The 68931-nt window shown below is 54.3% G+C and overlaps 2 protein-coding genes across 3 annotated transcripts; one reads left to right on the top strand and one right to left on the bottom strand.

Annotated features, from left to right (window-relative positions):
• Positions 1-4934: 4934 nt before the first annotated feature.
• Positions 4935-10694, top strand: BRF2 (BRF2 RNA polymerase III transcription initiation factor subunit). Its single transcript, XM_050801334.1, has 4 exons — positions 4935-5198; positions 6172-6231; positions 7355-7676; positions 9362-10694. Exons 1-4 carry the CDS (start codon positions 5045-5047, stop codon positions 10083-10085), a joined length of 1260 nt encoding a protein of 419 aa, XP_050657291.1. The 5' UTR covers positions 4935-5044; the 3' UTR covers positions 10086-10694.
• Positions 10601-57148, bottom strand: ADGRA2 (adhesion G protein-coupled receptor A2). Of its 2 annotated transcripts, XM_050801257.1 has the most exons (19): positions 56497-57148; positions 39829-39900; positions 25792-25863; positions 25440-25511; positions 25214-25285; positions 24760-24923; positions 23877-24090; positions 23257-23421; positions 21313-21511; positions 20681-20830; positions 20390-20551; positions 19070-19294; positions 18701-18917; positions 16643-16851; positions 15508-15635; positions 14958-15081; positions 14318-14463; positions 13735-13824; positions 10601-13498 (listed from the first exon to the last, which is right to left on the bottom strand). In XM_050801257.1, exons 1-19 carry the CDS (start codon positions 56760-56762, stop codon positions 12226-12228), a joined length of 4020 nt encoding a protein of 1339 aa, XP_050657214.1. In that variant the 5' UTR covers positions 56763-57148; the 3' UTR covers positions 10601-12225. The 2 variants fall into 2 exon arrangements, with proteins under 2 accessions (XP_050657214.1, XP_050657215.1); XM_050801258.1 differs by lacking the exon at positions 20390-20551 and having other exon boundaries at positions 56497-57110.
• Between the last annotated feature and the right edge of the window lie 11783 nt (positions 57149-68931).

The raw sequence follows: 68931 nt of genomic DNA on the forward strand, positions 1-68931 counted from the left end.
GTGGGAGTCTGGTGAGGGGAAGCCGAGAAGTGGGTCCTGGGGAGGAGCTCACTGTGTTCCTGAGGGACAGGAGATAGAGGCTGAGTCACTCTGCTCATCGCTGGAGGCCGGGGTGCTGCCTTTCTAACGTGACCATTTGGCTCTCAGCTCTCACCCCTGCCGGTCTGATTCTGTTTTCCCTGGGTCCTGAATACCCACAGACTCAGCAGAATGTCAGCCAGTGCTGCTCCTGTTAAAGCACTTCTGGCTGATCTCTGTTAGTTTAGCTACTGTTCACTAGTTGATGCTGAAATTGCTCTTATTAAAGTTAGACAGCATTAGGATTGTATGGTACTACATTTCAAACAAAGATTGTTTAATATGATTCTTACGAATACATGACTTCCACATCTCTGGGCCCTCCAGAAGTACATAGGATAAGTATTGTATTTTCATTTAGAGAAAGGGTCTCTTGGCTGGGTGCAGTGGCTCACGCCTGTAATCCCAGCACTTTGGGAGGCTGAGGTGGGTGGATCACTTGAAGTCAGGAGTTCGAGACCAGCCTGGCCAAGATGGTAAAACCCTGTCTCCACTAAAAATACAAAAATTAGCTGGGCGTGGTGGCACAAACCTGTAATCCCAGCTATTCAGGAGGCTGAGGCATGAGAATTGCTTGAACCCAGGAGATGGAGGTTGCAGTGGGCTGAGATGGCACCACTGCACTCCAGACTGGGCAACAGAGCAAGACCTTGTCTCAAAAAAAAAGAAGAAGAAGAAGAAGAAGAAGAAAGGGTCCCTCTTACCTCAACATCATTGTGTTTGATATGGATAGGAAGGTTTAAAACAGACCAGTTCTGATCTATGAGCTGTTATTAAAAAAAACAGTACAGCAAGTTGGCCGGAATAAACTTTGGTTTTAAAACAAAACAAAAAATTATATGAAATTCAATTTCAGCACCCATAGATGACGCTTTATTAGAATACAGCCATGACCGTTTGTTTACGTAACTGTCTATGGCTGTTTTCACATTGCAACAGCTGAGTTGAGTAATTGCAACAGAGTATCTGTTGTTCGAAAAACCCAAAATATTTACTATCTGGCCTTTTATAGAAAAAGTCTGATGGCCAGGTAAGTCTGATGGCTGGGTGTGGTGGCCCCATGCCTGTAAATCCAGCATTTCGGGAGGCCGAGGCAGGAGGACTGTCTGAGCCCAGGAGTCTGAGACCAGCCTGGGCAACATAGTGAGATCCTGTTTCTAAAAAAAAAAAAAAAAAAGTTTTTAAATTAAAAATATTTTTAGAAAATAGAGAAGAATAAGTTTGCCAACCCGTAGGCTAGGATCACTTTGAGGGGCAGGAATGTAACATTCTATCATTCACTTGGAATTGTGGAGGAGTGGGGCCGGCAAGGAAAATGGAGGCCATATGACTCAATCCTCTCTCAGGACTTTCCATAAGGCCAGATGAGCCTCAGCCTCCCAGCAGAGAGGAGTTCCAGGTCAGGTTGCCCTGGCCTACGCAGTGCACCAGGTCTGTGCTATGACCACCTTCCTGGAGTTACCAGATGCCTTTGTTCCTAGGAGTTCAAGAAATTGAACATGTGAATCCTTAGCCCGGAGAGAAGTAGCTGGGAGGGGCAGACTAAACTATGCAGAGGGGAGGCTGCATATGAGTGAGGAAAGGTGCTTGGCACAGAGATTTGGGAAGCCCTGGCCATGCTCTGCCCTGAGGCTATGTCATCGGGAAGTGCCCACTAAAGAGCGGTGGGAAGGAAGTCCAGTCAGAAAAGCTCCAAGGCCTGAAGCAACTGCCAGGCCCAGTGCCACAGTGCGAGCTGTACTCAGGGCTTGGTGAAACTGGGTTGGGGTTGCAAAGCATCGTCAGCTAAGCTGAGAGGAGCCCAAGGCTGAGGCTAGAAGGCAGGCCTGGAGAGCAACCCGCTCTCAGCAGTCACTTGCTCTAGATGGAAATGGGCCTGCTTCAGAGGAACTGGGTCTATGTGGTGCTCCTCCTTCATTTTTTTTTTTTTTTTTAAGAGTCAGGGTCTCACTCTGTTACCCAGGCTGGAGTGCAGTAGTGCAATCATAGCTCATGGCAGCCTCTTAACTCCTGGGCTCAAGTGATCCTCCTGCCTTAGCCTCCCGAGTATCTGGGACTCCAAGTACACACCGCTATACCCTGCTTTTTTTTTTTTTTTTTGAGAGGGGGCGGGGTCTCACTATGTTGCCCAGGACAGTCTTGAACTCCTGGCCTCAAGCTATCTTCCCACATCAGACTCCCCCAGTATTAGGGTTACAGTCATGAGCCACGTGCCCGGCCAGTTTGGTGCTTTGGACAGGACCACCTAGGACAGGAATTCACAGGAGTTGAACTCCTCTTTACTGAATGCCAGCCTTCACTTTAGGAGGTACTCCTGGGGACATAAGGATGAGAAAGCCAGATTGCTCCCACAGAGACTTCCATCCAAAGAGAAAGTCAAACAACGAACTAGAATGTACACAGCCAAAGGAGGGAGGATGCACAAAGGACTTCATTCAGGTGCCAGATCCTCTTCTTCCTCAGTGCCTTCCTCTACTCTACCCTCTAGAAAGAACTCTGGCCTCAATGTCAGCATTACACATCTGGACCACAGCTGGGCTGCTGTTCAATGACCTCCCTACGACTAGCTTTCTGCTCTGGCCAAGCCCACCCTGGGCACTGGGGGCATTTGTTAAAAAGATAATCATTGCCAGGCGTGGTGGCTCACGCTTGTAATCCCAGCACTTTGGGAGGCCGAGGTGGGCAGATCACCTGAGGTCTGAAGTTTGAGACCAGCCCGGCCAACATGGTGAACCCCGTCTCTACTGAAAATACAAAAACTAGCCAGGCATGGTGGTGGGCGCATGTGGTCCCAGCTACTCGGGAGGCTGAGGCAGGGGAATCGCTTGAACCCGGGAGGTGGAGGCTGCAGTGAGCTGAGACCGTGCCACTGCACTCCAGCCTGGGTGACAGGGCGAGACTCCGTCTTAAAAGTAAGTAAGTAAATAAATAAATAAATAAGATAATCACTACCACGAATAATGGTAACTCTTAGATGAGTTGGGAGCAGTGGAGAGGGCACCAAGGATGATTTCCACGTCTGTCTAGATTTCCTGGAGCAAGGCAAATACATTTCCCAAATAAATGGACTTCTAAGAAAGTGCAGAACCCCAAACGTACACATCTTAGGAGACAGCGCCATCTTCTGGCCTGCACCCTGCCGCCTCCCAGCCTGTGTGTGCCTGAGGACCAGGCTCTCCTAGGCTCCCAGTAAGTACACACCACACGTGTGACTGGGAAAGACAACCAGCTTTCTCCTTCCATGGCTGGCTACAGGATCATAAAACTGCTTTTCCACTTTACAATCAATCAGGTTGGGTCAGGCAGAATTTCAAGGCTTCTGTCATAGGTAGATGGGCTCTGGAAAGTCCCGCTTAAAAAAAAGTGGAGGTAGGTTCAAGATCTGCACACAACTGGGGATGAGGGGAGTCTGATGCTCTGCTGTGTGATCATGCAAGGAACTGTTCCCAGGGCAACTTATGTCGCTTTTAGGGACACCTTCTTCGTCCAAGTAAGAATGTCAACCACACTGTCTAAAACTAATACATGTTTCTGAGTGGTGTGTGTGTGCGCGTGCACATGTGCAAATGTATCTTAATATTTAACTGTCAGACAGCCAGAAATAAACTCTCATCCTATATCTCACGCTAGTGGGGAGGTCTAGAAAAGGGTGGGGGGCTTGGACTGCCAAAGCCCACCATTATTAATGTCCTGAAGCCCCCTTCTGTTATGATACTAAAGTAATTCAAATGGAAGAGAAAGGACCCTTGGGTATTATTGTGTCCCTTGGCCCTCCAATGTGATCAAGCCCCATGGGAATGGATGGGATGTCTTTGAAAAGGAGTAGTGATTCTCACACTCTGAGAAAGCAGTCTCTTAGGGAGGGGATGGTGTTTTTAGGTTTGGGTATCACGCGTAAAAACTGGGTGTGGAAAAGAAGGGACTGGCACTTCATAAAGGTATGTTTTGTTTTGTTTGAGACGGAGTCTCGCTCTGCCACCCAGGCTGGAGTGCAGTGGCGCGATCTCAGCGCACTGCAACGTGCGCCTCCTGGGTTCAAGCGATTCTCCTGCGTCAGCCTCCCGAGTAGCTGGGATTAGAGACGTGCACCACCACGCCCAGCCAATTTTTGTGTATTTTCAGTAGAGACGGGATTTCACCATGTTCCCCAGGCTGGTCTCAAACTCCCGAGCTCAGGTGATCCACCTGCCTCGGCCTCCCAAAGTGCTGGGATTACAGGCGTGAGCCACCACGCCCGGTTAGCTCAAGGTTTTTTTTAAGAAACATCTGAATCTCCGTGCTTGCACTCCTCCAGGTTGCCAAAAGCTCCATCACTCCACATTCGTTCACTCCAAACTCCTTTAGACATTCCTGCCTGGCCTCCAAAAGCATTTGGGTTTGCCACTCCGGATTTTATTTCAACTTCCTCATTTTACAGTTGAGAAAAACAGGAGGTAAAGAGAGGAAGGTCCCTGCTTTAGGAAGCAGCTCTGGAAAGCAGAACACAGTTTCCTGCTCTCGCTCTCTCTCCACTACTCTCCCTTTAAAAAATATACTTTCTTCTATGGCCAAATTAAACATTCATTACCAACCTGCGATTGCTTAGGACTTTAAAAGGAGGGTTGTTCAGGGGTGACAACAATCTCCTGTCTATTATACGTGTCCATGTAGGCAGAAACCTACCCAAATTCAAGCCCCAGTCTGGGTCCCAAAAACTAACTACACAGAGCAGGGAAACCAGAGAGCTACAGTTCAGACCAGGAACCTCCTCTCCTAGCTCACGTTTCTACCCGAGCCCGCGGAGGAACCAACCGGAAGTGGCGCTCAGCCTCCCCGCGGAGGGAACCGCCTATCCCGCCGTGGCGCTGGCCGGAAGACGAAGGTGCAACCCTCTGAAGGGTCCCCTCCTACTTTTTGCTGCCGCACGGTTGCTGTCGCAGACGCAGGAGTCTCCGAAGGCTTCCGCGGCTTTGGGGCCGGTTGTGAGATGCCAGGCAGAGGCCGCTGCCCTGACTGCGGCTCCACGGAGCTGGTGGAAGACTCACACTATTCGCAGAGCCAGCTGGTGTGCTCCGACTGCGGCTGCGTGGTCACCGAGGGGGTCCTTACCACTACCTTCAGCGACGAGGGCAATCTCCGAGGTACTTGTGGCCCTGGGGACAGCCTGGGGCGGTGGAGGGATTAACATCAGATTCCTTTTGTCTCCCCGCTCCCCCCGCATACTCCTAACTGTAACGCGCACTCCTAATATGAGAGAAAATGACCTAAAGTGAGCGAGGGAGCCGAAGGAGATGGGGGCTGCCATTCATCTGTGTTTTTCCAGCACTTAGTGTAGGGCATAGATGGAGAGGGTAATAAATGTTGAGTAAGTGACACAGAAAGTTCCACTCATCTTGCCATATCTGGTCATTGTGGAAGGATTGCCGATATGATTATAGCATGTATTATTACCCTGAAATAGTTTTAAGCACAAACTGGAAAAACATTACTTTTCTTTGCTTTCCAAGTTTCTGACCATGGCAGCCCTCAAAATCTGCAGCCATTGTCTGGGTGGAGTGGCTTAAGCCTGTAATCCCAGCGCTTTGGGAGGCAGAGCCGAGAGGAATGCTTGAGCCCAGGAGTTCAAGACCAGCCTCGGCAACGTAACGAGATACTTGCCTAAAAAAAAAAAAATTAAGAATTAGCCAGGTGTGGTGGCATACACCTGTAATCCCAGCTACCCAGGAGTCTGAGTTAGGAGGCCTGCTTGAGCCTGGGAATTGAAGGCTGCCGTGAGCTATGATTGCACCACTGCACTCCAGCCTGGGCTATAGAGGGAGACTCCTTAAACAAACAACAAAAAAAAATCTGCTACTAGAAAAATTGCCTGTATGGAATGTACTGGAAGGATGACTGGAAATTTGGAACACTTGGAGCTGCTTTAGTGCAGTCCTCACCTTTCCCAGTCTCTGTGTATTCGGAACCGCTTGTAGACAGAAAATCAGACGGGGCCTTTAACTGTGCAGCAGCAGATGCTCAATGATTTGAATTCTGCGTCCTGGTTTTGTGTGGTGGGAGGGCAGGGGTCTGATGTATAAAGGCTAAGCACACTATTTGTTGTTTATTATTTTACAGAGGTAACATATTCCCGAAGCACAGGGGAAAATGAACAAATTAGTCGCAGCCAGCAACGAGGTGAGAATTGACCTTTTACAACACAGTAGCTTTAAAGAAAACTATCCTAGGCTGGGTGCTGTGGCTCACGCCTGTAATCTTGTAATCTCAGCACTTTGGGAGGCCAAGGCAGGTGGATCACCTGAGGTCAGGAGTTCGAGACCAGCCTGGCAAACATAGCGAAACCCCATCTCTACTAAAAATACAAAAATTAGCTGGGCATGGTGGCTCGTACCTGTAGTCCCAGCTACTTGGGAGGCTGAGGCAGGAGAATCACTTGGACCTGGGAGGTAGAGATTGCAGTGAGCTGAGATTGTGCCACTGCACTGTAGCCTGGGTGACAGAGTGACAGTCTGTCTCAAAAAAATAATAATTAAAAAAAGAAAACTATCCTGGTGGCCTAGTCCAGCTTTTCACTTTTCCTATTTTCAGCATTGCTGGTGTGAGGTAGAGTAGAAGAGAATGGTAATTAGGAATTTAAAATGGGGATGGTGGCTGACACCTGTAATCCCAGACTTTGGGAGGCTGAGACAGGCAGATCGCTTGAGGCCAGGAGTTCAAGACCAGCCTGGCCAACATGGTGAAACCCCGCCTCTACTAAAAATACAAAAATTAGTTGGGCCTGGTGGTGCACACCTGTTATCCCAGCTACTCGGGAGGCTGAGGCAGGAGAATCACTTGAACCCAAAAGGAGGAGGTTTCAGTGAGCCAAGATGGCGCCACTGCACTCCAGCCTGGGCAACTGAGCCAGACTCTGTCTCAGAAAATAAAATAAATGAAATAAAATGAAATAAAATAAAACAGGGATGGTTCTGAGAGAGGCAGCAATTCAGTATAAGGTTTGGGTTTGATCAGATGTATGTTTGAGGTAGCCTCTAAGAGCCTGGATAAAACTGGCTTGGCCCTGAATCAAATCAGCCTGCAAAAACTAGTGGGCTGAAATGTGACTTCTTTACACAGATGTTTTTGTGTCTTTAGAATGACTGTACCAAGTGTCACTCCTGTCTATCCAGAAAGGTACATAATTTGTGCGTCTGATATCTGAGGCAAGTTTAGCAGATCTAAATGAGTCCTAGCAGAATTTTCTAGGAGGTGCCCGATAGCTCCTTTGACCCCTCTAACTTTTGCTGTGGGTTTTTCCTAGGTCTCCGCCGAGTGAGAGACCTTTGTCGAGTTCTGCAGTTGCCACCAACATTTGAGGACACCGCGGTTGCCTACTACCAACAGGCATACCGGCACTCTGGCATCCGAGCAGCCAGGCTGCAAAAGAAGGAGGTGTTGGTTGGGTGCTGCGTCTTAATCACCTGCCGACAGCATAACTGGCCCCTAACAATGGGAGCCATCTGCACGCTGTTGTATGCAGATTTGGATGTGTTTTCTAGCATTTACATGCAGATAGTAAAGCTCCTGGGACTGGATGTGCCATCTCTGTGCTTGGCAGAACTGGTGAAGACCTATTGCAGCAGGTACCTTCCTGGTGGGAGACAGTAGGATGGGATGGAATGGGTCCTTAGACCTGAATCCTTTGACCTTTGGCCATCTCTTTTTTTTTTTTTTTTCTTGAAACGGAGTCTCGCTCTTGTCACCCAGGCTGGAGTGCAGTGGTGTGATCTCAGCTCACTGCAACCTCCACCTCCTGGGTTCAAGCTATTCTCCTGCCTCAGCCTCCAGAGTAGCTGGGATTACAGGTGCCTGCCACCATGCCCAGCTAATTTTTCTTTCTTTTTTTTTTTTGCATTTTTAGTAGAGACAGGGTTTCACCATGTTGGCCAGGCTGATCTCAAATTCCTGACCTCAGGTGATCCGCCCGCCTTGGCTTCCCAAAGTGCTGGGATTACAGGCGTGAGCCACGCACCCGGCCTTGGCCATCTCTTTTTGACCAAAGATCCATGTAAAAGGATGTGGGAGAAAGATCTTTAGTTTATACTTGTACTAATAAGGTTAATATTGTTTTACATTTTTATAATGCTTTAATTTTCTTCCTTTTTTTCTTTTTTTTTTTTTTTTTTTTGAGACCAAATCTTGCTGTGTTGCCCAGGCTGGAGTGTAGTGTCATGATTTTGGCTCACTGCAACCTCCACCTCCCGGGTTCAAGTGATTTTTGTGCCTCAGCCTCCCAAGTAGCTGGGACTATACGGGTGCGTGCCACCATGCCTGGCTAACTTTTTGTTTTTAGTAGAGATGGGGTTTTGCCATGTTGCCCAGGCTGGTCTTGAACTCCTAGGCTCAAGCGATCCACCCATCTCAGCCTCCCAAAGTGCTGGGATTACAAGTGTGAGCCACTGCACCCTGCCAAAGAATGCTATAATTGTCAAACCCCTTTGCCCTCACAGCAACCTAATGACGTGGGGAAAATAGGTCTGAGCCTTGGCACAGGGCTGTTGAGTTGCGCCACTCATGTTATGTGCTCTGTGCGTGGCAGTTCCTAGAGTTGTGCTGTGCCACGGCCTTTGTGGCTGAATGCCCAGCTCCATCTGAGCAGGATCATCTGCAGAGGAAGCTGAAAGGATATTAGTTAATGACAGAACTGGGCTTAGAAGCTAAGCCTTTTCTAGTTTTTTTAAAGACAGAGTCTCATTCTGTCACCCAGCCTGGAGTGCGGTGGTGCCATCATAGCTCACTGCAGCTGGAATTCCTGGGCTCAAGCGATCTGCCCACCTGATCCTCCCAAAATGCAGATATTACAGGCATGAGCACTGTGCCTGGCTCTTTTCTTGTTTGAAGTAGCTATGTTCTTTTCTTTTTTCTGATAAACAGCGTTAAAAGCAGAGGCTGTTGGTGTCAAATAGCCTTGTATCTGAAGCTTGGTTACCGCTTGGCTGGATGACTATGGGAAAGTTTTTCAACTATACATGCACATAAAATGGTGTACATCCTCGTAGATTAAATGAGAACGTTGTAAAGCACTCAGAATAATGGCGACTGGGAGGCGCCCAATAAATGTTTGCGCTCTCCTGCATCCCTCCGCCTTCCCCAAACAAAGCGGAATACGCCCTGTTTTCTCTCATAGCCTTTATTAACTTGCTGCCCAGTGAGCTTGAGTATTCCTGAGGGCAGAATAGCTTCCCCATCTTGAGTGGGCTGCCTTTCCTCACCGTGGGAGAGCAGCCCCCGTATCATTAAGATCCAACCCTCATTTTGGTTGTTTCAGCTTCAAACTGTTCCAGGCTTCACCTTCTGTGCCAGCCAAATACGTGGAAGACAAAGAGAAGATGCTGTCTCGAACATTGCAGTTGGTGGAGCTGGCAAACGAGACGTGGCTGGTGACTGGGCGGCATCCCTTGCCTGTCATCACTGCTGCGACTTTCCTGGCTTGGCAGTCGCTGCAGCCTGCAGATCGGCTTTCATGTTCCCTTGCCCGATTTTGTAAATTGGCAAATGTGGACCTGCCCTACCCCGCGTCCTCCCGCCTGCAGGAGCTTCTGGCTGTGCTGCTGCGGATGGCTGAGCAGCTGGCCTGGTTACGAGTTCTGAGACTTGACAAACGGTCTGTGGTGAAGCACATCGGTGACCTTCTCCAGCACCGCCACTCGCTGGTCCGCTTGGCCTTTCGGGATGGGACAGCAGAAGTGGAGACCCGAGGGAAGGAGCCACCGGCGTGGGGACAGGGGCAGAGAGAAGGGGAGGTGGGAAATAATTCCTTAGGTTTGCCCCAGGGGAAGCGGCCAGCCAGTCCTGCCCTTCTCCTGCCACCCTGCATGTTGAAGCCCCCGAAGCGGATCTGCCCTGCACCCCCTGTCTCCACCGTCACTGGAGATGAGAACATTTCTGATAGTGAAATAGAACAGTATTTGCGTACCCCTCAGGAAGTTAGGGACTTTCAGAGAGCCCAGGCTGCTAGACAGGCTGCCACGAGTGTCCCTAACCCTCCCTGATGGATATCCATTGGGAGCACTTCATCCTGTTCTGACAGCTTGATAACAGTCCTGTCATAACCAAGGACGGAAGTGTACACAAGTCCGTAGGTATTGCCTTTCTTGTTTGAAGGAACTAAGATGGGCTCTGCCATTCGTTGGACCCTGGGTCCTGGAGTAAAGTCAGGAGTACAGGGATGACTGTAGGTAGGAGAGACTCCCATCCCTTGGGGTGGGAGAGCAAGTTGCCTATGTCCATGTTCTGTGAGATGGCTTTCCTCATGGATGGATGGGAAAATGTCAGGCTCTCTGCTGCTGGTTTGAATTGGCCACACTGCTGCTGCTCCTCCTGCAGGCCTGAGGGGGTGTCCCTCTGCTTGTGGAGCAGTTGGCATTCCCAGCAGTATCAGCCCTCAGAGGAGTGGGAACTGGGGAATTCCTGGCCCTACGTCCATTCACAGGCATTGGTGGGTTTGTGTGTGTGGTGTCATGAGATCCTCTGCCTCATAACAAAAGGACAGCGGGTAGACTAAGGTAGTAGCTCAAAGGGCTTTGCAAAATTTTAATATATTAAAACAAGAGGCATCTGCTAGAAAACATTCTATTGTATAAAACCCGAGCTCTTAAAAACATGTTTTCTTTGGCACTTTCATTCCCTCCCTCCCCTTTCCCCAGCGTATTGCAAAAAGCTCTCCAGTGCTAAGGCATTGGCAGGGTGTGTAAACAGCAGCCAGCATATGTGGAAGAATAATACAAAGCTTTTTTTTTTTCTTCTTCTAATATGTCTGTGCAGCAAGCATAAATAGCAGGACCCATCCCAAGGAGTGTGTGTGGGTTTTCCCCTCCCCTGTGTCCTCTGTCACCTTGGTGATCAGGCCAGGATGATGTGAAGACTGGGAGGGAACCTAGGTCAGACCTTGGTTTCCTGTTGCTCTTCCCAAGACCCAGGGTTCCCTCTGTTTCCATTTGGTCCTGTAGTGAAATGCTGGTGGTTGGTTTTAGGTTGGGGAAAAGATGGGTGCCGGTGTTTAAGAGTAATAAAGGCATAGGCCCCTCATGATCTGCAGGGACCCCAGCCACTGCCTCTGGGCTTGGCTTGGGCTCCTGGGAGTCAGGAAGCTGGTTTGACATTTTGTAGGTTTCTCTCTACTATGGAGCTGGAGAGCAAATGATTGGGATGGTTCTTCCATCTGGCCTCATGGAGGCAAGGAAGCGCTCTTCCATAGTCTCTTGGTGTTGTAAGGCTGAGACTGGGGAGATGGGTCTTGTAACTGAAAAGTAACTGCTTCTCCAAACACCACCTGCATCTTTATGGGGGCGCCACTGTTTACAAGACTAGCTCTAGGGCATGACTAGATTCTGCCCCAGTTCCACCTGCCCGCTCCCTCTACTCCCCTCAGTTCACCCACAGGCACCTGGCAGTCAGCTGTTGAGGTGCAGGCCTCGGCTTTGTCCCGGTGTGCCACCTCTGAACCCTGCTGTCTGGTTTAAGTACCACTCCTGTGGGAATGGTGAGTTTGTTCCTAGTTGTGCCCGGTTCCCACTCCCCTCCCCCAGGACTGGTTGATGTCTAGAGCTGCCTTTCACATGGCCCCGCCCTCCCCTCTTGCATAGTTGATCTGAAAAGCAGCACCTTGTGACTTCATATCACCTGCCTCATGTGCTGGGCTGGCTGTCGTGCCAGCCAAACCCCAGAGGAAAAGGGACTTAGGATCTAGGCAGGGGCTGGGCTGAAATCAGTAGAGGGCAGGGAGGAAAGAACACAGTTCCCATGCTCTCATCTCTGCTTTGCTGGTGAGGCTGGTGGCCCCCAGTGAGGCCACATGGACAGTAGGCGGTGGTGGGAGTACTTGGGGAGGGTCCACCTGGGCTGTGCTGTGCCCTTTCACACAGACGGAGGCCTTCTCCCTTCCTGGGAGGGCACGGACAGTCCAGACTGCCCCGGGCTGGACGGAAATGTATTATGCATGTTTCTGGGATTGTCTGTCGCTACCCCAGAGGGATGCCCTCTAGGCAAGTGGGGGAACATCTGCCTATGGGCTTCCTCCAGCCATCGGCTCCTCCACCTCCAACCTGCTACTATGCAGACGCCTTCGAGGGCCCTGAGGAGTGGGGGAAGGAGCCGCGTGGCCAGCCCGTTTACCGCGTCGTCCGCCCCACCCTAGACGGTGGTCTCGCTCTTCCAGAGTCCGGTCTTCATGCAGCCGCCGCTGGCCACCTCCGCGCCCATCATGGTGACGTCGTCGTACTTGCCCCCCTTGGGGACGCCGTTCAGGCTGGCAGCGTTGAGCGGGTACGAGCGGCGCTTGCTCTCCTTCTCCAGCGCGCCGCCGCCCTTGAGACTGTCGCGGCTGGCACTGCGGCGCTGGCCTGGCCGGCCAGCCTCAGAAAGCGGCGCGGCGCTGGTGTCGCTGCCCTCAGACGGCGTGAGCATGGGTTCGCCTTCCAGCTGTAGGCCGACGCCCGGGCTGTTGCGGCTGCTGCCCAGGTAGCTGTCGGTGGGGCTGTTGTGCAGGCTGCCGCTCTCGCTGGACAGCAGCTCGGGCGCCCCGGCTGCGCCCCCGCGCAGGGCCTTGAGCCGGTTCTTGCCGCCGGCCTCCCCGGCGCGGTGCCCCTTGGCCCGGCCCTTGTGCGCCCGACGCCCGTGGTGCACGTTGTTGGGGTGGCGGGGGCCGAGGCTTCCCCGGGGGCCCGCGGCCTCCGGCTCTTCTTCCCCGCAGGCTGCCGCCCCCGCCTCACACACCTGACTCTGGGCCAGCTGCAGGTTGGTAAGCTTGCAGGGGCCCAGAGCCAGCGGGTGGCCGCTGCTGCCGCTTGGGGAGGACTTGAGGGAGGGGGGCGCCTCCCCGAACACCGGGGAACCGTCCTCTGCGGCGGCGGCGGGCAGGGCCCGGGGCAGGGCGTGGGGGGCCGAGGGAGAGGCAGGGGGGCAGCAGGCGCGCCACGAGGCTCTCACGTCCCTCCTCCTGGCACAGTGGTGGGTGAAGACGAAGAGGCCCAGAGCGGAGGCTGCTGCTCCGTACAAGCAGCTGCACACCACCCGGGGCAGCCAGCGCTGGGACACGGCCAGAGCCCCGCAGGCCCACATGGCCAAGTACAGGAAGTGCGTGGTCACCAGCGCCCCTAGCTGGACTCCCGGAGAATAGAGGCTGTCACCATCCTCCGGGGGCCCGGGCGTCCCCACTCGAGCGCTCCCAGTAGCAAGAAGGGAACCTGAGTCACTCAGGAGGGGGCCGCTGCCCCTGAGCCTGGTAGAACCCCTAAGTTCCTCCCCTGCCTCCAAGGAGGCCCTGCTGTTGCCCCCCTTCGGCCTCTGTGCCAGAGGACCCCGTAAGCGCAGCCCTGCGCACAGGAAATAGATCCAGGTGATGAGCAGAATCAAAGCCACCGGGATGTAGAAGGCGCCAAGGCTTGGACGCCACACCAGCCAGCAGCTGCAGGAGACACAGAAGCAGTGATGAGGCCAGAGGGCATGGCCGGGATGGGGCTGGGGGCCAGGGTGGTGGGGGAGACAGGATATGGTGAGTGCAGAGACAAGGATGGCTTGGTCAGCATGCATGGGCTTGGGTTGGGTTATGGTTGGGTGGACCTGGCAGGTGGCCCTGCCAGTGGAGTGGAAGGCATCCGGTGTTAGGTAGGTGGGCTTGGGGCAGGAGGGAGGGGTGCTCACTAGGGGCTGTGGTCCCGGTAGTTGTGGATGTTGACTGCAGCCGTGATGCCACAGATAATGAGTGGAATCCCTCCAGCTATCAAATAGAACCTGGAGGGAATGAGGGATTGGGGGTCCCAGAGGTGGGGAAAGGGAAGGGAAGAACCGGGTGTTCAGAGCCCTTTCCTTGGTGTCTCTGTCCCATTGTTTTTCCCCTTTAAATTCTCAGAATTTTTTGCCAGGGATGCAAGGTCCCTGCAGGGACTACTTGGACTTGGCCATGACTGTTCTAAGGGGCAAAGGTCAGAATTGCTCTCTCACCCTAAACAGTGCAGAAGTTAGAGGTGCCACTCAGGTTCCCAGGATCCTTGCTATGACATCTGGAGTCATCTCCTTCCCTGGCTTTGTCATGCCTCAGAAGCCCGCAGGATGTCCCCTACTGCATGGTCTTGTGTGACCTGCTGAGTCTAGGGCCTAGCCTCTCCTGCCTTTGGAGAGTGATCTCCCAGGGACCTTGAACCCACCCTTCACCCACCCTGGGAGGTTTCCTACGCCTGCCTTGGAGTCCCTCCCCAATTGCAAAGCTGGAATTCAAAATATGTACCGGAGCATAGGACTGGGAGCAGGCAGGGCGGGGTCCCCTTCTTGAGGAGGGGGTGCCCTCCAGGTGAGCTCCTTGTGGAACACTCGCGCCTTCACCCCCATCCAGAGCAGCGTGGACAGGGAGGAGTAGTGCAGGGTGATGCCCACCTGCAGGGTCAAGGCACGGAGGCTGGGGACCTGGGGGCTACGACTGGACCCTCCCAGAGCCTCAGCCCTGCTGGTGTCCTCCCAGGCTTCCAGCCTCCTTTCCCCAGCTTTTTTACTTTACCCAGCCCACTCCCCCTACACTCGCCAAGCTTCCATCCCTGCTGCCACCCTCTGCCTCCACCCCAGGGTTCTCTCCCACTGCAGGACTTCCCATGACCCTGATATGGCTATCTGGCTGATCCCCCACCTCCCTATCACTGCAGGTCCCCATTTCCACTTTGAAGCCCATCTCCCCATTCTCTCTGATCTGGTCTTACCCCTACTCTCACTCTCCATGCCCCACCATCCCTGCCTTCCAAGGCTGCCACAGAGGAAGCCATGGAGCTGCGGCCTATGAGCACCAGCCATTTTCTTCCAGTGCATCTCCCCACTCTATGCCTAGGTGCCAGCACTCATCTTGAAGCACCACCCCCCAAGCCCCTTTGCCTGCTTACCGCCTGGCAGACCATCTGGTAATTGGTGAGTGTGATGCCCCCCGCAAAGACGGCAGAGGTCATGGCCATGTGGAAGCACAGGTTCAGCAGCATGTGCCAGCCCTTCCGGGACACACGGATGGAGCTGCCCGGAAACAGTCTCGAATTAATGACCGTTCAACCCAAGGTCAGGCCCATGGGGTCTCCAGGCCATTGGGAGAGCCACGGGGGGGCAGGCACATATCTGCGTGTGTGCATGGGTGGGAATGTGACAGAGGCCACAGGGCAGGGAGTCCTTAACCCCTCAAAGTGATTCCAACCCCAGAACATTCAAATGGGTGAGAGGCTGAGAAAGTCATGTGGACCTACCTGGGGAAAAAACCCCTGCCAAGTACTCAGTGAGCCCACCCTCCACCCGCGCTGGGAGGTTTCCTACACCTGCCTCGGAGTCCCTCCCCCATTGCAAAGCTGGAATGGAAAGTATGTACCAGAGCATAGGACGGGGAGTGGGCAGGGTGGGGTCCCCTTCCGTGCCTGCCCACCACACCCTCCCTCCTGCAGGAGCGCCCACCTGTGGTTGAGGATGTAGGTGATGATGGTGGCGAAGAGGCAGAGCAGCAGCAGGGCTGTGCAGGGGTATACCACAGGGTGCAGCCCTGCCCCCGCGCCCCCCACCTCCCTGGGAAAGGCGCTCAGCTCCTGGGAAAGGGCAGGAAAGAGACATGAGGAACATGGACACCTCACTAGGCCCCCAGGCCAGCTTTCCTCTTCCCAGGCCCCTTCAGCCTTGGTCCTGCACTTTGGTGCTTAGTTCATCTGGGCAGGGAGAAAAGTTTCAGGCTTTCCGCTATTAGGAAGCCAGCCCCATGGAGCCAGCTACTGCTGCCCCTTCCGTGCCTCTGGTCCTGCCTTGCTGGGGACTCTTCACACCCCCAGCCTGAAAGACCAGAGATAGGAGAGAGGGAGTAGGTGCTGCCTGTGACCAGCAGCAGGCCTGCAGGACTGGAGAGTGGTGGCACCACGTGCCACAAAGGAGGGGGTGATCAGGAAGGAGAAGGGTTCCCAGATTATTTTTTTTCTACTTTGTAAGAATCTGGTCTGGGCTGGGCACGGTGACTCATGCCTATAATCCCAGCACTTTGGGAGGCTGAGGGGGGTGGATCATTTGAGGTCAGGAGTTTGAGACCAGCCTGGCCAACATGGTGAAACCCTGTCTCTACTAAAAATATAAAAAATTAGCCAGGCATGGTGGCACATGCCTGTAATCCCAGCTACTTGGGAGGCTGACTCAGGAGAATCACTTGGACCTAGGAGGCGGAGGTTGCAGTGAGCTGAGATCATGCCACTGCACTCCAGCCTGGCGACAAAGCCAGACTCCGTCTCAAAAAAAAAAAAAAAAAAAAAAAAAATCTAGTCTCAGAAAGTGCAGGATGTGAAGGCCAGGCTAGGGAGTTCCAGATCCATCAGATCTATCTATCTGGTTATAGGCATGGAGGCCAGACCTCCCTGCCTGTCTCCTGAAAGATGGAGAGGTGGGAGAGGTCAAAGGGCCATTTCCCCACATCCCGCCAGTCATGGGCCCCAATAGGGGTGCTGTCCTTTCTGTATTTCTCCATGGTCCCAGGTGGTCAGAGTACTCCCACCCCTATTTTCCACCCAGTGCATGTCCCTGCACCCCTCCACCTCTCACCCCACCGCACACCCACCATGAGCACAGCCACGTTGCCCAAGTGCTGGCAGTGCAGGGCACTGACGTTGGGCTGGCTGGAGCGGAGCTGACAGCCCTCTGAGGTCCAGCCCCCGGCCCCCCCGGGCCCCTCCTGGCTCCACCAAGCGGCCACAGGTTCGGCTCCCTCAGCCCAGTGCCGCAGCGAAACGGCCACTGGCTCTGTCAGGTTTCCCACGCCACAGCCACCTACAGGGGGAGAGGGACGTCCACACAGACACTCACAGGGTGTCAGGGAGGTGGGCTAAGCTGGGACTCAGCAGCAGCAGCGGTGGCAGGGTGTGTACTAGGCACCTGCCAGGCAGAGCACAGTGCTGGGCTGGGGGCATGCGGTGAGATGCCAAGGACTGCCTCAGTCTAACGGGGGACCCTGGAGGGGGAGGGGTGCGGATGATGATGGAAAATGTGAGCCCTGGGTGGTGGCCCGCCCTGAGTGCTGGATGAGCAGTGATGTCATGCTTCATGGTGAGGACTCAGGCTTGGGGGCTCGGGGACAAGAACACAGAAGTGCAGATGGAGGGAACACAAGCCAGGTACAGGGAGGAGGGACGCAGGCAGGATGGAAGGAGGACTAGGAGGAGGCGTTCCCAGTGGGAGAGGGGCTCCCGGAGCAGGCCCTGGACTCCACGGACCCCTCACCTACCCACCTCTCCTCACACACTCCCACAGCCCACGCGGCTGCAGACACAGGGCTTTCACCTTCCTCAGGCCACCTTACTTGTCCTTCAAGTCTTAGTGGTTTTCGGGAAAGGCCTCCCTGGCCTCCAACTAGGTTGGACAGTCCCTCATCCTGTGCCCTCCAAAACACTTCATGCAGCTGCTCACTTACAATGAGCTGCACTTACAATGACTTGTCCACTGCCTGTGCTCTCTGCTGAAGGGTGTGTTCCTCAAGGACACAGCCATAACTGCCTGTGCACAGGTGTGTCCCAGCTCAGGCACAGTCTGGCACATACCAGATACTCAGTGAGGATGCATGACCTGACAGCAAGAGTCTGCACTAGGAACAGGACGGAACCCAGGGTGGGGCGGCAGCGCCTTCTGGGTGGGCAAAGGGGGTACAGCTGCATCGCTAGGACCCTAGAGGGCTCATGGAGGGAGGCAGACGTCCTGATGATGGGAAATGGCCCAAGACTTTGAAGGGGCTCTCTGATGTGCAAAGTGCAGTTTGCGGAAGGTGAATCTGGTGACGGCATGAGGGATGGACTGAAGGTGGAGGTGCGGGGGCCAGAGATGGGCTGGTGTCAGCGTGGATGGTGAGAGCAACAGTGGAATCACCAACAGAAAGAAGGCAGGTGTGGACGTTGCTGGTCCCGGGGGAAAGATGGAACGATAAGTGGGGGACTGCAGGTGATCTATCTGCTTTCTGGGTGCCAGGCCCCCAGCTGGGTGGTGAGTCAGACACTCAGTGTCTGCTCATGTTGTTATTCCTCTGCCCTGGTCTCCGCCCTTCCTTGGTGTCTCTGGAACTCCTGATCATCCCTCAAGGCCCATCTGTGTCAGTCCCACCTCCGCCACGACAGCTGGAGCCATGTTGCCTTTTCAGAATGCTGCTCACCTGGGCTGCCTGTGCAGCAGCCGCCTGGAACCTCTCCTGTGGCTGCCCTGGGAGGTTACTTCACCCTCTACTGCTTAGGTGGCCTCTGGGAGCAGGGACCATGGCCTAGATGTTTTTATTCCTTCCAGCACCAACGACAGCGCTGTTTCTAGCAGGCGCCCATTCAGCATTACTTGTCTGCATTGGGCCCGTGGGGGGGGTGTGTGTGTGTGTTGGAGACGGCTGTGCTCGTAGCCCTCTTGAAATTGAACAAATCTGGGATATAGAAGGCAATGTCTTCCTGAACTTTTCTCCTCCAAACCCTTTCTTTATGGGGTATCTCTGCCCTCTGCCCTGTTGGGGAAAGGTGAGGGCCGCAACATCCTGTCTCAGTTCCACTAGGGCACTGGGGGGCTGTGGGCCAGGGAAGGGCAGGATGAAGGGGTACAGGGCAGACACACGAGAGGCAACCTGGGCAGGGCGGGGAGTTCAGTCCCTTACTGGTTCCTGCGAAGATGACGGGGGTGGCCACGCCACGCCTCTTGCCAGGCCCAGCAGCTCCAGGGCGGGAGGCGTTGCTGTGGCTGCGGAACAGGCGGCCATTTCGGAAGACGAGCAGTTGTAGGGTGCAGTCTGGAGGCACCGGGGGAGCCAGGGCAGCCGGAAGGGATGAGAACAGACTCGGGGGCAGCTGGATGGAGGCCAGGGCCACGCTATTCTGGGGGGACATAGGAGCTCCTCAGAGACACCAGGACCCCCTAGAGCACTGATGTCTTGCAGCCCCCTCCTCCCATTCCTCTCACTGCCCCCACCAGGTACCTGCATCTGGGTGCCTCCCGTCTCCCACCCCCACCCTCCCCCAGCGCCCACCTTGATGTGGAAGGACGACAGAGAAACATTGGGCCTCCCGGTGGTGCAGCGGAAGCGGAGCTGCTGGTCAGCTGGGGGCTCGGGCTCAGGTCGGGGGTTCTGGCCAGGGCTCCCTGGCTGTGCGCCCGGCACCCCTCCCTCCCTCCTCTGGAAGGCTGTGCAGGTCAGGCCCACGTAGCTGTGCGGCTTGATGAGGTAGGCCTCCAATGCCACGTTCCTCGCATTCTGGGGACAGGGACCTTGTCATCCCACCATTTGAGATGGTGGCCTTCTGCTTGGGACTGCACATTCCCTCTCAATGGACCTGCTCAGGCTGTAGTCCTCCCCTTCAATCCTCAGTCTTTTCAAAGCCACCTCTCTCTCTCTCTCTCTTTTTTTTTTTTTTTTTTTTTAGAGGAACAGGTTCTTACTGTGTCACCCAGGCTGGAGTGCAGTGTCACAACCATAGCTCACTGCAGCCCACAAATCCTGGGCTGAAGTGATCCTCCTACCTCAGCCTCCTGAGTATCTGGGACTACAGGCATGCTACCATGCCCATCTAATTAAAAACATTTTTTTTTTTAGAGATAGGGTTTCACCATGTTGCCCAGACTAGTCTCAAACTCCAGGCCTTAAGTGATCCTCCCACCTTGGCCCCCAGAGTAGCTGGGACCACAGGCGCATGCCAACACTCCTGGGTAATTTTTGTATTTTTTATAGAGACCAGGTCTCTCTTTGTTGCCCAGGCTGGTCTCCAACTCCTGGCCTCGGGAGATCCTCCCGCCTCGGCCTCCCAAAGTGCTGGGATTACAGGTGGAGCCACTGCACCCAGCCTCTTGCTCACCTCTTAACTATGCCAGTTCCGTTGCCCGACTCAGCTGTAGAGCAGGCTCCATGTCTCGCCCCTTTGCATCGCCCCAAGGGCCTAGCACAGTATCTTGCACATACAGGCATACAGGATGCTCTACTGTGGTTATCGGATTGGAGCCCTCGCCTTCTCTCAGGGAACTTCCATTACTCTTCACTCAATCCCGAGTGCTGTTTGCCCTGCCACCAAGCCCTGTTCCCATCCCTTCTAATCCTTTCACACTTCCTCCTGCTTATTCCCGTCAGGCTGGCCCTTTGGCTCAGTTCCCCACCACGGAGTCTGGCATCACTTTTCCAGGGTCACCGGCCACCTCTCCTAAGCACTGCCCCTGACAACTTGGAAGTGAACCCCACAGCTCAGAACTTTGTCACGTCTGCTGCTCTTGCTAGCTGGGGCACAGCAGGTGCACGCCTGAGAGGGAGCGCCTCCCTCCTCTGTATGCCAGGGTCACCCCCAACGCTGACCCCCATTACCACCGAGATGTGCTGGGCATGAGGACTGAGGGCGGCACCCCCAATGCGCTCCAGGGCGCCCACGATGCGGCTGCAGGCCTTGTCCTCGCGCTGGGCCAGCCACAGCAGGTGCTCATCCACCAGCATCAGGTTGCTGGCCATGTCCACCATCACCTCTACCAGCTGGGGGGACAGGGGAGTTGCTGAGGGCAGGGGCGGGGCTTGGGAGCCAGGGGCTGGAGTGAGAGACAGGCTTGAGCAAATGAGGGATGGGGGCATTTTGCGAGTTCCCGAGGTCCAGCTGAGTCTCACCTCTTTGATCTGGTCGACATAACCCAAAAATTTCTGGATCATCTGAGCCACATAGACTACATCCATCATGTCTGAAAAGCTGGCAGCCTCAGCTGTGTACACGCGCAGCTGGTGAGCCAGCGTCAGCGCATTGGAAGCATTGATGGGCATCTGGAGATTGGGGGAAGACAGAGGATCATCCCGCCTGTTCCTTCTGCCCCTGAACTGCCCCTGGGGACCCTCTGCTCTGTACCAGTGCTCAGTGCCTGGGGACAGGAGTCCAGCCTACTTGCTGGGTCTCATCAAGCTAGGAGGGCCGGGGAGGCTGAGACCATCACTGCCCAAGGCCACCACTGCCAGCACCCCTGGTGTAAGGATAGTGGGACTCTGCTTTTGGTGGTGGTGAGTAAAGGGGCGTGAGGTGTCCGGATGGGGACAGAGGACTTGTGCCCTTCCCCACTGTGGCCTCTGTGTCTGAATCCCTCGGCAGAGGGTGGCTAGAGGAGAGGAGCCGGCTCCTGGCTCTGCATAGGCAGGGACGAGAGGCACAGCCCAGCGGCCCAGAGACCAGGTTCCCCTTGCTCATTAGGTTGGCTTCTCCCTTCCCTGTGCCCCCGAAGCAGAGCTGGTGGGGTGCCCCAGCCCCTCCTCACCAGCACGAAGGTGTACAGCACCCTGGTGATGTCGTTGGTGTAGAGACAGTGGGAGTAGTCCCCAGGCTCCCAGCGGCCAGCACGGTCACACCGGCGGGAGGCTCGGGTGCCCGGGGCACCTCCGCCCAGGGGCACTGAAGTGAAGGGATACTGCAGGCAGGACTGGTAGGCTGTGATGCCAGCCAGAGTTCGGGGCCACCTGGGGGCAGAGGCAGGAAGTTGCCGATGAACCAGGCTTCTCAGAACAACAGCCCTTCTCCTGCCTTTAGAACTATGAGGCCGGACTCCTGGGGGCCTTGGGGAGGGATCCAGGAGCAGGGTTCAGATCAGCCTTCCAGGGGTTCCCAAGTTCCACTCTCTTTGTTCTGACCGGGCTGTCTCAGGTGATAGGGAGCTGGACTTTAGAGTTCTGAGTTTAAATTCAAGTTCTGCCACTTATTTGCTATGGCTTAAGGCAAGGCATTTATCCTTTCTCGGAGTCAATGTTCTCAGCTGTACAGTGGGGAGAATAATAGCTTCCCTGCATAACAGAGAGGGTCACTGGGATCTTAAAAGGTGATACTCTTGGCCGGGCGCGGTGGCTCAAGCCTGTAATCCCAGCACTTTGGGAGGCCGAGACGGGCGGATTACGAGGTCAGGAGATCAAGACCATCCTGGCTAACACGGTGAAACCCCGTCTCTACCAAAAAAGACAAAAAACTAGCCGGGCAAGGTGGCGGGCGCCTGTAGTCCCAGCTACCCGGGAGGCTGAGGCAGGAGAATGGCGGGAACCCGGGAGGCGGAGCTTGCAGTGAGCTGAGGTCCGGCCACTGCACTCCAGCCTGGGCGACAGAGCAAGACTCCGTCTCAAAAAAAAAAAAAAAAAAAAAAAAAAAAGGTGATACTCTTTGTGGACGAGCTTTTGCAAACTCTGAATGTAAGGAAGCAAATAAAAGCCTTTTTGTGGCCAGGCACAGTGCTTGAGCCCAGGGGTTTGAGACCAGCCTGGGCAACAAAGTGAGACCTTGTCTCTACAGAAAGTAACACAATAAACTAGGCATAGTGGCTGCGCCTGTAGTCCCAGCTCCTCAGGAGGTGGAGGTGGGAGGATCGCTTGAGCCCAGGAATTCGAGACTGCAGTGAGATACGATTGTGCCACTGCACCGGAGCCTGGATGAAAGAGCAAGACCCTGTCTAAGAAAAAGTCACAGTGGCTCAAGCCTGTAATCCCAGAACTTCGGGAGGCCAAGGCAGGTGGATCACTTGAGGCCAGGAGTTCGAGACCAGCCTGGCCAATATAGTGAAACCCCATCTCTACTGAAAGTACAAAAATTAGCTGGGCGTGGTGGCACAGGCCTGAAACCCCAGCTACCGGGGAGGCTGAGGCAGCAAGATCATGCCATTGCACTTCAGTGTGAGACTCTGTCTCAAAAAAAAAAAAAAGTCTTTTTGTGCAGCACATCTCAGATGGTAATTTTGTTTGTTTGTTTTTGAGATTGAGTCTCGCTCTTGTCGCCCAGGCTGGAGTGCAATGGTGCAATCTCAGCTCACTGCAACCTCTGCCTCCCAGGTTCAAGGGATTCTCCTGCCTTAGGCTCCTGAGTAGTTGGGATTACAGGCGCCCACCACCATGCCTGGCTAGTTTTTGTACTTTTTGGTAGAGACGGGGTTTTGCCATGTTGGTCAGGCTGGTCTCCTGACCTCAGGTGATCCGCCTGCCTTGGCCTCCCAAAGTGCTGGGATTGCAGGCATGAGCCACTGCGCCCCACCTCAGATGTAAGTTTATACATAAAGCCTATCTATTCGATAGCAAGGCTTCAGGCTGAATGACAAAAGGAAGACTTTTCTCCATCTTTAGGACCCAATGGAGACAGCGGATGGGGAAACTCTGGCCACCTGTGATGTCAGGGTGCAAGGGTGGGGTTGGGGGCTGGGCAGCCCTCTACAGGGCGGAGCAGGCCAAACCTGAAGTCCCCGCGGTTGTTGGCCACACGCTCGGCCGGGCAGTAGGAGGCAGAGGTCTCCAGCACCACGATCTCCACCTTCTTGCTGGCGTTGCCCTGGGCCGTGGACACGGTGCACTCCCACTCGCCTGAGGCCCACACGCCGATGTGAGACAGTGTCAGCTCACTGCGGATGGCAGGCGGAGCTGGCTCGTGAGTCATCCTTGGGCCCAGCCACGTCGCCCTCCCTCAGCACCATCTACGACACTAGCTGCAGGTCCTTTTTTCTTTGATGAAACAAGGGATGCAAGTACACACTCCTTTTATTCTGCTTGGCCTTATGATACTGTTTTTTTGAGCTTCGATTTTCCCCTCCTTATCATGGAGCCGAGAATATCTCTCACAGATGGGAGCCACTCTATACAGTGTAAGAGCCCTAAAGAGATATCAAGTATCATCATTTTGTTCTATCAGATATTTATTTCTAGCCTCTATCCAGAACATTGATAACTTAGTCCAAGCTTTCCATAAATATACATGCACATTCTCCCGGGAACACATCTGGGTGCAGCTGTTTTGTGGGGTACAGCAGGCCCCCCCATCCCCATGCTGAGGCCTGAGGAGGGGCAGAGCGGCTCCTACCTGGTGATGAAGGTGCAGTCGTGGATGAGGCTCTCGGCCAGGAGGATGCCCGCCTGCTCGTCACCCTCCACAGGGGCTCGGTTGTGGTACCAGCGGATGCGGGTGTCATTGCCCAGGTAGCTGGCAGAGCACTGGAAGGGCAGCCGATCCCCCTGGAACACCACTTGGCGTAGGGACGGGATGAGATGGTGTGTGTGCAGCTCCAGGGCCCCCTCTGTGGGAGGAGACACCAGGCGTGAGGCCCGAGTGCACACGCGTGTGAGGCTGCATGTGTGAGCGAGAGTCCAGCAGGATGGGGTGGGACGGGGCGGGGCCTTCAGCCTGTAGCCTGCTCCAGCTGGGAAGGGAAAGGGGTCAAGAGAAAGTCTCCAGGGATAAGGGTAAAGGGGAGGGACAGGCAGTTTTTGGACGAAGAATGCTCCTTTCTTAGTACACGTTACCCCAAGAGGTGGGGCCAGATGAAAACATGAACAAGCAGCCTCAAGGGGGCTTAGAAAAGCTGATGGAAGACTGACCCCGAGACACTGAAGGAAAAGGGATGCCCTGGAGAACACGCCCAGCACACAGTCACAGGCGGAGTGGGGAGAATAACACCGGCCCCGCCTCACGGGGAGGGTCACTGGGATAGTAAATGTGATTCTTTTTGTGGGAGAGCTGTTGCAAACCAGTCCCTTTTTGTGCTGGGCAGCACATCTCAGATAGTGATTTATACATAAAAATAGGGTATCCCTAAATGCCAGAGCAGGACTCAGCGCTGTGGTCTTTTGCAAACTGCAGTACAGAGGTAAAAATCTGTGGGTCTGAGGGGAGGCTCGTGTCTGGGCCCTGGGTTGGTGGAGAGGCAGGGTCCCTGGTAGATGTGTAGTCGGGAGGACTTGCTCACCGCAGCAGAGCTGGGCCTCCTGGAGGCTGCCCAGGGCCTGGGCATGCAGGGCGCTGGGGTAAGCACAGAGTGTGCGCTCCGACAGCTGCAGGGAGCGATTCTGGGCCCAGGGCAGCAGCCAGCGCAGGCGGCAGTCGCAGGTCAAGAACTCGGTGCCCAAGTCCCTGCAGGGTAGGCAGAGGGGTCACAGAGCAGAGCAGAGGGGGCGTGGGCTCATGAGTGGCCTGGGGCCCCAGGGAGGGACAGGGCTGGAGGGGTAGGAGGGGCAATCTCGGGTCTATGTGCGCCGTCTCTGCCCCGGGCCATCGCAGGAAGGTGATCATGGGGGCATTTCAGGCACTGTCTGCTGTGCCCACTGGTGAGGCCAGTCACAGTGGTCACGATGCTTATACATCCCTCCTGGGCAGAGGAAGGGACAGGGGTCTGGGTCCTTGCGCTAGGAAGAGATACTCACACAACCTTAAGGGCTGGCAGCTCATCAAAGACCCCAGGTTGCAGACTGGAGAAGATGTTTCCAGATATGTTTCTGCAGGAGACAGGGGACAACTGAGATGGGGTCTTAGGGTCTCCATGGGCTGGCGGAGGGGAGCAGGTGCGATGTGGAAGGGTTGGGGGCCACCTTTTACTTCCTATGTGCTTCCTCCTTCTCCTCCCTCCCCACTTCTCATCCCATCACTTACAGTCGGAGAAGCCTGGGGAGGCCCCGGAAGGTCTCGGAGGTGAGACAGCCAATCCGGTTGTTGGAGAGATCTCTAGAGAGACACAGGCAACCTCAGCGAGTCGGCCACGCGGCAGCACGCGGGTCCACTTGTGAGGAACACATGGGTGGGGCCAGGGCTTGTGTGGGGGGCGGGATGAGAAAAGAGATGAGGTTGGGGCCAGGGCCGCAGCTGGACTGGAAATGGCGGCTCCTTGGACCCCAGCCAAGGCACCTGAGTGGAAAAGAGGGGCAGGTGTGGGTGGGTGAGAGTAAGGGGGTGGGCATGGAGCAGGAGGGGTGACTTTCTCCCTCGGGAGGGGCATGCCACTCACAAGCGCTTCAGTTCCCCCAGGCCCAGGAAGGCGCCCGGCTGCACTGTGCTGATGATGTTGTTCCTCAGGTCCCTGCGGAGGCAAGCAGGCAAGCGCAGAGCCCTCACACCTCTCCCCGCTGGGGCCGCCCTGCTCCCCTCCCCGGGAGGGGTCCTCACTGCCACCGCGGTGCTGTTGCTGGGTTTCTCAGGGACTTGACTTCCTGCTAAACCTCTGCTCTCCTCAGCACTGGGTGGGAAGTGGGATTAAAGAACCACTCCCGATCAAGGCCATCCTGGCCAACATGGTGAAACCTCGTCTCTACTAAAAATACAAAAAAATAAAAAAGAAAAGAAAAAATAAATGAGCCGGGTGTGGCAGTGCGCACCTGTAGTCCCAGCGCACCTGTAGTCGCAGCTACTCGGAAGGCTGAGGCAGGAGAATTGCTTGAATCTGGGAGGCAGAGGCTGCAGGGAGCCAGGATTGCACCACTGCACTCCAGCCTGGGCGACACCTGTAGTCCCAGCTACTCGGGAGGCTGGTCAGAACGGAAGGAGGACGAAGAAGCCAAGAGATGGGATCAGAAGGGCCTCGGACAACATGGAGAACGCCCTGGATTGGGAGTTAGGAGGCCTCCTTTCCCACCCTGCCCCACCTCCAGGCTGCCCTGCGGGTTACCGGGGTTGCCCTGGGAAGCATTTGAAAATAGGTATCATAGTCTTTTGTAAATTGCTATATAAAGGGAGAAGCTTCTTGAGCCTGGCCTTTGTGGGCAGGGGAGGGGGCGCATGGGAGGGTAGTTTTTTGTTTTGTTTTGATTTTGAGGCAGGGTCTCTCTGTCACCCAGGCTGGAGTGCAGTGGTGTGATCATGGGCCATTGTAACCTCAAATTCCTGGGCCCAAGCCATCTTCCAACCTCTGCCTCCCAAGCAACTGGCACCACAGGCGTGCACCACCACACCCTGCTACTTAAAAAAAATTTTTTTTGTAGAGACAGGGTTCCACTATGTTACTCAGGCTGGTCTTGAACTCCTGGGCTCAAGTGATCCTCCCGCCTTGGCCTCCCAAAGTGCTGGGGTTACAGATGTGAGCCACCATGCTCGGCCAAGGGGGGTATTTTTTATGGCTATTTTATCCCTGCGCCCATCTCTGTCTGACAGGCGAGGAAACAGGTCAGGGGTGTAAGTCCTGTCCATCCTCCTCCTTCAGATGAGGAAGCCAGTGAGGTGACAGCTTGTTCAAGGTCCTCAGTCTTGTCTTCTCCATGGGTCTCCGCAGGAGCCCGCAGTGCTGAGAGACAGGATAGAAGGGGGCTCTGACCCCCCAGGGATCCCAGGGGCCAAGCCTGGCCTGGAGGAGTGAGCTGCAGGTGAGCCCACAGGCTTCCAGCCCCGAGTCTGTGGCTCAAACTCCATGATGGCCATGGCACAACTCTCTGCCCCCTTCGTCACCTGCCCCCGGGGCTGCAGGGACAGTGCTGAGGAGACAGTACCCACCCACAGGGGACCTGCCTGCCCTAACCCCAAACCTGCCAGGGCAGCCTCCTGGGCTCTTGGGCCAGGCAGGACCACAGAAGACCAAGGTGGGTGCCTGCTCAGTGGCCTTCTCCCTCACCCTGCACAGCCAGGGACAGGTGCCTAGAAGGCACGGTGAGCGGGGCCAGTTGCCCACCTACTCAAAGGCCAGCCGGCTCTTTCCTGAGCTAAACCAGGACGGGCTTCAGGCCCCATAGAGCTCACGAGGCTCACAGCCCAGCTGGCCTCCCTGTCCTGGGTCTGAGATGGAGGCAGTGGCCTCTTGGCTCCCACCCAGTGGCAGGAGATTGTGAGGCAGCAGGCAAGGCTGGGTGGACCCCCGGAGCAGGAAAGGCTGGGTGGACCCCTGGAGCAGGCAAGGCTGAGGGACTCCTGTCTGAAGGTCTGTGGCGGGAAGACAGGAGATCCACAGAGATGTCTGGGGCCCACCTGCTTTCCCAGGCTCTGCCACCCCTCAGCCCAGATGGAGGAGGGGGTCGGGGTTGGGGCTGAGGGGACTCTTGGCCCTGCCACCCCTCAGCCCAGAAGGAGGAGGGGATCAGGGGTAGGGGGCTGAGGAGAATCTTGGCGCTGCCCACCACAGCCTCATCGATGTCTCTGGGCAGGAGGGGGTTAACCAAGCCGGCTACCCGATGGGAGGAGAGGAAATGGGTGTTCTGGACGGGGAGATACTGTCCCACCAGGGGGCCTGTTTGTGCACTGAGGGACAGAAACACCGTGCACAGCCCTTCCCACGGCCAGGGGAGCCCTCACCCTTAGCTCCTTCCCACAAGAAGGACTTGAAGGACTCAGACGGCCTCCATGACCCCAAGTCCCTGGAGAAGGAAGGGAAGGGGCCACCAGAAGGGGCCAGTTCCCTAGAGGAGGGATGGCCTCCACACTGGGGTGTGCTGGGAGGTGCCCCCAGTGGGGCGCATATAGGGATTGTGCCAGGACACTGACCCTAGGCCCTGGCCGAGGGAGAGGGATACAGGATAAGAATCCTGGCTGCCAAGGGGTGCCCCTCCGGCCCAGCCCCCACCGTTTGCCGCCAGACCCCATCCTCACCGCCGGCCCCACTCCGGGGCTGTCCCAGCATGTGCCCTCTGGCCCCTGTTGGGGTCTGGCCATTCTCAGGGCTCAGCCTCCCACCCCCACGTGGGGGACGGGCAGAGGGAAACACATTCCTCATTGTGTCACTTCCCTTCATGGGCTGCCAAGGGGCTTAGGCACAGCCCCCCTTCCCTCCCCGCTCACTGTGTTTATTCTCATTTCCTCCTTGGCCCCCCTTGAAAGCCCCCACCCGCCTGCCCCACTGATGCTCTGCAGATGGGAGCAAGGCGGCGCCCAGGCCCCAGCCCCTCTTCCTGCCCTCGATTTCCTGCAGCCCAGCCATGCTGGGGCCTTGGAGAGGGCACCTCCATCTCCACGGAGGGTGGGCATGCCTTCTCCCTTGCCTTGAGCCTGCCTGGGGAGGAGCCTCGGGATGACCAAGGCAGGCCCCAGGAGTGCCCTTGGGAGCTGGCCTGTCTCGGCTCCCTGGGCTGAGCTCTAAGAGCCTGAAGGACCCATGGGAAACCGATGCTGCCTGGTCCCTCTGGGTAAGAAGCTGTGTCTTCCCTCGGGGCGGGAGAAATGCTACCACAAGACTTGGACATTTTTGGGACCTGCAAGGTTCCTATAGATTGATTGTTTTGAGCCTTTCTTGCTTAGCACATCCCTTTGAAGATCTGTGAAGGCCATGAACTTCTACCCAAGAAAAACTCACCATACCCATCACTGTGCATACAATTTCCAGAGGGGTGTAGAGCCCAGGTTAAGAAGCCCCGGCTGGGCGTGGTGGCTCACGCCTGTAATCCCAGCACTTTGGGAGGCTGAGGTGGGCAGATCACCTGAGGTCAGGAGTTCGAGACCAGCCTGGCCAACATGGTGAAACCCCGTCTCTACTAAAAAAATAAAAATAAAAAATAAAAATTAGCCAGGTGTGGTGGCAGGCACCTGTAATTCCAGCTACACAGGAGGCTGAGGCAGGAGAATTGCCTGAACCTGGGAGGTGGAGGTTGCAGTGAGCTGAGATCTCGCCACTGCTGCACTCCAGCCTGGACGACAGAGTGAGACTCTTAAAAAAAAAATGATAGAAGTCATTTGCTGGATGGTCTGATCGGATCCCTCCGTTTCTCAGGTGAAGCTATAGTAGCTTGTGAAAGCATGCACAGATATGCTCCCACAGAGCCCTGTTCTTGGAACCTGGGAAAGACGCAGGGTGTTTTTTTTTTTGTTTTTTTGAGACGGAGTCTGGCTCTGTTGCCCAGGCTGGAGTGCAGTGGCCAGAACTCAGCTCACCACAAGCTCCGCCTCCCGGGTTCGCACCATTCTCCTGCCTCAGCCTCCCGAGTAGCTGGGACTACAGGCGCCCGCCACCGCGCCCAGCTAGTTTTTTGTATTTTTAGTAGAGATGGGGTTTCACCGTGTTAGCCAGGATGGTCTTGATCTCCTGACCTCGTGATCCACCCGTCTCGGCCTCCCAAAGTGCTGGGATTACAGGCTTGAGCCACTGCGCCCGGCCTAGACGCAGGGTGTTGATGGCACTTCCCCTCCCTGCTACCCACTGCCCCTTGACTCCAGGCCACCCCCTCCCTGTATCTCTGTCAATATGCAGGAGGAGGATTCCCCTAAGGCTGATGTGGAGGGAGGATTCCTGAGAGTAAATCATGCCCCATGCCCTTGTTGGGAAAACAGAGGCTTTGGGAGCTGAGTGTGTAAGAGTGAGTTTGTGAGCAGAAGCAATGAAAGGAGGAGGAGTAACGGATGAATAAAAGTTCAGAAAAAGCAAAACGGGGTGAAATAGGAAACAAAGCAAAGATTGTTAAGTTGGACTTAATAACAACTTAAACATTTTACACCTTTGGCCAGGTGCGGTGGCTCATGCCTGTAATCCCAGTACTTTGGGAGGCGGAGGCAGGTGGATCACCTAAGGTCAGGAGTTCGAGACCAGCCTGGCTAACATGTTGAAACCCTGTCTTTATTAAAAATACAAAAAAATTAGCCTGGCATGGTGGCGGAAGCCTTGTAATCTCAGCTACTCAGGAGGCTGAGGCAGGAGAATTGCTTGAACCCGGGAGGTGGAGGTTACAATGAGCCAAGATCACACCATTGCACTCCAGTCTGGGCAACAGGAGCAAAACTCCTCTCAAAAAAAAAAAAAAAAAAAAAAAAAAAAAAAATTGCATCTTAAAGGATACCATCAAGAAAGTGAAAGAGAACACAGAATGAGAGAAAATATTTGCAAATCAGATCTGATAAGGGATGTCTATCTAGAATACATACAGGATTTGTACAACTCAATAGCAAAAAGACAAATAACCCAGTTGAAAAAAATGGGCAAAGGATCTGAATAGACATTTTATCCAAGAAGACACACAAATGGCCAATAAGGCCATGCAAAGATGCTCAACATCACCAGCAGTAAGGGAAATGCAAATCAAAGCCACTTTACACCTACTAAGACAGCTATAATAAAAAAGAGGGACTCCAGCAAATGTTGATGACAATGTGGAGAAACTGGAACCCTTGCAAATTATTGGTGGGAATGTAAAATGGTGCAGACACTTTGGAAAACAGTTTCACATTTGGGTTACCATATGACCCAGAAATTCCACTCCTAGGTATATCTCCAAGAGAAATACACAAACATCCACACAATAACCCATAGCTGAATGCTCACAGCAGCATTGTGCATAGTGGCAAAAAGTAGAAACTGGCCACATGTGGTAGCTCAAGCCAGTAATCCCAGCACTTTGGGAGGCTAAGGCAGGAGGATCACTTGAGACCAGGAGTTCGAGACCAGCCTGAGCAACACAGTGAGACTCCTATCTCTACCAAAACAAATTGGCCAGGCATGGTAGTGCATGCCTGTAGTCCCAGCTACTCAGGAGGCTGAAGCAGGAGAATTGTTTGAGCCCAGGAAGTCAAGGCTGCAGTTAGCCATGATCATGCCACTGCACTCTAGCACTCTAGCCTAGGTGCCAGAGTGAGATCCTGTCTGTCCAAAAAAAAAAAAAAAAAAAAAAAAAAGGCTGGGCGCGGTGGCTCACACATGTAATCCCAGCACTTTGGGAGGCCAAGGCGGGCGGATCATGAGGTCAGGAGTTCGAGACCAACATGGTGAAATCCCATCTGTACTAAAAAATACAAAAATTAGCTGGGCCTGGTGGTGTGCGCCTGTAATCCCAGCTACTCAGGCGTCTGAGGCAGAAGAATTGCTTGAACTCGGGAGGAGGAGGTTGCAGCAAGCTGAGATCGTGCTGCTGCACTTCAGACTGGGCAACAGAGTGAGACTCCATCTCAAAAAAAAAAGTAGTATTCACCCAAATATTCAAGAGATGAAGGGATAAACAAAATGTGGTGTAGTCGTACAATGGAATATTATCTGGCCATTAAAAGGAATGAAGTACTGATACGTGCTATAACATGGGTGAACCCTGAAAGTACCATGCTGAAAGAATCGAGTTATGAAAGATCACCTATTGCATGATTTCATTTATCTAAAATGTCCAGAACAGGCAGATTTGGAGATCTACAGACAGAAAGCAGATTAGTGGTTGCTTGGGCCTGGGGAAGAGTGGGTGGAGGAATAAGGAGTGACTGTTAATGATTCAAGGTTTCTTTTGTGGATGATGAAAATGTTCTAAAATTAGATTATGGTGATTACACAATTCTGTAAAATATACTAGAAACCACTGGATTGCACACTTTTTTTTAAACGGGTGAACTTTTATGGCACATAAATTATATCTCACTAGAGCCATTAAAGAGCATGTGAGTTTTTATGACCGTGTCTGTGTGTGTGTGTGTGTGTGTGCGCGCGCGCGCGCGCCCACATACAGGCAGGGTGGGGTGGTAGAGAGTCAGCTCCCTCTGGCCCTCACAGACCTCCCTGCTTGTGGGTTTGAAAACCAAATTATAGGTTTGGAGGCCACAAAGCAGCCTTCCCTGGGCCTACAAGACTTCCAGGGTTCACTAGAAAGTGGGGGCTGGCTGAGAAGTGGGCCAGGACACCCTGCAGGTATAGAAGTGTCTAGGGGAGGAAGGGAGAGGTTCTGGTCCCATCCTGCAGGTCCCTCTTGTCTCTGATCCAATCCACAGGTTATTTATTGAGCACGTACCCCATGCCAGGCACGGGGGCTACTATGGCCAACAAGCGGGCTGTCCCTGAACCTATCAGCCTCCCCTCCTGGGCCTCAGTGGTGCCGGAGTCCAGGCAGCTTCTCTGCGGCATTCCTCCCCGGTGTTGTTGGGGATGGGAAGAGGGGGGAGGGACAGAGCCCCGCAGCCTTACCCTTGGCCCCGCCCATAGATTAATGGAAGCCACCTGGCGTGGGGCGAGCCGCACTCCACCCCCAGGCCCCCACTTTCGTTCGTTCCCATGAGCATCTGCTTCTAATGAGCGCCTCAGCACCCCTGCATACCAGCCCCCGGGGCTCATTAATCTCATTAAGTAATGACAAATCATCCCAGGGCTGACCGGGCTCCCCTCCCCAGCCTCTTTCCTTTAGCCATGCACAAGCCTCTGGGGGCTGGTGTCCACACCGACCCACACGCTGGCAGGCATGCAGTCTCACTCCCTTGGCTCTCTTGGGGCTGTCTGCCCTGGGGCCGGCTTGGTCCCTGGTCTAGAGGCATCTTACTGTGACTGACACCCTCAGTCCAGAAAAGTCTTCCTGCGGCCTGCTCCCCATTGCATGTGCTTGGTGGGGGATCCCGGGGAATGAATCACCAGCTGTACTTGGAGCACGTATATTTTTCAGCTACACAATTGCCTGCTCAAGGCCGGGAACTCTAGGCAAATCTATGCAAATGACAGGCAGCCAGGGTAACATCTAGCAACTGGGAACTCTGCAGAGGGGAAGGGAACTGCCTGCCATGTACTGGAAGCCTGTGCTGCCGTGTGTTCTGTGTAAGGAACTCCTCCTCTGTTCCTGTAACAACTCCTCATAGCCCCATTTTCCAGGTGAGCAACCCGGGGCTGGGAGAGGCACTGGAAGGTAAAAGAAGGAGGGATGATTCCACTCCAAGCTGCTTTTCACACCAAATGGAGTCCAGTGCTCTTTCATCAGCTCCTCTCTGCCCCAAAATTCTTTCCTTTAAGAAACAGGCTTGGCCGTGCTGGAGGGTGGTGGGAGAGAGAGAGGGCTCAGAGGTGCAAGGCGGGGCTTCTGTACACTCCCTGGGCGGCCCAGGAGGTGTTTCTGCAGGGCTCTGTTTCCTGTCTTTTTTTCTTTTGGAGACGGCGTCTCACTCTGTCGCCCAGGCTGGAGTGTAGTGGTATGATCTCGGGCTCACTGCAACCTCCGCTCCCAGATTCAAGTGAGTCTCCTGCCTCAGCCTCCCAAGTAGCTGGAGTTACAGGCACTCGCCACCATGCCCTGCTAATTTTTTGTATTTTTAATACAGATGGGGTTTCACCGTGTTAACCAGGAGTGTCTCGATCTCCTGACCTCATGATCCACCTGCCTTGGCCTCCCAAAGTGTTGGGATTACAGGCGTGAGCCACCGTGGCCAGCTCAGGTCTTCCTGTCTGTCCTACCTGGCTGATAAAGGTGTGTGCCCCCCATCTCCACCCCTACCCCCAACCTCTCTGGACCCAAGTCCTCCATACGATCATGTCTGACACATTCCCACTGGGCATCCGCTCTGTGGCCCCTTCCTTGCCCACCCTGCCCACGCTGGCCTCAGGATCCTGCACCACACAGATCTACTCCCAGCTCCTGTCTAACAAGGTGACCCCCTCACATACACACAGCCCATTTGCAAAGGCCCAAGGGGCTCTCAGCCAAGGAAGCCATGCAGGCACATTCTGCAACAGCCTGGACCTTCCGTTTCAGTTGACAGACTGGGCCCCAACCCTCCCACGGGACGTGCTGCTCATAGACTGTGGGATGTTAAGTTGCCATGGCCTCAGCCGCCCAAGCCTAGACATCTGAGTTTGACAGGACAGAGGGATCAGTGTTTCCTGAGCACCAACTACATGCCAGCCTGCAGAGTCTTATTCCTGATGAATAGGCCCTCAGTCTAGGGGTCATCTTGCCCACTGGCACCTAACCCTGGATGAGCATGAGAATTGCCTGTATAGCGTGTAAAAAATTCCCAGGCCCCATGGGATAGATGAATTAGAATCTCCAGGAGGGAGGCCCAGCATCTATATTACCCAAGGGCCCTCTCCTTCTGGGGGATAGTGGTTGTGATGGTTAGTTTTGTGTCAGCTTGGCCAAGGCTATAATACCCAGTGGTTTAATCATACACGAATCTAGATGTCACTGTGCAGGTATTTTGTAGATGTGGTTGACATCTTCCATCAGCTGACCTCATATGAAGGAGATGCTCCTGTATGATGTGGGTGGGCCTCATCCAATCAGCTGAAGGCCTTAAGAGCAGACATTGAGGCTTCCTAGAGAAGAAATTCTGCCCCAAGACTGTAGTGTCTGCTCCTGCCTGACTTCTCAGACTGCTGGCCTGCCCTACTGATTTGAGGTCTGCCAGCCCCCATAACCATGTCAATCAATTCCTTTTTTAAAAAATGTCTTCGTGGCCAGATGCGGAGGCTCATGCCTGTAATTCCAGCACTTTGGGAGGCAGGCGGATCACTTGAGGTCAGGAGTTCGAGACCAGCCTGGCCAACATGGTGAAATCCCGGCTACTAAAAATACAAAAATTAGCCAGGTGTGGTGGCACGTGCCTGTAATCCCAGCTACTTGGGAGTCTGAGGCAGGAGAATTGCTTGAACCTGGGAGGTGGAGGTTGCAGTGAGCCAAGATCATGCCACTGCACTCCAGACTGGGCAACAGAGCGAGATTCTGTCTCAAAAAAGAAAAAGGCCAGGTGCGGTGGCTCACACCTGTAATCCCAGCACTTTGGAAGGCCAAGGTGGGTGGATCACAAGGTCAAGAGATTGAGACCATCCTCATCCTAGCCAACATGGTGAAACACTGTCTCTACTAAATACAAAATACAAAAATTAGCTGGGCGTGGTGGCATGTGCCTGTAGTCCCAGCTACTTGGGAGGCTGAGGCAGGAGAATCGCTTAAACCTGGGAGATGGAGGTTGCACTGAGCCAAGATCATGCCACTGTACTCCAGCCTGGTGACAGAGTGAGACTCCATCTCAAAAAAAAAAAAAAAAAAAAAAAAGAAGTATTTGTATATATAAATACAGCAGTGATCAGTGACCATGTTGGAGACCCTGAGCTCCTCCAGCCCTGAACAAGCACCATCCCTGTCCTGCTGCCCACGGTGCACCCTTCTGCCTAGATGGCCCCTCCTCTGGAAAGCCTGGCCCTGTCACTGGGTTCTGTGATCATCTTCTCCCTATGGGCGCTGTGGGTGTCCCACACACATCCAAGGATCATAGAATTTTAGATCCATAATGCACATCCCGAATCACCCCGTCTACCCCAGCTCTTCTGACAATGAGGAATCGAAGGCCACCCCGGTGGCCACCCCGGCATCACACCCTACTTGTCTCCTGCCACATCCCCCTGGCTCGCTCTGCCAGCTCACACTGCCCTTCTGTTTCTCAGACTCCCTAGGCATTCCCTGAACCCAGGGGTCTTGGCAATGCCTGCTCTCTTCATCCTTCCTGAGAGCTCCAGGCTTCCTTTCTCGTCCCTTCAGGTCTCAGGCCCAGGCATGTCATCAGCAAGGCCTTCTTGACCTCACTACATAAAATAGCACCCCTGGCCCTCTGGCTTTCTCTCCTCCTTACCCTGTCTTGTTTTTCTCTGCTGCATTTCGGCCTCCAGACACACCACACATCTATTTGCTATTTTCTGGGTCCTATCAGTAGAGGTAAGGGCCAGGAGGGCAGGCACCTGGTCTCCTGTGCTCACTCCCAATGCCTAGAACAGAGCCTGGTACATAGAAGGGCTCAGTGAGCACCTACAGAATGAATGGATGGGGTGACTAGCACAGAGCAGGAGCTGGGACTCAGCGTTTAGAATTCCCATTCTAGCGCTGCTCCTACATCGCACGACTTGGCATCAAGCCAGATGCCGCCCCTTGTGAGCTGCTGTTGCCCTCGTTCTTCTGATTGCCTGCCATGCTCAGGGTGTACTTGCTATGCAGCCTCTGGAGCCTTGGTGCTGGAGAAGGACAGGCCACCTTTTCATCTTCATCAGAAAAATGTGCTCTCATAAGACTGAAGGATGAGGAGACAGGAGCAAGGCTGAAGAAGGGGAGATATCAGTGAGGCCACCAGGGGCTCTGAACAGCACCTTCTTGCTTGTGCTAAGGAGGAGGAGGAAGAGCCACTGCGGGAGGTGCCAGCCTGGGAGGGGCAGGGCAGGGGCTGAAGAGGCCACTGAGGCTTGCCTTCCTCCAAAGACCCCTGGAAGGACATCTGGTTTCCTGTGACTCAGCCCTCCAAGACCAAGCCTGGGCTAAGCAGAGGATGCAGAGCTCTCGAATGCTTCGCCACTTTCCCTCTTTGTTGACACCCAAGAGAACTTTTATTTTTATTTATTTATTTATTTAGAGACAGAGTCTTGCTCTGTCGCCCAGGCTGGAGTACAATGGCACAATCTCAGCTCACTGCAACCTCTGCCTCCCAGGTTCAAGCAATTCTCCCTGCCTCAGCCTCCTGAATAGCTGGGATTACAGGCACCCACCACCACGCCTGGCTAATTTTTGTATTTTTAGTAGAGAGAGGGTTTCACCATGTTGGCCGGACTGGTCTCGAACTCCTGACCTCAGGTGATCCGCTGGCCTCGGCCTCCCAAAGTGCTGGGATTACAGGTGTGAGCCACCACGCCTGACCTATTTATTTATTTATTTAGAGAGACAGAGTCTCACTCTTTCGCCCAAGCTGGAGTGCAGTGGCACAATTATGGCTCACTGTAGCCTCAACTTCCCCAGCTCAAGCGATTCCCACCTCAGCCTCCCGAGTAGCTGGAACTACGGGTGCATACCACCATGCCTGACTAATTAAAAAATTTTTTTTCCTAGAGACCAGGTCTCATTATGTTGCCCAGACTGGTTTTGAGCTCCTGAGCTCAAGCAATCTGCCTGCCTCCCACAGCTTTGGAATTACTGGCATGAGCCACCATGCCTGGCACCAAGGAGACTTTTAGGTAGCAGCTTGGTGGCAGCCCTTTCTCTGCATCAGGACCACTGTCTGTGAGCCACAGAGAAGATGGTCAGAGGGACCTGGGCATGGAGCCGTGTGCGACTCCACTCACTGTCACCATCCCAGGTCCCCTGCTATCCCCAGCTTGTCCCAGATTGGTAGACAGCCTGCTCTGCTTTTCTGCCCAAATATGGGATTTGTGCCTTCCCACTCCCAGGAGCCCAGCCAGGCCATCACTCTTTCCTCACAGCTTCAGGGGTTCGGGGCCAGAGGCTTTCCCTTCCACAGTGGAATGGGTGTCATGGAGGCTCCGTCACGAGACTGCTGTCATGGTGAGAGATCTCAATACCATGTCACATCCATACTGTGTCTCCATTACCTGTGAACACTTCTTTGGACTTTGCTGACACCTCCTTTGAACTTGACAGGAGCCCTAATCTATGTGTGTGTGTGTGTTTTGCTTTTTTTTTTGAGACAGAGTCTTGCTTGGTCGCCCAGGCTGGAGTGCAGTGGTACGATCTTGGCTCACTGCAACCTCCACCTCCCGGGTTCAAGCGATTCTTCTGCCTCAGCCTCCTGAGCAGCTGGGACTACAGGCACGCACCACCATGCCCAGCTAATTTTTGTATTTTTAGTAGAGACGGGGTTTTACCATGTTGGCCAGGCTGGTCTCAAACTCCTGACCTCGTGATCCGCCCACTTCGGCCTCCCAAAGTACTGGGATTACGGGTATGAGCCACCGTGCCCGGCCGTGTGTATATGTGTGTGTGTGTGTGTGTGTGTGTGTGTGTGTGTGTGTGTGTGTGTGTTTGAGATGGAGTCTCGCTGTGTCACCCAGGCTGGAGTGCAGTGGTGCAATCTCAGTTTACTGCAACCTTGGCTTCCCAGGTTCAAGAGATTCTGGTGCCTCAGCCCTCCGAGTAGCTGGGATTATAGGCATGCAGCACCATGCCCAGCTAGTTTTTGTATTTTTAGTAGAGGCGGGGTTTCACCATGTTGGCCAGGCTGGTCTCGAACTCCTGGCCTCAAATGATCCACCCACCTCGGCCTCCCAAAGTGCTGGGATTACAGGTGTGAGCCACTGCGCCTGGCCTGAGTGTGTGTGTTTTTAAGAGACGGGGCCTTACTCTGTTACCCAGGCTGGAGTGCAGTGGCACAATCATAGCTCAACCCCACTCCTACTGTAGTCTTGAACCCCTGGGCTCAAGCTGTCCTCCAGCCTCGGCCTCCCAAAAGTGCTGGGATTTACAGAACCACCACGCCCAGCCCCCAATATACTTAATTCTAATATACATAGCATTGTTTGTGGTCTCCCCTGGACTGCAATCGCCTGGGCTCTTTTTGAGTAGGCGTCACACCTCACTCTTTTGTGTCTCCCACTGCACTGACCCAAAGCTTTTGGGCAAAATGGTGCTAGAGGGGCCAAGAGCCCTCCCTGTCGGAGAAACTAGGAAAGCCTAGCAGGATGGGAGCAGAGATGGGAGAGGGGATGGGGCCGTGAGAGAGAAAGCAAGAGTCAGGCTCTAGGAAAGGTGGGAGGCCCAGGCTTCCTCTTTGGAGGGGCAAGGACCCAGAGCTGTGGTCCAGGCTGTGGTCCCTGGAGTGTACCAACGGAGCAGGGAACTTAGACAGAGGGTGGTTCCATTCTCGAGTCTGGCAGCTTCAGTGACTAGCCCGAGTGGCTGAGTGAGGTCTCTCACCTAGAGCTTACCCTACCTCTCCACCAGCTCCCCATGCGGAGAGGGCAGGCCTTCTGTGTCCCCCTATTTCCCTAACAACTCACAGCCACCAGCTCCTCCTTGATAACCCTCTTCCCCACTCTGGCCCCACCAGACACAAGGGCCCCAGCTCTGGGAATGAGGTTCCAGCCGGCTAGCAGGGCCCTGGCAGCCCCAGGGCCAAGGCCAGCCTGAAGGCTGCAGCTGCCCAGGTGGCTCTGAACCAGGGTTGGGTGGGCTGGAGTGGGGGAGAGGCTTGGAAACGATCAGCCTTCCCCACCCTCAGCCCCCTTGGGGCTTTGTTTGTTGATTTGTTTGTAGGAAAGGCGGAAAAGGGCCGCAGTCAGTCGCTTTAAGCCGCCTTCAGCCCTTTTATGCTGGGCCCCCAGCTGGGAGGGGGAGGCCAGCTGAGGGCTCGGCCCTCACAGCTTATTGCTCATTAAAGAGCGTTAATGAGCTTCTCAGAGCCCCTCCCCTCTTCTCTCGCCCTGTCGGGCCGAGGAGCTGGCCTCTCGTTCCATACCAGCTTCTCTGGCTTCTCCTTGTTGGCCAAGCCCTGGGCAGGGTCCCATTGGGTCGAACTCCCGGCCCTGCTCGGCCGGCAGGTTCTGAAGTCACTCAGTGACCAGCATTCCTCCTCCTCCCCGGGGTGACCCCTTGCCGTCATGGCCAGCCTGCTCCTCCGCCCCACCTTCCCCAGCACTTACAGCTTCTCCAGCAGCGACAGTCCCAAGAAGGAGCCATTGCGGAGCCCCGTGATCTTGTTGTTGCTTAAGAGCCTGAAGGGACAGAGAGAACACAGACAGGAGAAGGTGCTGTTACGTGCTGGGCATCCGCTTTCACCACTGGTGGGGCCAGCCTGCATCTGTGTCAACGGCGCCCCCTGGAGTTGTGCGAGGCAGCAGCCCCACCCTCTACTCCCGGAGATTATAGGGAGAAGCCGGCCAACGGTCCACCTAGCCCCAAGTCAGACCTTTCTGCCCTGAGTCTCCCCCAAGCCGGGCTCCGACATGGGGCTCTGTGTGCAAGTGGGAGGTGGGCTGAGCAGGTGGAGGTGATGCTGTGATGCCCCGTTTCCATTCTGGAACCACAGGGTTGACCCTCAGTGCCCCGTCATGCCCTTCACAGTTTCATCTTTGCTCAAGCCCTTCACTCAACATCCCAAGAAGAGTGGTGGGGAGAATGGCTTGAACGGGGCCAGGATGCCCAGCAGGTCTGGAGGCAGGCGGGAGCTGCCCTTCCTCAGAGCTTTGCGCACTCTTACCTGTGAGCTGAGGACCTCACAGGCCCCCATCTCAAAGGGCCTGCGTGCACAATGGCCGCACCCTGGCCTCCCAATCCTTCTGAAGCCTTGGCAGAAAGCTGATGGAGCCCCGAGTGTAGGGGAAGCCAGGCCTCAGCCTCAGTCACTGTGCCCTCCGGGTTCCATTTATTTATTCGTTTGTATTTAGGGGAGGAGGAAAGGGGCCCCAAGCGACTGAGAGAGACCGAATGTCTCATCTCAGCCCACCCACTCAGCCTTTCTCTGCCAAGCTCCCTGCTGGGAGGAGGGAGATCCAGGCCAGCCAAAGGGCTCATCCCCCAGTTAATTGCTTATTAGAAAGCTTTAATGAGCCTCTCCGCCCAAACTCTTGCCTGCCCTGGGCTGAGGCAAAGGGTCTCCCTTCTTTGGTCTTAAGGGTAGAGAACTGACCTGGGAAGGCCGGAGGTGCAGGCCCTGGGCCTTTCCTTGAGCGAGCAGCCTCCAAGCTGGACTGGAAGGGAGAGGGAAGTGGGAAGGAACAAGCCCCAAGAGGAGCTGGCAAAGAGATGAGCCTCGAAGCTTCCTAGAAGTGGTGGGTGAACAGATCAGGGGCAGTGGGGAGACCCCTGATGGCTGACATTCCAGCTGCTCCATCTTCCATTGGCTTGTGGAGAAGACAGTGGCCAGGATGGAGGGAAGCATGGAAAAGTGTGGAAGGGGCTTTCTAGGGCCATGGGAGGGGTGGAGACCTCATCTCCTTCCTTCCTTCTCCCCACTCCATAGATCCCTCCCACCCATCCAGTGCCTGCCTAACGGTCCCTCCAATGGTGACATTTCCTGGTGGGAAGTGATAGGTAGCGGGGTAGGTTGGCGGGGTTTCCAAAATGCTTACACACACACAAACACACACACACACGCACAATGTTGATATGTCAAAAAGTACATCACAGTATTCATTATATGGGATATTAGACCTTCTACTAACTCATTTTATTATTGTATTTATTATTCTCATTTTACGGGTTAGGATAGTTTTATTTTCACTTCATACATGGGGTGTTCGTGGTAATCATAATCTTGACCATTCTTAGGGCCTCTAAGAGGCCTTTAAAGATCTCATCAGGCGCTGGTGGGGCTGGGGTGGCCTCTGAGCGGTGACAGGCTCTTTAAAAAATTTAAAAAAAACTTTTTTAGAGACGCGGTCTTGCTCTGTCACCCAGGCTAGAGTGCAGTGGCACAGTTAGAGCTCACTGCAGCCTCACTCCTGGGCTCAAGGGATCTTCCTGCCTCTGCCTGAGTAGCTGGGACTACAGGTGTGAGCCATCATGCCTGGCAGGTAACAGGCTCTGACTTTAAAGTCAAAGCCTGCCTCACTCCACCCCCAGTTCATGCCCTTCCTATACCCTAGAGTTTACATTAAATGTTGGACAAGGGGCTGGGTGCAGTGGCTCATATCTGTAACCCAGCACTTTGGGAGGCTGAGATGGGCAGACCACTTGAGGCCAGGAGTTCAAGACCAGCCTGGGCAAAATAGTGAAACTCTGTCTCTACAAAATAAATAAATAAATAAAAATAAAAAAAAATTAGTTGGGCCTGGTGGCATGGTACCTATAGTCCCAGCTACTCAGGAGCCTAAGGGAGGAGGATTGTATCGCTTGAGCCCAGGAGTTCGAGGCTGCAGTGAGCTATGATGGCACCATTGCACTACAGCCTGGACAACAGAGTGAGACCCAGTCTCAAAAAAAATAAAATAAAATAAAAATTCTGCAACTCCCAATCCTCAATATTAAAACCTGAGATCTCAATTTGAGAGCTCTGCCCAGCCTGGGACAGAGGTGGTGTTGGTGGGGGTGGTTCCTTACATTTTCCCAACTCTTTAGCCTTTAACCCACTTCAAATACCCCAGATTCTTTAACAGAGAGCTGACAACAACAACAACAACAACAACAACAAACTATTGCAAGTGCATGTCATTTTCAGTTTTCTTTTTTCTTTTTCTTTTTTTTTCTGAAACACAGTCTCGCTCTGTGGCCCAGACTGGAGTGCAATGGCGCGATCTCGGCTCACTGCAATCTCCGCCTCCTGGGTTCAAGTGATTCTCCTGCCTCAGCCTCGAGAGTAGCTGGGATTACAGGTGCCCATCACCATGCCTGGCTAATTTTTGTATTTTTAGTAGAGAGAGGGTTTCACCATGTTGGCCAGGCTGGTCTCGAACTCCTGACCTCAGGTGATCCGCCTGCCTCAGCCTCCCAGAGTGCTGGAATTACAGGTATGAGCCACTGCGCCCGGCCCATTTTAAATTTTCTAGTAGCCACATTTAAAAAGTTTAAAAGTTGGACGGTGCGGTGGACTCACGGCTATAATCCCAGCACTCTGGGAGGCTGAGGTGGGCAGATCACCTGAGGTCAGGAGTTTGAGACCAGCCTGGCCAACATGGCGAAACCCCGTCTCTACTAAAAATACAAAATTAGCTGGGCGTGGTGGCACATGCCTGTAATCCCAGCTATTCGGTAGGCTGAGGCAGGAGAATCACTTGAATCTGGGAGGCGGAGGTTGCAATGAGCCGAGATTGCACCATTGCACTCCAGCCTGGGCAACAAGAGCGAAACTCTGTTGCAAAAAAAAAAAAAAAAAAGTTGGCTGGGCGCAATGGCTTACATCTGTAATCCCAGCACTTTGGGAGGCTGAGGCAGGCAGATCACCTGAGGTCAGGAGTTCAAGACCAGCCTGGCCAACATGGTGAAACCCCATCTGTATTAAAAATACAAAAAACTTAGTCGAGTGTGGTGGCACATGCCTGTAATCCCAGCTACTTGGGAGTCTGAGGCAGGAGAATCTATTGAACCCAAGAGGCGGAGGTTGCAGTGAGCCAAGAACGCGCTATTGCACTCTAGCCTGGGTGACGAGAGTGAAATTCCGTCTCAAACAACAACAACAATAACAACAAAACAAACAAACAAAAACACACACACACACAGTATGAAAGTTTTTTGTTTTTTTTTTTTTGAGACGGAGTCTTGCTCTGTCGCCCAGGCTGGAGCGCAGTGGCATGATCTCAGCTCACTGCAAGCTCCGCCTCCCGGGTTCACGCCATTCTCCTCCCTCAGCCTCTTGAGTAGCTGGGACTACAGATGCCCGCCACCACACCCGGCTAATTTTTTTATGTTTTTTAGTAGAGATGGGGTTTCACCGTGTTAGCCAGGATGGTCTCGATCTCCTGACCTTGTGATCCACCCACCTTGGCCTCCCAAAGTGCTGGTATTACAGGCAAGAGCCACTGAGTCCGGCCTAAAAGTTCATTTTGAGAATATATGTTATTTAGGCCTGGTGCAGTGGCTCATGCTTGTAATCCCAGTGCTTTGAAAGGCTGAGGCAGGAGAACTGCTTGAAGCCAGGGGTTCAAGACCAGTCTGGGCAACATAGCAAGACCCTATCTCTATAAAAAATGTTTTAAAAAGTAGTCAGACGTGGTGGCCTGCCTGTAGTCCTAGCTACTTGGGAAGATGAGGAAAGAGGATCGCTTAAACCCAGGAGTTTGAGGCTGCAGTGAGCTGTGATTACACCACTGCACTCCAGCCTGAGTTCGTTCGTTCGTTCGTTCTTTCTTTCTTTCTTTCTTTCTTTCTTTCTTTCTTTCTTTCTTTCTTTCTTTCTTTCTTTCTTTCTTTCTTTCTTTCTTTCTTTCCTTCCTTCCTTTCCTTCCTTTCCTTCCTTTCTTTTCTCTCTTTCTCTCTTTCTTTCTTTTTAGAGAGTCTTGCTCTGTCGCCAGGCTGGAGTGCAGTGGTGCGCTCTCAGCTCACTACAACCTCCTCCTCCTGGGTTCAAGCGATTCTCCTGCCGCCACCTCCCAAGTAGCTGGGACTACAGGTGCACTCCACCACGCCCAGCTAATTTTTGTATTTTCATTTCAATATATAATCAATATAAAATTATTAATGAGATACTTTCATTTTGATTTTGGTAGAAAGTCTCAGGACTCTGGAATGTCCTACTACTCTATTCTCTGCCAACACATCTCAATTCAGACCAGCTGCGGGCCAAGTGCACTCGTGTCCGACTGCAGGGCAGAAGCACAACGACAGATCGACAGATCGGGACCTGCCCCAGAGGAGAGCAAGGAAGAGCCTCTGGCCCTGAATATCTTAACTCTGGGACCGGCTCCCATCCTTCCCCAGGCCGCCCTGAGCCCAGACTTCATGCAGGTTGGGTCTCTCTCTCTCTGTCTTCCCTCCACCCCACCCTTCTCTCTCTGAGGCAGCCTCTGTGTGTGCTGGGAGGCAAGGGCTGGGTTGAGTGGGGGGCAGCTGCAACCCACGCTTCCGGTTTGGCTAGCCCAGCACCAACTGCAGTCCTGAAAGTCTTGAAATGAGATATTTTCTTGCTGCAGAGAACATGGTCCTGATGCCCCACCCTCTGACCCACTCGCAGACGCAGGCACCAGGCAAAGGCCTTTCTCATCCTTCTCCTCCAAGGGCCCCCCTTCTTGCCGAATTTCCAGCTCTTGAAAAGACCTCAGGCAGATCACTGTGTGATTTGAGTCCTCAGATCCAGCACTGGACCTTTTGGCCTTAACCTGGAGAGGTCTGAGGAAGTTTACTCTAGACCTAGATTATCCAGAGAGGGGCCTCCACTGGCATTGAGCTTGATGGTTCTGTTCTCCACAGGGTGCCTTGTGGTGGGTCTATCTGGGGAGAGGAGGGAAGGCAGTTTTAGACAGACAGTGCACGGTTTTTTTGTTTTGTTTTGTTTTTTAAGAGAGACAAGTCTTGCTCTGTTTCCCAGGCTGGAATGCAGTGGCATGATCACAAATCACTGCAGCCTCCACCTCTTGAGCTCAAGCAATCCTCTCACCTTGGCCTCCCCAGGAGCTAGGACTACAGGCATGCGCCACCATGACTAACTAATTAAAAAAAAAAATGTTTTTGTAGAGGCTGGGTACAGTGGCTAAATGCCTATAATCGCAGCAGTTTGGGAGGCCAAGGTGGGTGGATCACTTGAGGCCAGGAGTTCAAGACCAGCCTAGCCAACATGGTAAAATCCCATCTCTACTAACAACAAAACTTAGCCAGGTGTGGTGGCACGCACCTGTAATCCCAGCTACTCTGGAAGCTGAGGCAGGAGAATTGCTTGAACCCAGGAGGTGGAGGTTGCAGTGAGCCAAGATCATGCCACTGTACTCCAGTTTGGGCAGCAGAGCAAGACTCTGTCTCAAAAAAAAAAAAAAAAAAAAAAGAGAAGTTTTTCTAGAGATGGGATCTCACTATGTTACCCAGGCTAGTCTTGAACTTCTAAACACAAGAAATCTACTTGCCTCAGCCTCCCAAAGTGCTGGGATTATAGGGATGAACCACTGTGTCTGGCTGGGTCTGGCATTTTTATGGGCAGGTAGGAAGCTGGGCGTTACAGCACTGCTGATAGGGATGAACATGCGCGCACGCGCATGCGCACACACACACACACACACACACACACACACACACAGAGCTTCATCCAATGGGCAGAAAAATGTTCCCACCACTCTAGGCTGTCCCCTGGGAGGCAGGCAGGCAAAGTGGCCGCAATTGGGCAGAGAAGGAGGGAGCCGTGGACCCACAGCTCCATCCAGCACAGACACAGGGTCAGCCTCAGCCTTCTTCAACCCCCCCAAGACAGACACCTCCTCAACCTGCTCCATCCTCTGGCCCTAAAACCTCACGGGGGCCAGCCAGGTGGATTTCCTGCCCAACCACACTAGCTCTGCCCCAGAGCCCTGGCTGGCCTGGCCAGGCATCTTCAGCTTCTTTCTTCCCTCCCTCCCACGCCCTTCTCCCACTCCTAATGTCAAGCTTTTCACAGGAAGGAGGGCCAGTCCCTGGAGTCTCCTGTTCTCTACTTCAGAGTTTGAAATCTGGCCAGAGAGAGGGGGCACACCAAGTCCATACCAGAACTCTCTCCCAGCTGGGGTACTATTTTAGGGGAGAGAAGCAAGTCGAGTTCCCACTAGTGAGGCTGGAGGCCAAGGGAGCTAGCGGCTGGCGTCTACAGAGAGGCTCTGTGGGCTCTGGGCAGCCGCAGGAACATACCAGATACCACCCCGACATCAAAGATGACCCTGCAGGAGTCACGTGGGCACATAGCACATGCCTGAACTAAATGTTTCTCACATGTGCAGGAAGAGTCATGCGTGTCAGCCCCCTGCCAACCACTCAGACCCAATGAGCTCCTCTCTGTACCTGGGGAATCCATACTCCCTAGGGAGTCTGATCCTGGGGCCTCCATCAGTTCAGGCCGTCACTAGGTTCCTAGAGGTTCCTAGAGTCTGGGAGGCCCCGTCTCCAACACCTCCCACTGGCGGCTTGGCCCTGTCTTAGGGAAACCATCATAGAGCAGGTAGGGGGCGGTCTGCTTGCTGATGCCAAAAAGCCCTGGGGCTCGAACCCCTACCGAAATCAGAGCGCTCAGCCTCCCCTGCAGGCGCTGTGCCTTTGAGCATTTCCAGGGCCCAAAGAGATGCCTAAAACCTAAAAAAGAAGCATTGCCTCTAAAATATAGATGCCACAAAGACGGAAATTAACAAATGCTTAATGACATAATTACCCAATGTCATACTATGTCATTAGCAATAATTATTATGTTCGATGACGGATGTGGGTACATTTTAGTATGGTTGATACGACAGTAAGACCTCCAAAAGTGAGGATGCTCGCCGTGCACAGGCCCTGCTTCCACACACAACCTCAGGCGAAAGGCTGGCCTGTGGCTTCTCGTCCCTCCGTGGCTGCCTTCACATGCATTTAGCCTGACTGCAAGAGACATAAATGTTGGTGAGGACATGTAAGGTGTCCTGCCCGCTCCTGCACTTCCCTGCCACCCTTCCCTGGGCTGGATGCCTGTCCGGTCAGCCTTGAACACCGACTGGCAATAGAAGGAGGCCTAGGGAAGGGCTTTAGGGGGTTGGGTCCTAAGACCGCCCCTGAACCCAGCCTGGAAGCTGGGTTGTCCAGGCAGGGCTGGAGGCCCAAGCCATGAGAGAAAACAGACCTGCAGTGAGTCCTGCTCCACCCTGCCTTCTCTCATAGGTCTGGTCTCCTTTCTCTAACCTACCCTTGCTACAAGGGCACCCCAACTTTGTGGTGAGCAGGGGAACCAAGAAACTGGGGCTTGGATGGGAAGGGAATCTGTGGCTTCGGGACATAATCTGGAGGCAGAAGCCTAAGAAAATGGACTACGTGCCAGGCACAGTGGCTCACATCTGTAATCCCAGCACTTTGGGGGATGAGGCGGGTGGATCACTTGAGGTCAGGAGTTCGAGACCAGCCTGGCCAACATGGTGAAACCCCGTCTCTTTTAAAAAATACAAAAATTAGCCGGACTAGGTGATAGGCATCTGTAGTCCCAGCTACTAGGGAGGCTGAGGCAGGAGAATCACTTGAACCCAGGAGGTAGAGGTTGCAGAGAGCCAATATTGTGCCGCTGCACTCCAGCCTGGGTGACAGAGTGAGACTCGACTCTGTCTCAAAAAAAAGAAAGAAAAAAGAAAAAGAAAATGGGCTGCGGGTATTTATTGGGGGTAATCAGTATGCCTTGATGGGGATTTGGGGTTACAGCATCCTGACTTGAGCACAAGGAACGTAGTCTGCTGTAATTACCCACACTTATGTATTCATTCATTCATCCATTCATTGCTCAGAGCTACCTAACAGTCACTGTGCACTCAGCCTTGTGTGACAAGGCTAGTCCTACAAACATAAATCATATATCGCATATCTACAAACTTCCACTCATAGGAGGTGGAGGGAGATGTGTCCAACAGGAAGGTGGAATGTTCATCTACGTGTGTTGTGTCCCCCTGATTTGTGCAGGCTGGGATATTACCCCCAATTGACCTTAAACATTTCCTCCATGCACAACCTAAAAGCCCCCCAGTGGGGATCCAAGCTTCTAGGTGAAGAAAGCAGACCTCTTTGAGGGATGGGTGGTGATGGAGGTCTCACTGTGTTGCCCAGGTTGGTCTTGAACTCCTCTTGCCTCAGTCTCTGGAACAGCTAGTATGCCACCATGCCCGGCTAACAAAAAAAATTTATTTATTTTATTTTATTTATTTATTTATTTTGAGATGGAGTCTCGCTCTGTTGCCCAGGCTGGAGTGCAGTAGCACGATCTCGGCTCACTGCAACCTCCGCCTCCCAGGTCCAAGCAACCCACCTTCCTCAGCCTCACGAGTAGCTGGGATTACAGGTGCGTGCCACCAGACCCAGCTAATTTTTTGTATTTTTAGTAGAGATGGGGGTTTCATCATGTTAGCCAGGATGGTCTTGAACTCCTGACCTCGTGATCCACCCCGCCTCGGCCTCCCAAAGTGTTGGGATTACAGGTGTGAGCCACCCCGCCTGGCCAAAAAAAGAAAAAAGAAAAAAAAGAAAATTTAGACACGGATCTCTCTGTGCCCAGACAGGTTTTGAACCCCAGTCACGCTATGTTGCCCAGACTGGTTTTGAACCCCTGGCCTCAAGTGATCCTCCTGCCTCAGCCTGCAGAGTAGCTGGGATTACAGGGAAGCGCCAACACACATGGCGCAGACCTCTTTTAAAATACAAACAAACCCAAAAGGATTGAAGTTATCAGTCTTTTCTATCTAAGTAGATACTCATCCTTGACCTTTCCTCCCTAGAAGCTGGATTTGCTGCCCTGATCCTGTCTGGCATTGTGAGCTGGTACCTGTCTCCAGGAGACTGTAAGGACAGAAGGGCAGAGCCTGGGTCTTTTGCCTCCTCCCATGGGGCGAGGATACACTGTAGGCATTGGCTGAGTGACAGGGGCAGAGTTCCAGGATGGAGGGGCTGTTTGGTCAACAGAGTTCACTGCTGAGCCCTGGGTTTCCCCAAGCCAAATGGCAGTTTTTTTCTATCTCCAATTCCCTCTCTCTCCCCAACACCTAGGAGATAGCATCCATCCTTCTCTGAGTGAGCCTGGCTCCACAGTACAGCCTTTCTGGGACGCCACACCCATAGGGGTCACATTGTCTGAAGCTACCCAAGGTGGTGCCAGAGAGGAAGAGGAAACAGTTGGAAGGGCGTTTTAGAGACCATGGGTTGTACATTTGCTGGGTCAGACTGATTTCAAATACTCCATGCAGTGCTTCTGGACAGGGACCCCGTGAGTACGCTTGTACTTGTTAGGCCATTATGGGATCGGGGGAGCCCCTTTTCCCTGGCTCATGTATCCATGTGGAGGAAAACGGATTACGGCATCTGCCCTGTCCCATCTCCAGGGATGGCTCCTCTGATTGGTGAGTGTGCAAAGAGGCCCCAGACCTTCCTGCCTGCAGAGCTGTTTAATGTGGGGGCTCTCCCTCAGCGGGGCTGGGAGTGGGACTCAGACGTCCCCTGGGTGGGCAGCTCTGACTAAACTCATTGCTGCTGAACCTCTAAGCTAGGTCTTCCAATCTAGCTTTTATCAACAATAAACTTATATTTTGATCTCCTATCTGCTAACCTATTCTATAGCTCAGCAACCCTCCTCAAGTGAAGACAGGAAGTACTATTTTTGGGGTCAGGCCCCTTAAACTCCCAGTCCCACGTGCCCGCATTTTCATCAGAAAACACCCTTGCCATCAGCAGAGTGGGCAGGTGTGGCCTCCAGGGCCCCTGCTGCCTGGGGCAGTGTCACTGTTTGAGACTGAGGGTGGTGAAGCTTTCAAGAGGTCTGAGAAGCTTCAGAGTCCCCAGATCTCTCTGTCCTGCTTCCTCTCCCTTTCTCCTGTAGATGCAGCTGCCCTTGGTGGCATCGTCTCTGGGTTCCCACCTGCACAGACTAACAGCAGAGGGGATGGGAGGCAGGAGCCCTGGGGTCTAGTTAGAGCTGCCTGGCTAAGAGCAGCGTGTGTGTGTGTCTCACCGTGGGCAGGTTGGCCCCTCCCTGGGGGCAGACCGGAGACCCCACACCTTATCTTTGATGGCCTTTCCCTATCCTGGACGCTGAGTCTCCCGAAGCCTGAAGTCATAGTTTCTGCCTCGATACACAATTCCCCACAAGGCTAGGAGCCCTGGCAGGGGAAGAGAGGAGGAGAGGGAGGAGCAGAGGCGGTAGAGGGGGCCCTGAGACTTTCTCTTCCCTTCCCAGCTGGGAGATGTCTGGCCCCTCGGTTGAGGCTGGAACTCCCTCCCCAGGACTCGCTCTCCCACTCTGTCCATTGCCTGCTCCTCTGTGACGGATGGGGCTCCCGCGCCTCACCTGGCCCCATCCATCCTGCACACCTCCCTGGCTCCCAGGAAAGGGGTGGGAGAGCTGGGAACTCTCCTGGGAGGCTGCTGGAGTGACCTACACTCCACAGCTTCTCTACCCCCTCCCCCCATTACCCAGTCCTGAAAGCAAAGGAATGTTCTGGAGTTTGGGAAGGATGGGGGCCCCCGGAGGAGGGAGGAAGGGGAGGAGGCAGCTTCGTCCTGTCAGTGTCTGAGCTGTAAATAGAACAGAGCGGCTGGGCTGGGGGAATGAAAATAAACAGCCCCTCTGAGCAGCCCTTCCCAGCGGTTACCGGATCTTCCTTCTGGTCCCCCAGTCCGGGGCCATTTCCCTCCTCTCCCCACCCTTGCTCTCTGGCTGCTGCCAGGGAGGCTGGGGCAGCCTCTACCTCTGGGGTGATAGGGAAGCTAGCGGTGTCTGGGTCCAGCCTGTGTGGCGTCCGGGAACTCTCCTCCCCTCTCTGGACTTTGCTGAGGGGAGCAGCCTGTGCCTCCATGGAGTGGAAGGACAGTGATCAACTCAGAGGTGGCTGGAACTTACTCTCCATCAGGAAAGGGTTCTTCTCTCAATGACTCCCATGTGGGATAAACTTAGAAACACTCTTTCTCTAAAAACATGACCCCGCATTGAAGGGTCAATTTATGGTCAGGTTCAAATTACATTGGTTTGCTGTGCCTTTGGGGGAAATTCTCAGACTCCCCCCCAGGACGAGGGGTTGCCAATCCCCCCCGCCCTAATCACAGAGAGGAGAGCCGTGGTAGCCAGCAGGAGGGGACTTCGCTGGCTTCAGGGGTGGCTGGGTTCATGCACATGCAGGAGTAACTCTGGCCAAATAACACATTCGGGGTCTTGGACCCACTGGGGGCGGAGTCACAAGTGCCCCCTTAGGAGCCAGCATGATGGCCTCTGCAGTGTCTTTCATTCAACCAGTGAGCCCCAGAGCGCTCTGAGCTCTGCCCAGGGTTCTCCCTAGGATGGGACCCTGACTCTAACATTCTGCAGCAGCAGGAGCCCTCAGGGGAGCGGCTTCCAGGCCCCAGAGGACAGATGCGTGGAATCCCTGGATCCTGAGCTAGCGACCTCCAGCTTCTCCAGTGGGTGGTGGGGAAGAGTCCAGGAGAGCCTGAGGTTTCTGCTGGGCCCCTCCCTTTGAGAAGGCAAGGTCCCAGAGCCCAGGTGGGGGTGCCGCAGCTGAGACCTGCACCCCTCGGTCGGGAGGGGAGTGGGTGCTGGAGTCTCCGGCCTTGCTGTTGCCTTCTCTGTCTCTGGCCTCTTCCCTCTCTTCTTTCCTTCTTTTTCTTCGCTCTTTCCCCCTCCCCCTCTTCTCTCACAAAAGCTCTCTGTACACAGCCACTTCCTCTGGCTGCTGTCTCTGCGCCCAGACCTTATGAGAACCATATGGGGGAAAGCTGGTGGAAGAGAAGGGGGTGGGGGCGCCGGCCTGGGCCTGCCCCTCCACCAGCATCCTTGTCCTGCCCTCGGGCCATGTGCACAACGCTTGGCACGCTTTGCTCAAATACCCCTAACTGGATCCCGGTGGCTGTAACAAGGGGCCCTGAAGGGAGCCCCAGCCAGCAGCTGGAGGTCCAGAGGGAGACCTGTGCTCAAGAACTACTTCCCTGAGGCCTATCTTTCTCAACTTCTCCCACCAAGACCACTGAACTCCCAGCAGAAGAACCCAGCCCGTGCTGGGCGCACCTGCGGCAGACAGCCTCTTCCCTAGGTGGGCAGCCTGCGTGGTGGGCACTCCCGCCTTCCAGAATGGTAGGCCGAGCAGGTTGAGGGTTTGCCTATTCTGGAGAAATTCAAAGTGACCTCTCCTTGCCCAGCCTGGAATGTTCTCAGGTCAAAAGGGCTCAGATCCTGCTGGGAAGGAACCGGGTTTTTTAAAGCATCTTTTGTGTCTAACGGGTCCCAAGTCCAGCCAGGTGAGCGGCGAGGCCCTCACCTGGCAGGAATGCAGTGCCCATCCTGGCGCCAGCCCCAGGCTGGCTGTGTGACTGTCAGCGAGGCACCCTTCCTCTCCTGGCCTCAGTTTGCTCAGCTGTAAGATGTGGGACTGGACTTCCTTATCGCTAAGATCCTTTGGAGCCCAGGCTGTCTGGGAATTTATGACACTGGCTGGTATCCTCGGAGTGTCTGCTCAGATGTCCTAGGAGGTCTTTATAGATTTCCTTCTGGAGTTATCTACAAACAGTCCTTTCCTGGAATTCCTTATCCTCATCCCCCTTCCCCCTCACTCACTCCCAGAGCTGAGAACCTCAGCCTTCAGCTGCTGCCGAGTAATAGTGGGGCTCACAGTGGTCTGCACCTTCCTCCCACACCCAGGTTCTCCCTGTCATAAGCCGCCCCCTGTGGGATCTTTTCCCTCGGGGAGGCCCACAAAGGCTTCTGCTCTCTGTTCAGAAGCATGGGTGCCCACAGCTGCCCTGCAGACTGGGCCGGGAGCCTGGTGGGGGGGTGGGGTGGGACAGAGGGATCAGGAAGGAAGCCAAGAGCTCAGCTTTCCTGGAAAACTGCGAATGAAAATCCACTAGAGAAAAAAATGCAAAGGATGGGGGAGAGGGAGGATGCAAAAACAGAAGGCAGAGTTGAGATAATGGGTGGAGGTGGCGGGAGGGCTTTCCATGCGGTAAACAGGACTGTGAATGGGGTCGCCTCTGACTGCAGGAAGGCTTTCTCAGAGCGCAGGAGGAGGCTCTCCGCAGACAGGGACCCCGCCTTCATGCCTGAACAGCCCCCAGCACTCGGGCTCCCCAAGGATCAATCCTGAGTGCCCCAGGGCCCCATCTTGGAGGAAAAAAAGGGTCTTCCATGGGAATGTTGGGGAGATGGGGAGGGAGGATAAAGCCAAAATGCAAAAATGAATGGCTCCAGTTTTATTTGCACCAGGTGACAAGCTAAAAGGTGAAAAGGAAAATGTTCATGGCAGAAAAAAAAAATACACGAAGCACGAAGGAGGAGTTTGGAAGTGAGTCTGGCCATTTGCGTGCGGCGGCTCTCAGCTCTTGTCGTCTGGCTTTGCTGCTGGGCAAAAGAAGCGGCAGCCCCCTCCTTCCCAGACGCAGGGGCTCAGAGGGTGATACCCCAAAGACCAGGCACTTTGACACACCGAGAGACTTTAGGGGCCTCAGAACTTGGAGCTCAGAACCAAGATCCTGCTAATTTATCTTGTCCCCTGTTCCCCCAGCGCAGGGACGGGGCACTCTCCCTGGAATTCCCTTACCTGATGGAGTAAAACGTCTCCCTGAAAGAAAGGCGATGGTCTTAACACCTCCTCCCTAGAGATCTCAGCAAATAACCAAGAAAGAGCAGGAGAAGAGTCTGGGAGTCATCATGGCACCCAAACAGATTTCTCATCTACTCAGAAAGCTCTGAGAGATCACCCGAGACGCGTGATCCGCATAAATCCGCATAATGAAACCACCTTTGCTTCTGTGCAGCTCACCTTCTCTGGAGTCCCATCACCTGCCAGCCACCTCCCACCTCCCGGTCCATACGTCTCTCCCCTGTGGAGAGAGCATTTCAGCCTTACTGACTCCCGTGCACACGTGTGTGCATAACAGTAATACATGAGTTACGCTTTTCTCTTGTTAACCTGGGGTTTTTGTTGTTGTTAGAGGGCTGTTGGCTGTAACCCTTCTCCATGGGGAGGAGACAGATCATCCCCTTTCAGCCCCTACACACACCTTCTCCTGCTCCTTCCCTCAGGATGTATCCTGGGGTGGGTGTGGGGGTGCTGGAGAGACTGAGCCTCAGAGGAAGGAACCCTTGCCCAGCTTCTGCCGAAGGAGAGCCTGGGTTCTTTTTCCTTCTGAAGCCAGCTGGTGGGGATTAGGGGGTGCCATGAGGATGAGGATTATGCAGAGTCTGGCAGGAGAGCTAAGCAGTAAGTCTGTGGCTGGGGATTCCATTACCCTCCAGGCTGAAGGACCCATGGGCTCTCCAGGGCATTCCTGGCCTGCCCTGTCTGTGTCCCTGTGGGGACGTCCAGAGCCAGGCTCGGGGGCTGCTCCTTAAAGGGTATCCCATCCCAAGCCTGATGGGTCAGTGGCCTGAGAGGATTCGGGATGGGAGGGTGAGCTAGGGGTCACCTTTGCTGCCACCCGATTCTAATGTATTCTTACCAAGAGTTGGCCCAACTTTCTCCGTGGAGTGGTGTGAATAGGAATTAACCATGGCCTGATCATTCTAAGATGTATTGCAAAACTGCCTTTCTATCCACTGCCTCCCCCACTTCTTTCTGCCTTTGATATGTTAGGATTCCCTAACCCTGACACAGAGACACGCAGAGAACACACATCCCACATATGTGCATGAGTAGACACAAGAGCACACACAGCTCTCAGCTCTGATTATTATGCAGCTGAGACTCATGCAGATGCTACCGACTATTCCGCAGAGCAAGCATTTTTCTCCTCCAGAACTAAGTGAGCTGGGGAATGCCCAGGCCTGCCTGGACCCTCAAACCCCAGCGGACACTCAGAGAGAGCTGCCCTGAACAGCCACAGGTGCCTTCCCTGGCCACGGCCTTAGCTCTGAGCAGCAGGGAGGCAGCAGCCAGCAGACACACCGCCTCCACCCCCAAGGCTTACACATGCACACACACACACACACCCGGGCCGGGGAAAATGCCGGCCGGGCGGCCAGCGTCAGAGGCTGACCAGTTGTGTCCTGTCAGGAAGCGGGCAGCCTCTGAACTCACCCAACCAGAGGCGTTACTGTATTGTTCTGGACACAATCGAAAAGACTGGGCCAGCCCCGACTCCGGGCAAGGGGCGGTGGAGAAACGGTTGCCACTGGGGTCAGGAGGACAGGGAAAGGGAAGCGGCTCTTAGGATGGATTTGGGACAGGAAAGGAAGCAGCGGTCGCGGGGGCCCGACCCTCGAGTCCACGGCGTGCGTGGAGCTGCGAGCACGTGGTCTGCGCAGGAAATCTCTGCGGTGGGGAGGGGTCGCCAATGCTCGCGCGGCTGCTGGGACTTGCGACCCCCTGTAGGAGGCTTGGGGTCGGGTTGCGGCGCTGCCGCGCTCGCTGCCAGCAAAGCAAGGGCGTACTGAGGCCCTGACAGAGAGGGAAGTCGCCGAAGGAGGCCGGGGTGGGCTGCGGTGAGGGAACCCCGCTTCCCCAGCCACGTTTCTTTATTCGCAATCTGCGCGAAGTCAGTGGAGAAACAGCCAAAGCTCGAGTTACTTCCAGGGGAGGCAAAGGAGAGGCAAGGACGCGGGACCCAGCACAGAGCTCACTGCACAAACTGCGCCGCGGGAGAGGGGCCTCTAGAGGGATAGGGACGCCAGGGTCTCCTGCAGCCCAGAAGCGCCCGCATTCCAAGGGCCGACTTTTCCGAGCCCAGCCTCCCCTTGCCCTAAGGAGACGGACTGGAAGCGGCGCTGGCAGGCCAGGGGGTATGGATGGGATGACCCCAATTGAGGGACAAGGCCAGCCAGGTAAATCCGGAGACTCCTCCAGCCCGGTCCGGGACGCGTCCGCAGTGGTTAGGACCACAGCCCCCTCCTGGGCCACTGGCGTCGATCTTTCCTGAGCATTCCCCGCTCTCACCCTTCTCAGGTCCCCCAGAGTCCGCAACCATAGTCCAGGCTGGAAATCTGGGGCGTGGGTGCCCTGCAGGCGTGCGCTCCACTTCACCTGGGCAGGTGAGTGGGCGCCTGCGGTGCCTTTCTCTGGGGTGCGCCTGACCCCCGCAGCCCCTTCCCGCCTCCGCGCTCCTGGAGCCCCAGTCTCTCTCCTGCTCCTCCAATCTTCCCCTGTGGGCGCCTGGACTCAGGCCTGTCCAGGAATCTCTGAAGTGGGGGGATAGCCCCCTTCCCCCTGCTCCCACCCCTCCCGTCTCGCTTCCCTTCGTGCCCCGTCCCAGATCCGGCGGAGCTGGCCTGGTAGGGTACTCACAGGGTAACGGTGCCATTAGGCAGAAGGCCGGGCTCAGGAGGCTCCGGGAGGTCTCCGCCGCCGCACACCACCCTCCGGCGAGCCGGGCCAGGGACGCCACCGCTCAGCCCCTTGGGCCGCTCCCCCGAACACTTGCAGCTGCGGATGGGTAGCGGGCAGCCGGGCGAGCCCCGAGCCTCGGGCGCCAGGAGCAGCAGGAGCCACAGCAGCAGCGGCAGCAGCAGGCGCGCGGGCGCCCCCCGCATCCTGCGTTCCCTGGCGCCCATCAACCCATCGCCCCGCGGGGACCCACAGCGCTGGGGCCGGGCTGTGCTCCGGCCGGAGGAACCCAGGCGTGCGGGAGGAGTGCTCAGCGGGGGCCCGGGGCGCCCGAGGGCGTGGAGGGGGGCCCTGGGCGGAGGCGAGCCCCGGGGTCCCCGCCGCCGCGCCCCGGGGGCATGTCCGGCGAGCGCCCCGGCGGGGAGGACGCGGGTGCGGCTGTCAGCGCAGCGCGGGCAGCCCCCGGCGGCGCGACCAGAGTCTCAGCACCCGGCCCTCGGGCCAGTGGAGGCCCGGCCCCTCCGCGTCGCCTGCTCGCTGGGCGCTGGGCTGGGACCTAGCGGATCGCGCCGGGCTCCTGCTGCCGCCACCGCCGCCGCTCCGTGCCATGGATGGAGGCAGCTCCGCGCCGCGCAGCTCCCGCCGCCGGTCCCCGCCCGCCCGGGCCTTCCGCGGGGCCCTAGCGCCGCCCGACGCGCGGCCAGGCCAAGGCCCTCAGCCGAGTGGGGGCGAGCCAGCTGGCTCGAGGACCCTGCATCTCCGCGCCCGCCCTGCACCAACACTCCTTTCCCGATCGTCCCCGTCCCCTGGGCCAGGACCCTTCCTTTCCGCAACCCATCTCAGACCTCTAAGCCGACCACCACCACCTTCCACAAAATTTCCCTCGCCCGTGCTGGTGCAGCTTGCACCTCCAGGCTGCTGGGGCCCTCCTGGACCCGCGGGCTTGGACAGAGATGTCTAGGTCGCCCTGTTTTGGAATGAACTTGGTGGACGGCTCTGAGGTTTCCCTTGGCCCCTGACACGATGATCAGTCTGGAAGTTGGCTGTCACTCTCCCTCCAGCTCCGGTGGAGGCCGCCGCAGGAGGATGGCAGCCGAGACGAGGAGGCAGCAGACCCTCCTCCGCTGCGGTGACCTCGCTCAGCGGGGGGTGCATGTCATTCGGCCAAGGAGAGGTCAAAGGCCAAGGCAGACAAGGCTAGACTGGGCCTCTTACATTTTCCACAACGCTGTGTGTGTGTGTGTGTGTGTGTGTGTGTGTGTTTCAGGGACAGTGAGTGGGAACAAGGGAAAAGTAGATGAGCAGGCTTTGCAGCAGGGTGTGGAAAGAGCCCTGAGCAGTGAGTCTGGAGACCCCTACTCCAGACTGGGCTCTGCCTCTTATTACTTTCTGACCTTGGACACAGCCCCTAGCTTGCTGGGGTAGCTGATCTCTGGGGTTGAAATGGGGCTCTGCCTGCTCCCCAGTTTATAGATGTAAATCGTGGCATTAGAATGAGAGAGTGTGGTGGGGGGGGGGGCACGTGGTTTCCAAAGGCAGAGGACTGGTGGTGGCAGGGGTGACCTTGACAACTAGTGGTGGGTATAAAGCTGCCTGCAGGCTGGGCACGGTGGCTGACACCTGTAATCCCAGAACTTTTTGAGGCCGAGATGGGCAGATCACTTGAGGTGAGGAGTTTGAGATCCACCTGGCCAACATGATGAAACCCTGTCTCTACTAAAAATACAAAAATTATCTGGGCGTAGTGGTGGGCGCCTGTAATCCCAGCTACTTGGGAGGCTGAGGCATGAGAATGGCTTGCACCCAGAAGGCGGAGATTGCAGTGAGCTGAGATCGTGCCACTGTACTGCAGCCTGGTGACAAAGTGAGACTCCATCCCAATAAATAAATAATTTATCCATCCCAATAAATAAATAAATAAATAAATTTTTAAAAAACTGCCTGTAGTACACTGGAACCAGGACTGGAGACAGGCAATAAGTAGTGCAGCCCAGGGGTCTGCTTCCTCTGTTTCCCTATAGAGGCTCACCTTTCTGCTGCTTCATAGAGCTGCCAGGATGGGGCAGGACTCCTTTTTCCCCTCCTTCACTCTATGACCCAAGTGATCCCCAAGGTGAGCTCCACCTTCTTTTGTGAGCTTAGCCCTGCTGGTGTGTGCGGTGCCTTTTCCAGGGCCCCTGTGCCTGTCAGCCAAGCCTACCCTGACTATGCAGGTAAGTCTTTCTTGCCGGCTGGCGTTGGCAGCAGGCAGAGGCCTAGACGTTGGCCTCTTCACTTTCCCTCCCTGGCTCCACAGATCTCCCCCAGTTGCAGGCTCTCTGTTTCCTTGAACTTCCAAAGATAAATAAATAGTGATTGCAAATGGAGAAAGGGAGAAGGGGGATGGACTCCCCCAGCAGGAGCCCTCGCAGGCAGCAGCCCAGGCTGCATTCCTCAGGAAAGAGCTGACAGCAGAGCCACAGCCCATAGGCAGGGCTGTGCAGCCCTCCTGTTCACAGGCGAGGAAGACTCCGAGATCTCTGGCCTGGGTCATATAGCTTTTCTGTGATTTCCTTTTGCTAAATGAAGACACTCAAAGTCTAAAGAGGAATTCTACTGGAACACCCACTCCTGGAGGCTGAACAGAGGCCAAAGGCCATTTAATGAGGCGAGGCTTCCCCACCGCTAGGAATGAAATGTCTGGCGGAGACATTTATAAAACACTGGCCTGTCTTGAGGGTCACCACATTTGACTTCTTACCCACCCAGGGAGGTGATGAAGTGGAGGTTATTTTCTTATTTTGCAAGTACTGATGAAGAAACGGATTCACTGAGACTAGAGTCCAAGGGTAGGAACTTACTTTCTGATTCCTTTTTTTTGTGTATGTGTGAGACAAGGTCTCACTCTGTCACCCAGGCTGGAGTGCAGTAGCAAGAACACTGCAGCCTCGATCTCCTGGGTTCAATTCTCCCACTTCTGCCTCCCAAGTAGCTGGAACTACAGGTGTGTTATTGTACTTGGCTAATTTTTAAAAATGTTTTGTAAAGATGGGGTCTCACCATGTTGCCCAGGCTGGTCGCAAACTCCTGGACTCCAGCAATCTGCCGGGCTTGGCCTTCCAAAGTGCTGGGATTACAGGCGTGAGCCACTATTCCTGGCCATGAGCATGTTCATCTGTTTGTTTGTTTGTTTGTGACGGAGTCTCTCTCTGTCGCCCATGCTGGAGTGCAGTGGCGCAATCTCAGCTCGCTGCAACCTCTACCTCCTGGGTTCAAGTGATTCTCCTGCCACAGCCTCCCAAGTAGCTGGGATTACAGGCGCCTGCCACCACGCCTGGCTGATTTTTGTATTTTTAGTAGAGACGGGGTTTCACCATGTTGGCCAGGCTGGTCTCGAACTCCTGACCTCAGGTGATCCACCCGCCTTGACCTCCCAAAGTTCTGGGATTACAGGAGTGAGCCACCGCGCCCTGCCATGAGCATGTTTTAATCCTTTTTTGTGCATATTTCTAGTATACTGTGCCCAGCCACGGTTCCTTTTTAAGTGCTTTCTTCTCTGAGCCACAGAGAGCCTTTCCCCAGGGAAGCTTCCTACAGACCTCTTTTCAGAGATGCAGGGAGGAGTGAATGAATTGCTCACATCAAAATATTTTTGTTTTGAGGTTTGTTTGAGATAGGAGAATGACTCAAATTTAGTTCCAGACCTCAAAAAATCTGCTAGGAAGCCTGACCAATTAAACACACCTTGATCGGAGGTGATAAGCTCTTCAGTGGCGATCACAGAGACAAGGCTGAATTAATTCCGACCAGAGCAAGGGAGAGAGGGCTTGCCGAAAGAGTCTGTTTAATCTGGGTAAGAATGTAATCTACCAGACTCTCTGAGACCTTATTCCCGGAAGAGTCTAGGGGCTCATATCTGCCATCTCCCTCTCGAAAGAAGTTTGCTTTTGCTGGGAGCTAGCTTTTAGCTGATCTCTCTGAGACTGAGCGGATTGGAGCTACCATGGGAGGTACATAAGGAAAGCAGACATCCACTGAGTGCTTATTATGTGCCAGGCACTTGTTGAGTACATTTCGTAAGAATTAGGTCATTTAGTCAGGCATGGTGGCTCACGCCTGTAATCCCAGCACTTTGGAAGGCTGAGGCAGGCAGATCTCCTGAGGCCAGTAGTTCAAGACCAGCCTGGCCAACAGGGCAAAACCTCGTCTCTACTAAAAATACAAAAATTAGCCGGGCATGGTGGCGGTGCCTGTAAATCCAGCTATTCGGGAAGCTGAGGCAGGAGAATCACTTGAACCTGGGAGGCAGAGGTTGCAGTGAGTCGAAATTGCACCACTGCACTCCAGGCTGGGGGACAGAGTGAGACTCCATTTCAAAAAAAAAGAATTAACTCATTTAGTTATCAAAACAGAGTGAGGACCTTTTTTTTTTTTTTTTTTTTTGAGTCAGAGGTTTCCCTCTTGTTGCCCAGGCTGGAGTGCAATGGCATGGTCTCAGTTCACTGGAACCTCTGTCTCCTGGGTTCAAGCGATTCTCCTGCCTCAGCCTCCCAAGTAGCTGGGATTACAGGCACCTGCCACCATGCCCAGCTAATTTTTTTTGTATTTTTATTAGAGACGGGGTTCACCATGTTGGCCAGGCTGGTCTCAAACTCCTGACCTCAAGTGATCCGCCTGCCTCAGCCTCCCAAAGTGTTGGGATCACAGGCGTGAGCCACTGCGCCCAGTGGTCAGGACAATTTTCTTTTTTTTAACAGACAGGGAACCCAAAGAGTACCTCATCCAAAAATACATAGCTAGTAAGTAACAGAACCAAGATATGGACTCCTGGAGCCAGAGTCGAAAATTTTTTTGAGATAGGGTCTCTGTTGCCCAGGCTGGAGTGCAATGGTACAATCATAGCTCACTGCAGCCTTGAACTTCCAGGCTCAAGCAATCCTCCCACCTTAGCCTTCTGAGTAATTGGGACCACAGGCATGTGCCACCATGCCCGACTAATTTTTTAATTTTTTGTAGAGATGGCATCTCGCTATGTTGCCCAGGCTGGTCTCAAACTCACAGCCTCAAGTGATCCTCCCGCCTTAGGCCCCACTAAGTACTGGGATTACAAGAATGAGCCATGGCGCCTGACCAAGAGTCCAAATTTTTAACTGCTGTACTGTGTCATTTCTAGGGAGGAGAAGAGCTCACAAGAAATCTCCCAAGAGTTTTACTTCCCCTTGTGGGTTTTTCTTGACAAAGTCTCGCTCTGTCACCCAGGCTGGAGTGCAGTGGCATGATCTCAGCTCACTGTAACCTGCACCTCCCGGGTTCAAGCGATTCTCCTGCCTCAGCCTCCCGAGTAGCTGGGATTACAGGTGCCCGCCACCATGCACGGCTAATTTTTTTGTATTTTTAGTAGAGATGGGATTTCACCATGTTAGCCAGGATGGTCTCGATCTCCTGACCTCAGGTGGTCCACCCGCCTCAGCCTCCCAAAGTGCTGGGATTACAGGTGTGAGCCACCACTCCTGGCCCCTCTTGTTGTTTTTTTTATTTTGATTCTCTGGCCTTCTCTGAGCCAAACCTTTAGAGATGTCCACTCTTAACCCATAGCTGGTAGTAGAACCAAGACACACTTGACTTTTTCTCTAATAGAGTCCAGAAATGGAGAAACTTCCTCAAGGAACTTCACTACTAAGCTGGGAGAAAGTAATGGGTGGATAAAGAATATACACAGACTTCCAGGCGCAGTGGCTCACGCCTGTAATCCCAGCACTTTGGGAGGCCTAGGTGGGCAGATCACGAGGTCAGGGGATCCAGACCATCCTGGCCAACATGATGAAACCCCATCTCTACTAAAATACAAAAATTAGCCGGGCAAGGTGGTGCATGCCTGTAATCCCAGCTACTTGGGAGGCAGAGGCAGGAGAATCCCTTGAACCAGGGAGTTGGAGGTTGCAGTGAGCCGAGATTGTGCTGAGGCAGGAGAATTGCTTGAACCCGGGAGGTGGAGGTTGCAGTGAGCCGAGATCGTGCCATTGCACTCCAGCCTGTGCAACAAGAGTGAAACTCTGTCTAAAAAAAGAAAAAGAAAAGAAAAGAAAGAAAGAAAAGTAAAAGAATATACAGACTCTAAGCGTGCAGAGGTGTCAGGGGTGACAACAGCTAACAAGCTCCCAGCACCAGGCCCTCTTCTCTTCTGCTGTGTGTCAGAGGGCCCCACCTAGGCTGTTCACCCTTTTTTTTTTTTTTGAGAGAGGGTCTCGCTCTGTCACTCAGGGTGCAGTGCAGTGCAGTGCTGTGACCATAGCTCACATCAGCCCTGAACTCCTGGGCTCCAGCAATCCGTCTACCTCAGCCTCTCAAAATGCTGGGATTGCAGGCATGAGCCACCATGCATGGCCTTACCTTTTAATGCTAAGGTTTTCTAATTTCCTTCTGTGTCTTGTTGTCTTCCAGATTTTAACAACCAGACTCAGGTCAACAGTGGTTGAGATAATGGCCCATAATTGGCTGGAGAATGCAAACGTGGCATTTCTCCAGGGTTCCATTAGCTCAGAATGACAAGGTGACCCCTGCCCTCACCTCCCTCGCAAGATGGCTCCCCAGGGCTTCCTCTGAGCTCTCGTCCCTGTCCTGCACCTCCCTGTGGGGACAGCTGAGCTGCTGGTCCTGTTGGAGCAGCAGGAACACCTTGCTGGTGTCCATGATGGAGAACAGCTCATGAAGGAATGAATCAGAACCGTTGGATGCTATGCAGATAAATATTTAGGCCTGTGAGGGCTTCTCTTTGGTGATCTGATTCCACCACATACAAGGTACCTAAGCATAATTCAGACATTCCTGCAGGAAAGGGTCATAATCTCTGTCGCTATTAAAGTCCAATCTATCCTTTAAATGAAATCTACTCACAGTCCTGCAGATGAGGACTACTTCCTGCATGATGACCACAGTGGCTAAGAGACTGAGGCAGGAGAACCGCTTGAACCAAGAAGGGGGAGGTTGCGGTGAGCGGAGATTGTGCCGTTGCATTCCAGCCTGGGTGGCAGAGCTAGTCCGTCTCAAATAAATACACAAATAAATGGCCCCTGTGCTGTCTCTGTGGAGGATCAAGAGTGGTGGGACCAGTGGGGGAACAGGAGACAGTGAGGAGGCCAGGCCCACAGGCCGTGGAGGCCTCTTGGACAAAGGGGATGAGGAAGGAGGTGAAAAGGGGCTGGATCCTGGTGTAGTCTGCAGGCGGAGTCCCATAGGATTTTCCAACACATGGGAAGAGGGGTGTCAGAAGCATTGGTCAAGAATGTCCTCTTGTGGTCGGGCGCGGTGGCTCAAGCCTGTAATCCCAGCACTTTGGGAGGCTGAGACGGGCGGATCACGAGGTCAGGAGATCGAGACCATCCTGGTTAACATGGTGAAACCCCGTCTCTACTAAAAAATACAAAAAACTAGCTGGGCGAGGTGGCGGGCACCTGTAGTCCCAGCTACTCGGGAGGCTGAGGCAGGAGAATGGCGTAAACCCGGGAGGCGGAGCTTGCAGTGAGCTGAGATCCGGCCACTGCACTCCAGCCTGGGCGACAGAGCGAGACTCCGTCTCAAAAAAAAAAAAAAAAAAAAAAAAAAAAAAAAGGAATGTCCTCTTAGGTGTTTGACCTCTTCCTAAGCTGGAGAAGACTCAGGAAGGATAAGATTTGGGGAGGAAATCAAAGAGTTTGACTTGTCCCTCTTCTAGGTGCTGCGGATTTCATGGTAAACAAGAAAGACAGAGTCACTGCCCTCGTGGAGTTGACAATCCAGGAGAGGCAGCTATTATTGATATTTTTTTTAGAGACAAGGTCTTGCTCTGTCTCATAGGCTAGAGTGCAGTGGTGTGATCATGGCTCACTGTAACCTCAAACTCCTGGGCTCAAGCGATCCTCCTGCCTCAGCCTCCTAAGTAGCTGGAGTATAAGCACACCCTACCACACCCAGTTAATTAAAAAATGTGTGTGTGTGTGGAAATGGGGTCTCGCTATGTTGCCCAGGCTGGTCTCACACTCCCGGCCTCAAGCAATCCTCCCACCTCGGCCTCCCAAACTGTTGGTATTACAGGCATGAGCCACTGCGCCTGGCCCTGAAAGGCAGTTATTGAGCAAACACAGACACACATGATTATAATTCGACATTGTGTCAGTGCTGTGAAGGGGGAGGGGGCATTAGAGAGGATCGGGGCAGAAGCCCTCAGTTTCCATGAGGATCAGGAAAGGCCTCTCTGAGGATGTGATGGCTAAGCTGACCTGAAGGATCAACAGGTGTTAGCCAGGTAAAGAAGGCAGCGGGGAGCCTTCCCTAATTCCAGGCAGGGAAGAGCTTGGCACCTTAGACAGAGGTGAGATCTGCCTTGCTGGAGGGAGCAGAGGGGAGAAGGAGGAAGAGAGCCAGTGAGGGCTATAGGCCTGGCCTCCACCCTCCCCTCCTCCTCCTGTTCCTCCCCAGTAGCTCCCAGGCTCCTTGGAGCTCAGGGGAAAGTGTGGCTTTCTCTTGCCCAGGGTCTTATGGATGGATCAGGACTTGGGACGCTTTCCCATCCGCAGCCTTACCAGGCCACAACAGGGAGGGTCTTTTCGGGGGGTTGGGGGGGCCGTGCCCATCCAGGCCTGGCTTCCCATCTGATTTCAGGGCTCCTGGGGGCATGGTCTGTAACCTGTTCCAGGCCCATGCAAGGGGCTACTCCATCACCAGCCTTTTTTCCCCAGAGGCAGCCAAGATGATGAAGCCCTGCCGCAGGCCAGCACCCCTTTCCCTGAGCCCCATGGGGTTAGACATTCAGGTCTCAGAAGGATGGAGGCAGCTCTGGCCAAGAGAAGGGTACGTGCGAGCACGGGGAGGGGGGGGGGGGGTGAGAGAGGGGGGCGACAGAGGGGCGAGAAGGGGTTACGAGGCCAGCATTTTTGCACAGGTTAGTGGACATGTGGCTTTCACTTTGTAGAAAACAAAATAGAAGATGAGGGGGAGGCACTAAGGCCCGTCACGTGCGGTGTCTGGTTTAACCCTCACACCATGCCATATGTGGTTATTGCCTTTCACAGATGAGGACGTTGGCACTCAGAGAGGGTGTGTGCATCTGTGCGTGTGTGCACGTGTGTTAGGGTGGGGAGAGAGGGTGTGTGCATGTGTGCGTGCGTGCACGTGTGTTGGGGTGGGGAGAGAGGGTGTGTGTGTGTGTGCATGTGCATGTGTTGGGGTGAGAGAGGGTGTGTGCATGTGTGCGTGTGCATGTGTTGGGGTGGGGAGAGAGGGTGTGTGCATGTGTGCCTGTGTGCGTGCACATGTGTTGGGGTGGGGGCTTTATTTGGTCTCGCTCCTTTCTGTGATGGAATGGGGTCACTTGATGGAGGAGCTGGGGTGGAGCCTGGGCTCCCTGATGGCTGCTGCTCCCTAATGACCGTGCTCACAGCCCCTGCTGTGGTGCCCTGCGGAGGGTGAGTGTCGGCAGGTGCAGATCTCTGCTCCCCTGACCCGTCTGGACCCCCATACCCTGCAGGAGGCCTGAACCACCATGGAAGGGAATCGGAGAGGAGCGCAGAGCCGGCTGGTGGAGAAAGTCGCAGGCATTCTTCCAGGCAGGAGGAGGGGTAGGGAACACCCCGGGCAGCTTGGAGCGTTTGGGGTCATCCCCGGGGCACTGGGCCAGGTGGGGGCTGGTGCGAGTGAAGGGTGGGAGCCCCCTCCCGGGCATGTGGCGGGGAGCCTGAGGTTGAGGCCAACCTCAAAAGTGTGCCTGCCTCCAGCTCTCACCACTGTTTAAGAAACTCATTTTTATCGAAGCGACACACACATGTGGCTAAGAAGTGGACCAGCCTGGAAGAGCTTGTGGAGTTGGACAGTTTCTGCTTTGAGTTCTCTGCTCTTTGTTGAAGCAGTCACGGAACGGGCTTAGTGCCCTGAGAGATCGACCCTGTCTGTGGGTGGGTTTTCCAATCCAGCATTTAGGAGCTGCCCACCAGGCCTCCTGGTTTTCAGAGCTGTGGCTGTCTGCAGATTTGCCACCAGCTTCTCGGAGTCACCGTTGTCTTCTTTCCACAGACCACTCCACCCACCCCGGAGCACTCGGACCCCAACCCCCGTCACGCTGCAGCCTGAGAAGTGCCCTCATTAGCACACAACCCCGGCCAATGGCAGCTTGGATTTTTAATTTGCTGGAAAAGTCCATCTACGCATGGAACCTCAATTCCTAGCAGCAGCTGGACTCTTGATGGCTCGCTGGGGCTGACTTTTTTTTGTTTTTTAGGGACAGGGTCTCATTCTGTCACCTAGTCTGCAGTGCAGTGGCACCATCATAGCTCACTACAGCCTCCAATTCCTGGACTAAAGCGATCCTCCTGCCTTAGCCTCTAGAGTAGCTGGGATTACAGGCATGTGCCACCAATCCTGGCTAATTTTTAAATTTGTGTAGAGACAGGGGTCTTACTACGTTCCCCAGGCTGGTCTTGAACTCCTGGGCTCAAGCAATCCTCCTGCCTCAGCCTCCCAAACACTGGAATGACAGGTGTAAGCCACCGTGTGGGACACGCTGGTCCTTTTGTGTGTGTCTCTCTTGTCATCTCTTTCCCTTTCTCCTCCACCTTTTTTTTTTTTTTTTTTTTTTTTTTTGAGACAGAGTCTCGCTCTGTCACAAGGCTGGAGTGCAGTGGCGCTATCTAGGCTCACTGCAACCTCCACCTCCTGGGTTCAAGCAATCCTCCTGCCTCAGCCTCCCCAGTAGCTGGGATTACACGTGCCCGCTACCATGCCCGGCTAATTATTTGTATTTTTAGTAGAGACAGGGTTTCATCATGTTGGCCAGGCTGTTGTCAAACTCCTGACCTCAGGTGATCCGCCCACCTCAGCCTCCCAAGGTGCTGGGATTGCAGGCCTGAGCCACCACGCCCGGCTCCTCCACCTTGCTCGGTGCTTTCCTTCGTCCTTTCCTCTCCTGCCCTCTCTCTCTCACTCTCTCTCTCTGGCCTCAGGGGGCCCTGGGTCTTCACCCGGATGGAGAAGGCCAGGCTTCTGTGCAGGCAGTTGTGGGCTCTATTTCCTAAGCCCTGTCAGCTGCCCTGTGCCCCTGGAAGGCCTGGGTTGAGGTCAGCAGAGATGTGGGAAGAGGAGCCCCTCTGTCTAGGCCCCCGTCCTGTGCCTGCACTTTGAGGAGTTTGGGTGTGTACTGGAGTTTGGATGCCCAGGGCGTGTGAGCCAGAGTATTTGGTTTTGGTTTCACTCTGGGCTGATTTTGCTGCTTTTAGGCCTCAGTCTTTAGTTCGGTCTTTAGTTGAAAGCTGGGGAACACTCGGGAAGGCTTGGATGTCCATGTTTGGGTAGCATTAAGGGGAAGCGGGGCCTTTCCCCCTCTCCGCGTCCAGGCTGGTTGTGTCAGCCGGGCTCTGTGAGTGCCATGAAGGGAGCTTGGCTTGAGGACTTGGAGTTTCATTTGCCTCGTGGAGGGTCCTCCTTCCTTCCCAGCCTTAGAAGATCAGGTTTCATGTCTGTAGGCCCGGCAGTGTTTCCGACAGTCCTTATCTGTTTGGGCCATCAGAGCTCCACCCCATTTCTCCAGGGAGGTTCAAGCTGACTGCAAAGCCCAACACAGCTAGAGCCAGCAGAACAGCCGACCTGAACTTTCACCAGTGCCAGGCTTTGTGTGAGGCACTTTACACATATGGCCACATTTAGTCTTCACAGTGATGCCATGAGTAGTTACCCGTAAGATCACTCCCATTCACAAAGGAGGAAACTGAGGCACCAAAGGGGCTAAGTATTTGACCTAAGATAATTTGATAAAGAACAGATTTGAGATTCAAAGCCGGACAAACCAGTGCCAGAGTCTTAGAGCAACTACTGTGTCTGTGTGTGTCTGTGCGTGTGGATATGTGTGCGCATGTGTGTATATGTTTGCATGTATATGTGTGCCTGTGTGTGTGTGGCTGTATGTGTCTCTGTGTGTATATGTGTGCCTACATGTATATGTGTGTATACATGTATATATTTGTGTGTGTGTGTGGCTGTATGTGTATTTGTGTACATGTGTGTATATGTGTGAGTGTGTATATAGATGTCTGTGTAAGTGTGTTAGTCTCTGTGTGTATATTTGTGTATGTGTGTGTATATGTATATGTGTATGTGTAGGTATGTGTATGTGTGTGTATGTGTATATATGTGCTTTTGTGAGTATATGTGTCTCTGTGTATATATGTATCTGTGTGTATATCTGTGTCTGTGTGTCTGTATCTCTGTGTATCTCTGTGTGTGTATCTGGATCTGTGTATATCTGTGTGTGTCTGTGTATATCTGTGTATATCTGTGTGTATCTGTGTATCGTGTATCTGTATCTGTGTATATCTGTGTGTGTTTGTGTATATCTGTGTATATCTGTGTGTATCTGTGTATCGTGTATCTGTATCTGTGTATATCTGTGTGTGT

This window comes from Macaca thibetana, chromosome 8, assembly GCF_024542745.1.
Source record: "Macaca thibetana thibetana isolate TM-01 chromosome 8, ASM2454274v1, whole genome shotgun sequence".
In the NCBI taxonomy this organism is placed as follows: Eukaryota; Metazoa; Chordata; class Mammalia; order Primates; family Cercopithecidae; genus Macaca; species Macaca thibetana.

What these genes read in the sequence shown, in the direction of transcription:
- BRF2 (XM_050801334.1), top strand. Translation starts at nt 5,045, where the DNA reads ATGCCAGGCAGAGGCCGCTGCCCTGACTGCGGCTCCACGGAGCTGGTG. An exon ending in TAGTCGCAGCCAGCAACGAG is followed by an intron (nt 6,232 to 7,354) that starts GTGAGAATTGAC and finishes GGTTTTTCCTAG; the next exon opens with GTCTCCGCCGAGTGAGAGAC. An exon ending in GTGAAGACCTATTGCAGCAG is followed by an intron (nt 7,677 to 9,361) that starts GTACCTTCCTGG and finishes TGGTTGTTTCAG; the next exon opens with CTTCAAACTGTTCCAGGCTT.
- ADGRA2 (XM_050801257.1), bottom strand. Translation starts at nt 56,762, where the DNA reads ATGGGCGCCAGGGAACGCAGGATGCGGGGGGCGCCCGCGCGCCTGCTG. An exon ending in ATGTCGACCAGATCAAAGAG is followed by an intron (nt 20,552 to 20,680) that starts GTGAGACTCAGC and finishes CTGTCCCCCCAG; the next exon opens with CTGGTAGAGGTGATGGTGGA. An exon ending in GCAACGTGGCTGTGCTCATG is followed by an intron (nt 15,636 to 16,642) that starts GTGGGTGTGCGG and finishes GCCCTTTCCCAG; the next exon opens with GAGCTGAGCGCCTTTCCCAG.